The following is a 70,658-nucleotide window of genomic DNA, read 5'->3' as shown; positions in this document are numbered from 1 at the left end:
ACACAAGAGAAGACTCTACACATGGACATCACCAGATGGTTGACACCGAAATCAGATTGATTATATTCTTTGCAGCCAAAGATGGAGAAGTTCTATACAATCAGCAAAAACAAGACCTGACTGGCAGACCATGAGCTCCTTATTGCCAAACTCAGACTTAAATTGAAGAAAGTAGGGAAAACCACTAGACCATTCAGGTATGACCTAAATCAAATCCCTTATGATTACAGAGTGAAAGTGACACATAGATTCAAGGGATTAGATCTGATGGACAGAGGCCTGAAGAACTATAGATGGAGGTTCATAGCACTGCACAGGAGGCAGTGATCAAGACCATCTCCAAGAAAAAGAAATGCAAAAAGGTCAAATGGCTGTCTGAGGAGCCCTTACAAACAGCTGAGAAGAGAAGAGAAGCTAAAGGCAAAGGAGAAAAGGAAAGGTATACTCATTTGAATGCAGTTCCAAAGAATAGCAAGGAGAGATAAAGCCTTCCTCAGTGATCAATGCAAAGAAATAGAGGAGAACAATAGAATGGGAAAGACTAGAAACCTCTTCAAGAAAATTAGAGACGCCAAGGGAACATTTCATGCAAAGATGGGCACAATAAAGGACAGAAATGGTCTGGACCTAACAGAAGCAGAAGATATTAAGAAGAGGTGGCAAGAATATACAGAAGAACTATACAAAAAAGATCTTAATGGCCCAGATAACCACGATGGTGTGATCACTCACCAAGAGCCAGACATCCTGGAATGCGAAGTCAAGTGGGCCTTAGGAAGCATCACTATGAACAAAGCTAGTGGAGGTGATGAAATTCCAGTTGAGCTATTTCAAATCCTAAAGATGATGCTGTGAAAGTGCTGCACTCAATATGCCAGCAAATTAGGAAAACTCAGCAGTGGCCACAGGACTGGAAAAGGTCAGTTTTCATTCCACTCCCAAAGAAAGGCAATGCCAAAGAATGCTCAAACTACCACACAATTGCACTCATCTCACACGCTAGTAAAGTAATGCTCGAAATTCTCCAAGCCAGGCTTCGTCAGTACATGAACCATGAACTTCCAGATCTCCAAGCTGGATTTAGAAAAGGCAGAGGAACCAGAGATCAAATTGCCAACATCCGCTGGATCATTGAAAAAGCAAGAGAGTTCCAGAAAAGCATCTACTTCTGCTTTATTGACTATGCTAGAGCCTTTGACTGTGCCGATCACAACAAACTATGGAAAATTCTTAAAGAGATGGGGAATACCAGACCACCTTACTTGCCTCCTGAGAAATCTGTATGCAGGTCAAGAAGCAACAGTTAGAACTGGACATGGAACAACAGACTGGTTCCAAATAGGAAAAGGAGTATGTCAAGACTGTATATTGTCACCCTGCTTATTTAACTTATATGCAGAGTACATCATGAGAAACACTGGGCTGGATGAAGCACAAGCTAGAATCAAGATTGCTGGGAGAAATATCGATAACCGCAGATATGCAGATGACACCACCCTTATGGCAGAAAGTGAAGAGGAAATAAAGAGGCTCTTGATGAAGGTGAAAGAGGAGAGTGAAAAAGTTGGCTTAAAACTCAACATTCAGAAAACTAAGATCATGGCAGCCAGTCCATCACTTCATGGCAAATAGATGGGGAAACAGTGGAAACAGTGACAGACTTTATTTTTGGGGCTCCCAAATCACTGCAGATTCGGTCTGCAGCCATGAAGTTAAAAGACACTTGCTCCTTGGAAGAAAATAGACAGCATATTAAAAAGTAGAGATGTTACTTTGCCAAAAAAGGTCTGTCTAGTCAAAGCTATGGTTTTTCCAGTAGTCATGTATAGATGTAAGAGTTGGACTGTTAAGAAAGCTGAGCACTGAAGAACTGATGCCTTTGAACTGTGGTGTTGGAGAAGACTCTTGAGAGCCCCTTGGCCTGCAAGGAGATCCAACCAGTCCATCCTAAAAGAAAACAGTCCTGATTATTCATCGGAAGGACTGATGCTGAAGCTGAAACTTTGGCCCCCTGCTGCGAAGAACTGACTCATTTGAAAAGACCCTGATGCTGGGAAAGATTGAAGGCGGGAGGAGAAGGAGACGACAGAGGATGAGATGGTTGGATGGCACCACCAAGTCGATGGACATGAGTTTGAGTAAGCTCCAGGAGTTGGTGATGGACAGGGAAGCCTTGCATGCTGCAGTCCCTGGGGTTGCAAAGAGTCGGACACAACTGAACGACTGAACTGAGCTGATCCAGAAAAGAGGGAATACATCAGGTTGTGGAGAGAGCAGAGGCTGGATTGGGGAAGATTCTCCAGGAGGTGGGGGTTGAGGGACAGGTGTGACTTGGAGGGCTGGGAGGAGGGACCCCTCCTGCATTATGTAATGACAGCGACTGGTTTAAGTTGGGTTCCCTGAAGGCAGAGCCTGAGAATAAAGACTTGGTGCAAGTTAAACTCCACATTTAACTTGAGACAAGTTCATTTGGGAAGCACCTCAGAAAAATATGACTGAGGGAGTGGAGGGAATGAGAGAGAGAAGGAGGAAAAGCTAACATGGGGCCAGTGGCACTGAGCCAGCCGCTGCTCCAGGCAAGCTGGAGGTCAGTTCTGTGCTGGGTCTCAGCACTGTCCATCAGAAGGACGTTTATCTGCCTGCTCCCACCTTCTGTGAGGAGGCTGCCCTTGGGGGTGTTGACCCCAGTCCTTCAGTCTCCTGGGCTGCCAGCTACCTGAGTCCCACCCTTGCCCCTCCCCACCCCCAGCACAGAGAGTGGGTGAGCCCCGAGCCGGGACGCTCAGTGTGGAACGGTGTGTACATAGCTGGAATCCCAGGAGGACTGACGGGATGTGGCGAGGGGCTCTCAGAGCGCTAGTCTGGGGGTGGGGGAGGGAGGAGGGCAGGCAGGGGTAGGGGGTCCCTGGGTGTTCCCTTCTGTTGGCTTCTCTGGCTTGGGGGTAGGAGGAAGGAGGTGCAATGCTGAGGGCTGAAGGAGGTGGTGGGAAGATCAAGGGGCAGAAGGCAGAGGTCATGGAAGGACGGACCTGCTCATTGCAGGAGTAGGAGGAGCCAGAGCGGGTGGTTTGGGGCGGGGGGTACCTCGAGGCTGGGCGGGGCTTTCACTGCGGTCTGTAAGGGTTTGGCCCGCTTCCTCCCTGACCTTCATCTTCTTTCATCCGCCCCTTCACCCACCCTCTCCTGGCCTCGCTGGTGTCCTCACTGTCCCTGGGACCCGTGAAGCATTCCTGCCTTTCCCCTGCCCTGTTTCTTCTATCTGGAACTTCATCCCGCCCCCATGCCTGCACGGCTCCCTCCTCACGTCCTCCAGACCTCTGCCCCGTGAGCAGAGGGGACCTCCTGATGACCCCACCTGAGATCTAAGGCAGCAGCGTCGCCGTCACTCTCTTTCCTTGCCCTGCTCCTCCATCGGACGTTATCACACGTTCTCATGAGTCCCCATGCTTGTCATCCCCTCCTGCCCATCGCACTCCCCGAGGCCAGGGCTTGTGTCTGGTTGGTCCTGGGTGCATCGCAGATGCCTGCTCAGTGCCCAGCACGTGCGCTGAATGAATGAGCCAGCAGGCCAAGGTCCAGAGGAGGAAGTGCCCTTGGTGCCCCCAGGGTCAGCACACACCACCCTGCTGCCCCAGCAGGCTTTGTGCTGGATGCCGAGGAGACCAGGAGGAGGCAGACAAGTGGGCAGTCAGAGCCACCACTCTGGGAGAGGCCCTCGGGGCTGCAGGGCATGGGGGAAGGCTTCCTGGAGGAGGTGGCACCTGAGTTCTAAAGATGACAGGGCTTAACTGGATGAAGAATGGGGGTTAGGGCACTCCAGAGGCATAAACATTGTGTGCAGAGACACAGAGCATGAAACAGGCTGTTTCTGGAAATTAAAAGAAACGGTGGTGGGGAGGAGGGACCGTGAGGCACGGCTCGGCATGATCTCTAGACACAGGCAGGGGCTGGATCAGGAAGCGCTCTGTGCACTGGGCCACAGAAGCTTGGAATTTATAAGTTAAGCTGCAGGGAGCCCCTGAAGTGTTATAAGCAGGTGAGGGACATGATCGGATTTGTAATTTAGAAAGATCTCGGTGGCAGCCACGCAGAGGGGAGTGGAGGTTAGGAGCTATTAAGTCAGTCATGCAGGCTGAGATGGGAATCTGAGACCAGGAGGTGGTCGCGGGAAGAGGCGCTTGGGAGGCTCCGTGGCGGGCTGGTTGGGGGAGGCGTCCAGGGGTCCAAGTCTGAGGGCGGCGCCTGCCAGAACCAGGGGAGGGCCGTGCGTGCCCTCGAGTCTGCGGCGGCAAGAGCAGGAGCCTCCGCTCAGGCAGCCTGGGTGAAGAGTGGTCCTGGCTGCATAGTCAGCGGACCCAGTGTTGGTTGGGCCCTTTGATTTTTCAAGTCAGGGGTCCCTTGTTGAAAAATCATTAAGAATTTCAAGAAGGCAAGGGCAGAGTGATAAATGAAGCATGGGGCCCTGCGTGACATGTACAGGGAACACACTCGTGAAGCCAGCTGGGGAAGGGGGAGCTTTGGCTCACAGAATCCAGCAGAAGACTCAAAGTCCAGGCGGTCCGGGGTTCTACCTGGCCTGGAGATGGCCAGCATTGAGAAATGGAGCCGCTTATGGGACCCAAGCTACCAGGTTTTTTTCACCAGAGAGAGAGGTATGAAACTTCACAGCAGAAATAGGGGAGGGCCTGTCTGGCTAGGGTGGCTCTTGGACGGTTTGGAGCTGAGACTGAGATGCACAGAGCCTGGTCTTATGCCGCCCTGGGCACCTGCAAGGTCATTGCCCTGGCAGCCCATTCGTGCTTAGACCCCCTCTGCAGCAGGCATGGGTTGGGCACTGTGCTGAAGGAGGGGGTGGGTGTCTCCCCCCACCCACCACCCCCGCCATCCTGACCATGCAGACGGCAGCCCTCCCCCTCCCCCAGCTGGTGTGCCAGAGGCCGGTGTGGCACCCCATCCTCCCAGAGGCGCCAGGTCCTCCCAAACCTTCGCAGTCACCCCAGCCCCATCCAGGCTCCTCTGTGCTGCTTCTCAGCCCTGCCCTTTAGCTGGCGGAGCTCCCTCTTCACCATACGAGCGTCAGAAAAGCCAACTCAGAGGGGCTCAGCCAATATGAGTTTTATGATTTCTAGTTATTAAACACCAATATTTCCAGGCATATGTGCAGGCATATTTTTAAGAAGATTACAAATAATAACTCACTTTAATCCTCATAACAGCCCTACGAGGCAAGTATTATTATATTGCAAATGAGGAAGCTGAAGCAGTTTGCTTAAGGTCACAAGCTTGCTTAACAAAATGTCAAGAGGCTGGGTAGATACAGAGTAGGTGCAACGGCTTAGTGCATTATCCTTACTTCAGTTTTGTTCGTCATTCCGCTCAGTTATTCTCAGAGTATCTGCCAAGTTTCCCCTCATGGCACAAAGTGGCTGCCACATCACGTGCTCATACCACAGTAACTAAAACCAGGCAAAAACCGCTCCTTTCCAGGATACGGCTCTCTTTTTGTCAGGGAGTGAAATCTTCTTCAGAATCTTTCCTGAAAACTTCTTTTTATAACTTATTGGCCAAAACTGGGCCACATGCCCGCCTTTAAACCAATCGCTGGCTAAAGAGACAAAACGGGCTTGCTATGATTGGCTTTGGCAATCGTGGGTGGTCCTGGGGGAGGAGCGTCTTTCCTTGAGTCCCCGCACAGGAAGATGGGGGCATGTCTGTTGGGCGGGTGTTTATCACAGCTCAGCTTCTCAAAGGGTTAAACCCTTTTATTTCCTACATTTCGGAAGCCATTAGGGAACTCAGACAAGTGTTTAACAGAGTCTAAAATGGTTTCTTCCAAGGCATGAATGACTATGGCGTATCTTGGGGGAGATTAAATCAGAGCAGTTAGCTGCCCCAGCTGGTTTCTAAGTGAAGAAAGAGCAGACAAATAGTTAGGAAGGGAGGCTGCAGGAGATTAGGGAGGACTCGTCCTGGGAGCCCAAGGAGCCTGGGACTCTGTTCTGGGCAACCGGGAGCCATGAGTGATTCTGAGTGCGGGAGGGTGGGGTGTGGTGTCTGCAGTCTGAGCAGTGGGAATGGAGGGAAGGGGTCCATCTCCGCCTTTCAGGCCCCCTTGTCTGGTTACAGCCGTGCTCTCATCTGCCCTTCCCACCCAAAGGAGATCACCTCCCCAGCCCCACCTCCTGTTCCCACCTCCTCCCCCTGCAGACCTGGGAAGAGCTCCCCCCTGTACTTCCTTGACCCCCATCCACTCCGCACTCCTGCATGGTGTGGCTTCTGAGCCCACCTTGTCCCAGGGGTCTCAGGAAGCCCACCAAGGAGCTCATGGTGTAAGGGAGCCCTTGAGGAAATCAAGATGAAGATGAAACTCCATTTCTGCAGAAAGTGGGGATGCGGCGGGCTGCTGGGAGCCTCCTAGACGGACGGGAAGGTTTGTCTCAGGGCACCTGGTGCCCAGGGACCCCTGACTCCCTCCTACCCCATCTGACCCCGCTCTCTCCAGGACTCCGCTGCCATCCCTGAGCGTGTGTCTCTCTGCCCCTGTCCCCTCCTGCTTCTCACACCCCTGCTTGGGCTGCTTTTCCTCTGCCTGCCCCTTAAATGTCGGGGTTCCCCAGAGTTCACTCTGGTACCCCTTTCTCTGCTCCGTCTACACCTTCCCACCCGTGTCTCTTGTGTCCTCCGTGGCCGGAATTCCCAGCTCTGGGCCAGCGTGTCCCAGGCTTCCTCCTGTGCTTCGGACTCCAGTCTGCACCTGCCTCTGGGCACCTCTGCCTGGAGGTCCCTCCCCAAGTCCTCACCCAACAGACCGACTTAGAATCATCACCTCCCTCCTTGTTCCTGCTCTTCCACCAGTGGCTTGTTTCTTCAACCAGCCACGCTGGTCAGGAGATTACGGGTCAGTTTTTGATTCCTCCCCCATCTACACCTAAACAGACTTTTTCTTTTAGAGCTAAGCCTTGCAGCGTTCAGGATCTTAGTTCCCTGATAGGGGACTGAACCTGTGCCTCCTGCAGTGAAGTGTGGAGTTTTAACCACTGGACTGCTGGGGAGGTCCCTACACCGAAACAGACTGGTGAGCCTAGTGAACTACTCAGGATTGTCTTTCAAATCTATTTGCAATTCCACAGCCTGCAGCCACCGCCCTGCTTCAAGCCTTTAATCCTCTCTTGCTTAGACCACTCCTAAAGCCTCCCTGCTAGCCTGTATTTACAGCCCTCCAGGTGTTAATCTAGTCCTCCTAGATTAATCTAGTTAACTAGTTAATCTAGTCCTCAGAAGGGCCTTCAAGAACGATGCCCGTGCCAACTGCAGAACTAGCCCGCCAGGGGAGCTGTAACCTCTGCTCCATCATGACAGTGAGGGATCCCCAGGTCACCGTTAGAACCGTGAGTTAAGCTGGGATAAGGATGGTCCTCTCTCCATTGCAGCGGTCCCTCCAGGAAGTGGTTCACTGGCTGCTGGATAACTGATGCAGGACTATTCAATGTCTTATCCCCTTGCTTGCCAGCGGAGGACAGGCAAGGGGGAAGATGGCCCATCTCACTGTGCTCTCCAGATGGTGGCAACTGCTTTCACCTGGCAGAACCAAATTCATATTCCAAAGCTCAGCCATGAGTGGGTCTGGAAATGGAGTGTCAGCCTGCCAGGCCCCACAATACTTGGTGGGCACACCAGACGGGATAGAAAGGATGCTGAGGGCCAGTCTGTAGCCCTGTTCTAATCTACCCTGCCTTTGGCACCCAAGGAATGTTCTGAAATTCAGGTCAGGTAACGTCACTTCCTATGCTAGCCTAACCCCTCCAGAGACTCCCACTGTGCCCGGAAGGAAATCTCCTCTTTCTGTCCCGAGAGCGTGACCATAGCTCCTCGTGGACCTGGTGGTGCCCACATTGCCTCCTTACCAAGGCCCTGCATAGCTGGGGGCTGGAATCTCGTCTCTGACTGGTCAACTGTCCCCATTCCTGGAGACTCAGCCCCACGCCCTCCACGCCCCAGATCTGCACTTCCTCTAGCCTATCCCACGGCACCAAGAGTATACCTCAGGTGTAGCACCTTCTAAATGAGAGTAGGTGGGTTATAAGTCTCTACCACCCTCCTCTGTGGGGTCCTCACACATGGGGACTGTGTCTGATTGGTCATCATATTCATAGATCTAGTGTGGGCACACAGTAATCACGGCGCCAAGCGTAAGGGTTTTGTGTGTAGCAACTCATCTGATCTTCCGAACAACCCTTTGAGAGCACGTGGCAGGGACTGCACTGGCCCATCATGTTCCCCTCGCTCCTCCCTGGGCACACGATCTGACCTCATCTCCCGGCCTCCCTTGTGGCCACGTGTGTCTGTGTAACCCCTTCCCACCCACGTGCACTGAGTGGGCATCAGGGCTCTCAAGAAGGCAGCCTTACTCTTCCCACGCTTCTGCGCAGCGGGACACCAAGCATGGGGACCCAGCCGGGAGCACCAGGGCAATGGCAGAGCCCCCTGGGACAGCTGGAGCAACAAGAGGGAAAGAGCCTGGGCCTTTGGAGTCTCTATACTGCAGAAACCAACCTGCTGGTGAATGAGAAGTACACCATTGCTGAGTCTGAGCCATTGCATTTTGGGTCCACCAGAGCAGGTTAGCCCAGACTGACTGAGGCAGTGGAGGCGATGATTATGGCCCACGTGACGGTCCCCATTCTAAAAGTGGGGAAACCACAGCCTGGAGCGTTGGGTAACTGAGCCAGGGTCATGCTGCTGGTAAGTGGAGTGGCAGGGTGAAACCAGGCTCTGATGGAGCTGGAAGCAGAGAGAGGGAGCAGTTGGGAGGCTGGTAGCCAAGCGGTTTGGGGGAGAGGCTGGGAGAAGGGAGTGGTCAGAACTGGAAGTCAGACCTGAGCTCTCAGTATCACCTACGGGAAACAGCAGGAGCAAGAGACAGGGCCTGAGAAGGAGGCGCTGAAATGGTCGGCAGCGGGCAGGGCGGCTGCTGGTGTGTGTGGTTTACAGAGAGGATGGTGTGGAGCCCAGGAGGACCTTGGGTGCGGCAGTTGGTGCGGCAGGGGGGTCAGTGCAGATCTGAGCGTCACTGACAGAGCCCTTGCAAAGGTGTAGGACTCCAAGGAACCTTGGCATCATCTGGCCCACCCGCTTCGGAAGAGGAGGCCAGTTGGGAGGGATTAAGCGGCTTGCTCAAAAATCAGTGTTTTGTTTTTTAACTGCAGAAGATGGCTTGTGTGGCACATGCTTAGCTCCAGACTCACATCCGGAGCCCAGGAGAGCCAGGGCGCCCCCGCCTGCCCCCGGCTCATCCTGGCGTCACTGTGCTATTATTTTAACTATCGCGCTCATAGAGAAATACTGCCAGCATGTTAAAGACTGCGTTAATTAATTAACCAGGCACTTCATTGAGAGTCAATGGTGTAATTGTTGTTCGTGGTGGATAAATACTAATTGAATATTAAGAACATATTTGTGCAGAAGGAGCTGCTTCCGATGAGCCATGCCCTTTGCCAGCCAGATGTTTGGACTCATTTTGGAGGCTGAGTCATCAGCTGGGAGGCCCTGGCATTTGGGCTCTGCTGCTCTGCGTCTGGGAAGGAAGGCAGGCAGCCCGAGAAGGACTGGCTCCCAGGCAGTAAAAGACGGGTGCAGGGGGGGACCTCCACAGAGAGACTCGGAAAATAATAGTGTATTAAGCAGATGACAAATATATATCAAGCTTTTTTTAAAATTGAAGTATAATTGATTTATAATGTTAGGTTCAGGTGTACAGCAAAGTGATTCCATTATATATATATATATATATATGTATATATATATATATATATATATTAGATTCTTTTTTCCTTATAGGTTATGACAAAATATTGATTATAGTTTCCCATGCTATACAGTAGGTCCTTGCTGGTCATCTGTCTTATATATAGCAGTGTGTATATGTTAATTCCCCAATTCCTAATTTATCCCTCCCACCTATTGAGCTTTAACTGAAGCAATTCTAGGTGTGATTTTAGGCATTGGAGAATAACTCCCTCCCTTTCAAATCCTTCAAACAGATGCTTTAATCCCTGCCAGTGAGGCAGATAGGGTGGGGCCTGTCAGCTCCATTTTACAGGTGGGAAAATTGAGCTTCGGTGAGGCAAGGCGACTTCCTTGGGATCATGATGAGACAGAATCCTGGTCTCTGCCCTTCTAGCTGCTCCGTATCGCCCCTGTGGCAGGTGCCTCAGGCCTCCAGACCCCTGAGGAGCCGAGGGGAGATGACTGTCCTCCCTTGGTTCTCGGGGTCCCCGAGTCTCAGGACTGCTTGGCCCCAGCAGTCCGGGCCCTCAGCAGACTTCCGGCTCTCGTGACTGGCTCGGCCCTGACGAGGCTGCATGAGGAGTATGGGCTCTGAAGCCAGAATTCTTTGGCTCCAGAGCTCGGCTCCAAATCTTGGGCAAATCTTGAACAAATTTCTTAAACTCTCTGTGTCTCAGTCTGCAAATGATAAAATGGAGATAAAATGGGCCTCTCTCCTAAGCCATGACTGGCTGTAGTGTGCGCTTCCATAGATTAAGAAGAGCTTGCCTCTCCCCTCCAAGGGCATAGGTGTATGCCAGGTATGCTGCTTGGGGAGATCACCGTCTGCCCTCTTGGCCAGATGCCCTTGTTCAGTGAACAACCTTCCCAACTGTACATGGCAGCCCTGCCTACAGAGTTGTCATGAGAATAGACAAGGCATCACACAGTAAGCACCTAATGGTGTTAGAATCTTCTAGTTTTCTGACCCCCACTCCTTGAGAACTGGGCCTGACTTTGCTGCCACCCGTGCCCTGTTGGCAGCCTCCTTTGGAAAGACAGACGAGAGGATGCTGACGCATGAACCAAGAACCGGAGAGGAGACAGCTCCTGTCACCGCACTGAAGGCAGCAGAGGGTCTGCAGAGCCTGATGCGAGAGCGTCTCCCCAAAGCTCTGGCCCCGGGGCCCTTGGAGCAGCTGTGCGAGGACCCCTCCCACCACCCCGGTTCTTGCATTAGTCCCTGGGCTTGGGGATTGCCGCCCACAGCTGTGCAGAGCTCAGAGGCAGCCCAGAGACAAAGATTCTAACCCAACTGCACGCAAGTTGAACTGGGAGGTGATCCCTGGATGCGCTGGGAGGGAGGTGGGGAGGGAGACAGGGCTGCGATGTGGGGCACGGGGGCTCTGGGGACCCCTGGGAGAGACCAGAGCTCCGCACGAGGTGAGGCTGCCATGAGGCTGCTGCTGGGGGCCGGTGCTGATGCCAGTCAGGGAGGGCCCCTTCCTGTGACAGAATTCCTAGTAGACCCGGGGGGCCTTGGTCCTCAGGACAGCTCTTGCTGTGCACCAGGCACTGTCGTATTAGGTCACCCCCCTGTTGCAGGGGGACGTGAGGCTCAGAGAGGTGGGGTGACTTTCCTAACATCACAGAGTTAGCGAGCAACAGAGTTAGAGTCACAGGCTCGCTGTTCTGTGTGAGCCGCACTGCTGGAAACCCACCAGGCCGAAGCGGTCTACAGGGAGCAGCCCCCACCTTGTCCCACAGCCTCCCAGCGCCCCCCTCTGAGCACATCTTGAGTCCATCTCCGCAGGGGTAGGGAGTTTGCCCTTCACACTGACTCAGCTCCTGGGCTGTGGGAGGGAGGTTCCAGCCTTGGGCAGCGGCCCAGGTCCCTCCCGTGCCTCCTGTTCAAACCTCAGCCCTGCCGCTACGTCTGAGGCCATTCTTATCATTCAGGATCTGTGAGAACCCTGGCAGCTCCCACCACCGCCCCCCCCATCCCCAGGGGCTGTCCGGGCCAGACCAGGGCCCCCGCCAGCAGACTAGCAGGATGCCTTTCGTAGCATGGGAACTCCAGGCTGCCTGGAGCTGCCTGCCCTTAAGGACCATCCCTTCCTGCCCCCCTCCTAACTCTGATGGGCAGAGCAGTGCTTCTGCGAGCGCCCAGTCTGACTGGGGAGACGTAGCCCCAGGCCTGGTGGCAGCTGTGTCTCCTCTGCCTTCTTGACAGGGCAGCAGGGTCTGAAGAAGCCCGTGTGGACACTCAGAGACGCCAGCAGAAGCTGGGAACGTGGGTGGGTGCCGGGGTGGGCTCAAGAGGAAGTCTTTGCGCTCTCCCTTCCTGGCGGGGACGCAGCCGAGTCCTGGAGGCCCAGGCAGAGCCTGGCTGGGAGAGTGAGGCCAGCGTGGCGAGAGCCAGGGGCCGCCAGTGAGTGTCTCTTCCCAAAATCTTTCTCACTGCTGGTGCTTGGGCCCCTCCAGGAGTGGGCGGGATCTAAAGGAGGTTACCGTCTCGTCAGGACGCCCAGGGTGGCCCCCAGGACTAGTAAGCACTCGGCTGGGTGGGATAAACAGATAGATCTGGGGGTGATGTCAGGGAAAGGTGTCTTTGTAAGTGTCTTCGAGGTGCACAGGCCATCGCCTGACGGCCCGGGGTGCGGGTCCGCGAACAGCCAGGAAGATGCCTGGGAGAGGCCAGAACTACCAAGGTGCCGGCCCCCAGATGTGCTGCGCTAAGCCCCCAGCACCGCTGCCTCCCCGTCTGGGACCCTGTCATCGGCCCCGCCTCACCCCAGCAAGACTCCCCTGGGAAGCTGATGACATCAGAAGTGCCCCAGGAAGCCGCCCGCCCCCAGGGCGACAGACGGGACTATTTATACGGAGGAAATGCAGCCCTGTCACCCTCCTGCTCCACGTTGCCTTCTGCTTCCTCTGCTTTCCCTGCTCGCGCCCCGGCTGCTGTGCCTATATTAGGAGCTCGGCAGATGGAAGGTGGGGGGACCTTCCCCATCGCCCCGGGCTGGGCTCTCTGCACGTGCAGCTCGGCCCTGAGCCATCAGGGACCTGGCCCACCCTCCTCGGGCTATCTGAACCTCCCTGGGACCCTAGGGGGAAAGGACTCCGTGTAGACTGATTCTAGGGGGCAAACTGGACGGACCCACAGAGAGGGTAGGATAGCAGATAGCTGAGAGGAGGAGACAGACTGTTGAGACAGGGGCGGAGACCAAGGAGCAGGGAGGAGGGGTAAGATCTGAAAGGAGGGTGTAGGGCAGGAGAAAGAGGGGTCTGGGGTCTGGGGTCTGAGGGGCCCCCAGCCTCTATAGTGACTGTGAAAATCAGGAAAAGGCGCCCTCTGCGGGTTAATGAATTAGGAAAAGGTGTAAACCAAATATGTCTGTGCTTGGAAAAAGATCCCCTTCCTCCCAGAGGACTGGGCCCCCGGGCCAAGCCACCCAGCTTGGGGAGTAGGGAGTGGGCCTCGCGGGAGCGCCCCCGTGATCTGCACAGCTGTACCTGGCAGCCTTCTCCTGGAGTCGGAGCTGAGGGCTGCTTTGGGGATGCCCCAATGCTCTGCTCTCAGCAGCCTCATTCTGCCCACCCAAGAGGTAATCTGTTTTACCACGTTGGCAAGTAGACGAAGAGTTCTTACCATCTCCCAACTGAGGGCTCCAGGCTCACCAGGGAGCCCAGGCTCATTAGGAAACCACAGAGCGCGAGCCAGCAGGTGTCCCACGGCAAGCTCCAGCTGGGTCTCCGATGGGGTGACAGCCCAGACCTCCAGCCCCACCTCTGCCATCAGCGGCTGCTCCCCTCTCCCAGAAGCCCTGGAGACCAGCATCTGGCTCAGCATCCCAAGCTCACCTGGGTCCGCTTCTCTGCCCTCAGCTGCTTCGTACACCAGCAAGTGGGGCCTCTCACCAGCTGGGTGACTGGGGGAGGGGGCGGTCCTGCAGCTTTGATCCCCATTGTGTTCTGTGGCTTCGGCACTGGGGAGGTGTCAGACACTGAGGTGCAATTTACATTTTAATAAAGACAGTTGTATTTCAGTTATTTGCATTTAAATAAGGGGCTGCTTCCTCCCTCCCTTCCTCCTCTGCTGGTGGTGGCACCTTTGGGAGAAGAAGGCTCCCCAGGCCTCTGGTTTCTGGCACCTCCTCCCTAGCCAGCTTGTGGGGGTGGGTGATGGGAACAGCAGGGATCCTCCGCCATGCCCTCACTCAGGCACACTCTGCAGAGAGAGTGCATATACACGTGTGTGCATACCTCATGCCGCCGGACGCATGCACGAACACCCAAGTTTACGTGCGCGCACGTATGTGCATGCCACAAGCACATGCAGACACATACGTGCTGGCCCGTGCATGAAGACATGCGTGCACCATACCCTTGCTGTGCACACGCACGCGCGCACGCGCACAAGCTCTCGCAAACACTTGCCGCTGAAAATGCCCAGATGTCCTCGTGCCTTGCTCTCTAACCCCAGGTACCCAACCTGGTAAACCAGCCCTCAGAAACTTACACCTGTCCAGCAAGGCCCATGAGCCCATCCCATCTGAAGAAGGTTCCTGGGTCCTAACTCTGGACCCTGGAAAGCAGGAGGGGCTGAGAGGCCTGGTGGCCACCCCTGGCAGGGGAGGGTTGGCGAGTGGGGGCCTCCTGGCCCAGCTTCACCCCAGGGTCCCTAGGAGCCCCCTCCTCACCCCAGCTTTGCCGCGAGCATCTCTGGCTCTGAGGGCGCAGCTGTGCTGGCAGCTCCTTCTCTCACTGGCTCAGTGTGTGCCTCCCAGGGAGGTCGCCAGCTCTCTTTTCCTGGCTGGCGCTCTGTCTCCTGCAGCAGCCACAGCCCTTGCGTCCCCTCCAACGTGCCAGTCCCCAAACTCACAGTTTCTTCAAGACGTGCATTCTCTTTCTTCCCACGTGAGCAGTCCTCCGGTCCCCGCCTCCCGGCAGTGCTGCAGGACAGGTACAGATTTTCTCATCTCCAGGACCAGCCTTGAGTCCCGGCATGGGCTCTGCTTCCTCATTCCAGTGGGGACAGCTGCACCTTCCTGGACTTGCGAGGTCAGACAAGTCCCAGAGTCAGATGCTCAGCATGTGGTCGGGGTTCCATTAATGAAGGCTGGCATCACTGCAGACCCCCCTGAATGCACATAGTCCCCCTCTCTGGGCACAGTGATGGGGCCCTGGGACAACCTCAGAACTCACATGAGTTTAAACAAATGCCCCCTCATTCAGTCCAGTACAAGAGCTGTGGGAAGAAACACACAACCCCACGCAGCAGCAAAAACTTGAGCTCTATGTCACCTTGTCCCTCAAAGCCTCAAACTCCCTATCGGTAAAACGGGCATAATGACATTGGCCCAATTCCCTTAAAGGACATAAAGGGGTGCCAATGAGCAAAAGTGTGCTTTCACGCTAGGGAAGGATTTGATTTAGATCATACCTGACTGGTCTAGTGTTTTTCCCTACTTTCTTCAATTTAAGTCTGAATTTTGCAATAAGGAATTCATGATCTGAGCCACAGTCATCTCCCGGTCTTGTTTTTGCTGACTGTATAGAGCTTCTCCATCTTTGGCTCCAAAGAATACAATCAATCTGATTTCAGCATTGACCATTTGGCGATGTCCATGTATGAAGTGGTCTCTTGTGTTGTTGGAAGAGGGTGTTTGCTATGACCAGTGCGTTCTCTTGGCAAAACTCTGTTAGTCTTTGCTCTACTTCGTTTTGTACTCCAAGGCCAAACTTGCCTGTTACTCCAGGTATCTCTTGACTTCCTGCTTTTGCATTCCAGTCCCCTATAATGGAAAGGACATCTTTTTGGGGTGCTAGTTCTAGAAGGCCTTGTAGGTCATCATACAACCATTCAACTTCAGCTTCTTTGGCATTACTGGTCAGGGCATAGCCTTGGACTACTGTGATATTGAATGATTTGCCTTGGAAGCAAACAGAGATCATTCTGTCATTTTTGAGATTGCACCCAAGTACTTTTGGGACTCTTATTGACTATGAGGGCTACTCCATTTCTTCTAAGGGATTCTTGCCCACAGGAGTAGATGTAATGGTCATCTGAATTAAATTCCTCCTTTCCAGTCCATTTTCGTTCACTGCTTCCTAAAATGTCGACATTCACTCTTGCCATCTCCTTGATCCTTCAGGGGGCCAAATTTACTTCCAATTTGCCTTGATTCATGGGCCTAACATTCCAGGTTCCTATGCAATATTGCTCTTTACAGCATCGGACTTCACTTCCATCACCAGTCACATCCACAGCTGGGTGTTGTTTTGCTTTGGCTCCATCTCTTCATTCTTTCTGGAGTTATTTCTCCACTGATCTCCAGTAGCATATTGGGCACCTACTGACTTGGGGAGTTCATCTTACAGTGTCCTATCTTTTTTCCTTTTCATACTGTTTATGGGGTTCTCAGGCTAGAATACCGAGGTGGTCTGCCATTCCCTTCTCCAGTGGACCATGTTTGGTCAGAACTCTCACTAGGACGCGTCCATCTTGGGTGGCCCCGCACAGCATGGTTCATTGAGTTAGACAAGGCTGTGGTCCATGTGATGAGTTTGGTTAGTTTTCTGTGTTTGTGGTTTTCATTCTGTCTGCCCTCTGATGGATAAGGATTAAAGGCTTGTGGAAGTTTTTGGATGGGACTGACTGTGGGGGAATCGTGTTCTGATGGGCAGGCCCATGCTCAGTAAATCTTTAATCCAATTTTCTGTTGATGGGCAGGGCTGAGGCCAAACTATGGTTGGGTGATGGTAATGGTGAGCTCCTTCAAAAGGACTTAAGGAGCTCTGCTGTGGTCAGCGCCCCCAGCCCTGCCGCAGGCCGCTGTGGACCACTGCCACCGCCGCCGGAGATGCCCAGACACTCACAGGCAAGTCTGGCTCACTCTCTTTTGGGGTCACTGCTCCTTTCTCCTGGGTCCTGGTGTGCACAAGGGTTGGTTGTGCCCTCCAAGAGTCTATTTCCCCAGACCTATGGAAGTTGTGTAATCAAATCTCAAAGTTAAATTCCCTGGGGTTTGTCAGTTCCTTTGCCGGATTCCCAGGTTGGGAAATCTGTCGTGGGTCCTAGAATTTCTGTAACAGTGCGAGATCTTCTTTGGCATAATTGCTTTTCAGTTTGTGGGTCGTCTGTTTGGTGGCTCTATGGTGGGGCTAATGGCGACTTCCTCCAAGAAGACTTATGCCACCCACAATCCTGGTGCACGCAAGGTTTTGTCTGAGCCTTCTGAGTGTCTCTGGTGGGTATGGGGTTTGATTCTAAACACGATTTCACCCCTCCTGCCATCCTGTTGGGGCTTCTCCTTTGCCCTTGGATGTGGGGTATCTTTTAGGTGGGATCCAACATTCTCCTATTATTCAGCAGCGAGTTGCAATTTTGGAGTTCTCACAGGAGAAGATGAGCGCACGTCCTCCTCCACCATCTTGTGGATACACTGGACCATTCAGGTATGATCTAAATCAAATCCCTTAGGATTATACAGTGGAAGTGACCCATAGATTCAAGGGGTTAGATCTGATAGAGTGCCTGAAGAACTGTGGACAGGGGTTCGTGATATTGTACAGGAGGCAGGGATCAAAACTATCCTGAAGAAAAAGAAATGCCAAAAGGCAAAAGGGTTGTCTGAGGAGTCCTTACAAATAGCTGAGAAAAGAAGAGAAGCTAAAGGCAAAGGAGAAAAGGAAAGATATACCCATTTGAATGCAGAGCTCCAAAGAATAGCAAGGAGAGATAAGAAAGCCTTTCTCAGTGATCAATACAAAGAAATAGAGGAAAACAATAGAATGGGAAAGACCAGAGATCTCTTCAAGAAAATCAGAGATACCAAGGGAACTTTTCCCTCATAGCTTCCCTCGTAGCTCAGTTGGTAAAGAATCTGCCTGCAATGTAGGAGACCCGGGTTTGATTCCTGGATCGGGAAGATTCCCCGGAGAAGAAAATGGCAATTCACTCCAGTGTTCTTGCCTGGAAAATCCCATGGACAGAGGAGCCTGGCAGACTACAGTCCACGGGGTTGCAAGAGTCGGACACGACTTAGCGACTAAACCACCGCTAAACCAGGGAGCATTTCATGCAAAGATGGGCACAATGAAAGACGGAAATGTTCTGGACCTAACAGAAGCAGAAGATATTAAGAAAAGGTGGCAAGAACACACAGAAGAACTATACAGAAAATCTTCAGGACTCAGATAACCATGATGGTGTGATCACTCACCTAGAGCCAGACATCCTGGAATGTGAAGTCAAGTGGGCCTTAGGAAGCATCACTACAAACAAAGCTAGTGGAGGTGATGGAATTCCAGCTGAGCTGTTTCAAATCCTGAAAGATGATGCTGTGAAAGTGCTGCACTCGACATGCCAGCAAATCTGGAAAACTCAGCAGTGGCCGCAGGACTGGAAAAGGTCTGTTTTCATTCCAATCCCAAAGAAAGGCAATGCCAGAGAATGCTCGAACTACCAGGAGCATGCTCCTGCTCCACCCAGGGGTACCCAGCCCCCACAGGGGTCCTCACGGCCAACCCCAGGAAGCCATCCGTCCCATTTACAGATGAGCCACTCCGAAGCCAGATGTTCCCACCACCTTAGGCCTCTAGCAGGTCCTGGCAGCGGCTGGGACTTGAGCCGAGATGGAGGGCGTGATAGTGGCGGATCACGTGGCCGTCTGGGTGGAGAGCAGAGGGCCTGGCTGGGACAAGGTCCCGAGGCAGGGGTGCCGCCTGTGAAGGGCCAGGGCAACTGCTGTCAGGGGCAGCTCCGTCCTCTGGCTGCCTGTGAGCCTGGTTGCCTCCAGCTCCTTCGTCCTTGTTCACAGTGTGCCGTGACAAAGGCTGTCATTTTCCGTGTGTGTGGTGATGGGCAAGAGGTCAGGACGCAGGGCCTCAGGCAAGAGGCCAGCCTGGGCTCCCTGAGCGGGCAGGACGAGGGTGCTGACCCTGGGGAGGCCGGCTTCTGGCAGGCGGACGGGGAAGTTCAGGCCACAGGGCACAGGGGCCACGTTTGTCCCAGGTCCTCAGGACCCCCTTCCTAACGGTTTGTCCCAGATGCCTTCCTGGCACTGCCACCCTTATAAATGCCCTCAGCCTCACAAGTTAGGGTCTTGGTAGATTGCCCATATAGGGGCATGATTCAGACTCCTTCCCGCCCCCCCTACACAAGTGTGTCTGCACAGGCAGGACCCTCAGCCCTGCTGCAATGGACAGGATACCCTCTGTCCGGTCCCAGCCAGTGGCCCAGCCCTGCTAGCCTGTCAGGTGGGGCACTGTGTCTCCTTAGAATGCCCGGGGCCCCTGAGAGGGGAGAGCTCAGTGGGATGCCTACGCCTTCCTGGCTGGGGAGCCAGATCCTTGGGCAAAAGCCCAGAACTGGGGAAGGAACAGCACTGACCAAAACATGCCATGATTTATGGAGCATTCACCATGTACCAGGCCAGGCACCAAGCACGCAATTTTATCTTCACAGCTATATAAGGAGGTATGATTGACCCCATCGTACAGATGAGGAAACTGAGGCTCTGCCTGTTTCCGTGATAGACCCAGGGCTCCACACTGAGCACCTCATGGAACCGTGTTCACCCAGGGCAGTTGGATTCAGGTTCAGTCTCACCGCTAAGCCTTATTCACTTCTGTGCCAGCTCTTTCCCTCCCCCGCCTCCCCCACCCTCCTCCACACCCTCGTCTCTTCCACCTTTATTTTGTCCCACTTTGTGTCAGGCCCTCTCTGCACAGAGCTTCCATGTAGAACAGAGGCTCCTCGCTGATGTGACTCCGTGGACCTCTCTGGGGTCTGGGAAGGGCAATAGACCCCTTCTCCGAATATCATTTGTAAATCCACGCAATGAAATTTCTAAGATTCAAAGGAAACCAATTGCATTAAAATGCAGTTATCAAAATATTAAGAAAAAATTGCGATGGAGTAATACATGTGCTCCTTTATTAATGCACTAAATAATAAGATCGAGCAGTGAGTCTAATAAAACCACCATCATCTTAAAGTAAGGTTGAGCATAAATGATATTTCAAGATTTCTGCTGCAATTATAAGACAATTTGAAATGATCTGCACTTTCCACGTGTGACAGAGCAACGGGGCCCCAGATGACTACTGTGGTTTGCTGCTGACATGCACACGGGAAGGAGGTGGCAATTTTAACTGAAGATGAGTGAAAATAAAGATGTGATTTTTTCTCCCCATCCACGTGGACAGACCCCCAGCATTCTATACGGGGGTCCTTGGGGATCTGTAGAGAGTGGGCCTCTCCCAGTAGCAGGAAACACACTGGAAATAGATAAAATAGCCAGAGGAGTGAAATGCAGGGAAGACAAGTGAGGAGGAGCCTAATCACTGGGGGCCACCTGCAGGAAGTGAGGGAGGGAACCTGGGGCTATCTGGGGGAAGACGGACGGCAGGAAACGGGGAGCCAGTCCTGGGTGTGGAGTGAAGCGGGTATGCCTGAGTGGGGCGAGCCTGGTGACCACGGGGTTGAAGAGTTTCCAGCCACGCTGCAAATTTGGGTGCATTCTCGGGAAGGCAGGGCATGGGACCACGGAAACCAGAGAGGGTGACTCTAGTTGCGTGTGGAGGACCTGATGTGCGGCAGGGGGACCCAGGAGAGGTCGACTGCACTCTTCCAGGCTCATGCTGAATGGCAGTGGGGGTGGGAGAAGTGGCTGGATTTGGGCCACACTTTCAAGGTAAACCAGTAGGATTTCTGAGTTGACGGTAGTCGCTCAGTTGTGTCCAACTCTGCGTCCATGGAATTCTCCAGGTCAGAATACTGGAGTGGGTCACCTTTCCCTTCTCCAAGGGATCTTCCCAACCCAGGAATCGAACCCAGATCGAACCCAGGCCTCCCACATTGCAGGCAGATTCTTTACCTGCTGAGCCGTGAGGGAAGCCCAAGAACACTGGAGTGGGTAGCCTATCCCTTCTCCAGGGCATCTTCCCGACCCAGGAATCAAACCGAGGTCTCCTGCATTGCATGCGGATTCTTTACCAACTGGATGAGAAGAGAGGTGCTCAGGACACCACCCAGCACCCTGGTGCCCCCATCAGTGGCTCTGGGCCTTGGCCCTGCTGCTCCAGATGTGATGGTGGAGCTCTGTTTCTGCTACCTGTCCGCAGCCTGAGAAAGTGCCCTGAGGAAGCTGTGGCAGGGACCACTGGTGGTCAAAGTCACTTCTCAGTTTTTCAAAGCTGATGCTCTCTCCTTCCCATCAATCAATATTGCCTTTTACGTGAAACCTTTGGGGACACCTTCCTGCTGCTTCTACATGGGACTGGCTTTGCTAAATTACTTGCTTTGCCAACAGCCGGGATTTCCTCAAGAGACTCCTTACCTGCTCCGTCAACACGGATGTCCTCTGTTTGTTCTCACTCCCCAGGCAGCACAAGAACGTCCTTGGCAACCCCAACGCAACACTTCCCCTCCCCCAGGGTCATTTCCAAAGACAGCTGCAAGGCTGGGAGGCTTTGTCTCACGCTGAAAACCAAGCCACCCTTAGTGGATGTGGGGGGAAGAATTGTTGACTGCATGAATAAGGTGGTGAGAAGAGAAAGAGGACTTCTCAGCTCCCTCTGGGTCTGTTCTTTCTCATTTACCTTGAAGTCTCAGAAGGTCAGAAGCACCCATGGTCCCATCTGAGGGCAGGAGTCGGTTCCAGGTCCAGATGCTGAGGCCCGGCCACCGTTTTGGATTGTCCATGGCCCCACACAAGTCGAGCAGTGGGAGACTGGCTACATTACTCCATGTCAATGTCTGTTTGTCCGTCTGTGCGCACACCCTGCCTTTCAGCCTCTTTCTGTCCCTCATGGGCCATCTTTTGGGGCCATTTGATTCTCTGGTGGAACCAGGTCTGGGCCCAATTATTTTGCCTTCTAGCCTCCACCAGCAAGGCCATGTGGTGGCAGTTCATATTCCCGGCTCCCTCCAAGGGGTCGTACCCCAGGGAATTTCTCTTTGGGATGCCCAGGGGGGGTCCCAAAGATTCCTGAAGCTTCGATCTGGGGTTGTCAAACTCTGGCCTGTGGGCCACATCTGTCCTGCCACTGGTTTCTAGGTGGTCTCAGAGCTAAAAGTGGTTTTTACGGTGTTTTCAGTGACTGCAAAAGAACCAAGAGAAGAAAATTTTGTGACGTGTGAAAAATGACTTGAAATTAACATTTCATTGTCTGTAAAGAAAGTTTTATTGGCACGAGGCCTCAATCAGTGGCTTACGTACAGTCTATGCTGTTTTGCACCATGTCAGCAGTGTCGAGTAGTCATGACCCAGATAGTATGGGGCCTTGTTTTTGTTCAGTTGCTCAGTCGTGTCCAACTCTTTGCAACCCCATGGACTGCAAGCAGCACACCAGGCTTCTCTGTTCTTCACCATCTCCTGGAGCTTGCTCAAACTCATGTCCATCAAGTTGGTGATGCCATCCAACCATCTCATCTTCTGTCGTCCCCTTCTCCTCCCGCCTTCAGTCTTTCCCAGCATCAGGGTCTTTTCCAATGAGTCAGTTCTTTGCATCTGGTGGGCAAAATATTGGAGCTACACCTTCAGCTTCAGCATCAGTCCTTCCAATGAATCTTCAGGGTTGATTTCCTTTAGGATGGACTGATTTGATCTCCTTGCAGTCCAAGGGACTCTCAAGTGTCTTCTGCCACATTGGAATTTGAAAGCATCAATTCTTCAGTGCTCAGCCTTCTTTGTGGTCCAGCTCTCACATCCATACATGACTACTGGAAAAACCATGCTTGGACTATATGAACCTTTGTTGGCCAAGTAATGTCTCTGCTTTTTAATACGCTGTCTAGGTTTGTCATAGCTTCTCTTCCAAGGAGCAGGCATCTTTTAATTTCATGGCTGCAGTCACTGTCCGCAGCGATTTTGGAGCCCCAAAAATATAAAGCACAAAACTCAAATGTTTACTATTGGCCCTTTTTTGAAAACTTGCCCCCTGCCCCTGGTCTGTGAGTTTGGCCCTGGAGTCCAGTCCCTGACTGGCTGAGAGGGATGAGGTTACACAAGCAGGTTCCTTCACCCCTCCCTCCAGGTGTGTCTTCCCCCCTGTAACTCTAACTTCCTGCTATGGTTGGTTGGAAGATGGCCCAGGAGCAGCTTGGGTGGCATCTGGCCGTCGTGGGCCCTGGTGCCAGCATCTTTCGGACGCTCACACAGTGAACCCCTATGGCCTCAGGAGGCAAGGCCACTCCCTGGCACATGTGGCAGGTTTTACCCCAGAGAACATGGGCTTTGGGGGCGGCGGTGGGGCAGAGCCGCACCGGCCCCTCTTAGAGGCTCCTTGGCCTTGGCTCCAAGAGAAGACCCGTCAGGTTTGGCCACTGCCTGGTCAAGCGGGCGGAGGCAGGGGAAGAAAGGTGTGGGTTGGGGGGCCCAAAAAGCCCTGCACAGCTGGCCCCTGGGGCTTTGGGCAGCACCCCCCACCCTCCTTTCCCAGACTGTGGTCTGTTGGATCACAGGGATGGACTTGCAGCCCCACCCCCACCCAGGAGCTGGCAGAGCTGGTCCCTGCTGGGGCATCGAATCCTCCCTGCTCACCACCCACGGTGGCTTTATTAATTGTTTATATTGGAGTCTGTTAATTGGCAATAACCAGCGTGCTGAAGTGTCTTTTAATCACCCCCCTCTCAGGGCCCTAAGGCTGTGAAGGATTGGAGGATTCAATAAAGTGAAGAAATTAGCACCCCATCCTCTTCATTAGCACAGTTAGATAAACTGCCAACACCTGTCTCACAAATCAAGCTGGAAAGAGAAGCGGCCCCTCAGGAGCTGCCGTGGCTGAGGTGAGACGCCGGCCGGACCATGCTGGGTGTTGCACCCCCGCCCCCACCTCCATGCATGCAGACACACAGAGGCATGCCCAGGTGTGTACAGACTCCCAGGCTCACCTCCTGCGCTGGCCTAGAGCACACCCATTTATTCACTAGGCATTTCTTCAGCACCTACTATATGCCAGCTGCAGGACTGCCTGGCATGCGACAATAATCTGTCACAGCCTTTGAGGAAACTGCAGTTCAGCAGGAAGACCGCCCAGAACAGGCCTCCCTCTGGACTCTGGGGCTACACGCTCTATCCAGCTTCCCGCTGGCCATATCTGCTTGGGGAGTGCGTCTGCACCCCGCCTGCCGCACATCCTATGAACGCATCTCTCCCCACCACCAACCATAGTCTGCTGGCCCCTCCACCACCTCCCACCCCTCCTCCTCTCCCCCACCCCACCCTCCAAGCCCCATCTTGGCAGGTCCACCGTATTCTTGCTTCCCTTTACCTCCACCTTCCCAGGGCACCCCTGCAGCACTTGACGTGTTAGAACCCTCACCCTCTCCCCCAGCCTCCAGGCTCCCCTCTCCCCACCCAACCGTGGCCCAGCTGTTGGGAGCTCCTTCGAAACACGTGTTTGTTTGGGACAGACTCTCTCTTTGGTCTCTAATTCTCAGGGAGGGTGCTGTGGTCTGGTGGGACTGCTCCGAATGCCTGGGGGTAGGTGTCGCAAACAGGAGAGCCCGTGGCTCCAGCCTCCTGCAGAGGGAGATGGAAAGCTTTCCCCATCTTGGAGATGCCTTCAGGGGTGCACGTCCTGAGAGAACACGTCGTCTTGCCCACCAAAGTTCGATTCAGCTGAACTTTGTTGGGCCCCAGGAGACAGGAGGGGCGGAATGACTGACAGATATCCTTCTGTGAGGGGAAAATGTAAGGGCTGCCCGGAAGAGCACAATGGGGACAGCACCTGCCCTCCCAAGAGGCTTTTTCAGCCAAGGTGGCGATCCTTATTACATGCAGAGACATATGCAGAAGGGTAAATGTGCCTATCCCTCACTCCATGACTTTAATTTCTGGAAAGCCCGCTCCTGGATGAAATACCATAAAATGAAAAAATATTTTCATTAATTTTAATGAAAAAAAAGAACGGTATATTCAACCCCTTGCCAAGACAATTTCCCACAGATAGAAAACCACTGAATGAGGAAAACAGGTTTATGTAAGGAGTAAGCAATGACTTGGAATTAAATACTGTGGCTCCTGACTAAAATGTAGTGTGGTAACGATTTCTCTGTCCCCTTTGGGAAACAAGCAGTGTTTTGGGATGGGGTTGGGAGGGGCTCATAGAGTTACAGCAGAGAAAAAACACTTCTGGGCAAAGTGAAGGCTTCCCAGAGAACACTTCCCAACAGATGGAGACGGCTTCACAGACAACAAGAAATGGCCCCCTTACCCCACACTGCCTGGCGCATGACATTGGCCCGGGACTTAGATGTGTCCCCCCAGGACCATCTCTGCTTGAGATGAAATGAGATGGCAGAGTCCAGTAAACAAGCTGAATACGACTTTATTGAAAGCTGTAATGCAGAAATATAACTTTGAAAAGTGTGTTTCGTTAGTTGGCTTTGAGGTGAAATGTTTTTTTATAACAGAAAGGCGGGGGTGTTGTCGTGAAAAGTGGTCTAACTTCCAAGGCAGGGCAAAAAGTCTTCAAGCGTGGAACCTAAACCCAGGGCCTGTGGTGCCCAGGTTCCCAGACATGTTGGTGGATATTCATGAGAAATAGCTGAAGTTGAAGCTCTGAGGTTTTCCGCGCTGTCCTCCACCAGGGGCTATGGTTCTCTTCCCCTCCTCGCAGATAGCAGAGGCCCCAGAGAAGGAAAAACCCCAGGGACATGAACTCTGGGAGTTTATAAGATTCAAGCCAAAATATGATTCTACAATCAAAACTGATTCCCCTCCCCTGCCCTGTGTCCTGTATGAAGCCTGCTGCTTACAGGGCTCAGCATCCATTCCCCCCACTTTTACGTTAGTGAAGACCCCATTTCCTTTGGAGCACCACTCCATGCCCCCAGCTCTTGGTCATGTTGCTTGGATAGGATTAGCTTCCTTCAGCCCTTGGATGTCTGCGGCCACCCAGTGAAGCTCCCCAGACACGGGCATTGGTCCGCAGATGGGCACGTGACCTGGTTCAGGCCAATCAGACACAGGCTGCTGGAGGATTCTGGGAAAGGAGCTCCTCTGCTTTCCCACAAGGGGCCAGCAGAGCTGTGCTCACTGCCGCTGGACTTGAAAGAGGAAGTGGAGAAGCACCAGGAACGCTGACAGCCTTCCCGAGGGAGCCAGGCTCCTCCGTCCATGGGATTTTCCAGGCAAGAATACTGGAGTGGGTTGCCATTTCCTTCTCCAGGAGATCTTCCCGACCCAGGGATTGAACCCTGGTCTCCTGCATTGTAGGCAGACACTTTACCATCTGAGCCACCAGGGAAGTCCACCAGGATAAGATTCAGTTCAGTTCAGTCGCTCAGTCGTGTCTAACTCTTTGTGACCCCGTGAATCGCAGCATGCCAGGCCTCCCTGTCTGTCACCAACTCCTGGAGTCTACCCAAACCCATGTCCATTGAGTCAGTGATGCCATCCAACTATCTCATCCTCTGTCGTTCCCTTCTCCTCCTGCCTTCAATCTTTCCCAGCATCACGGTCTTTTCAAATGAGTCAGCTCTCCGCATCAGGTGGCCACAGTATTGGAGTTTCAGCTTCAACATCAGTCCTTCCAATGAACACCCAGGACTGATCTCCTTTAGGATGGACTGGTTGGATCTCATTGCGGTCCAAGGGACTCTCAAGAGTCTTCTCCAACACCACAGTTCAGTTCTTCTGGGCTCAGCTTTCTTTATCGTCCAACCATACATAACTACTGGAAAAACCATAGCCTTGACTAGACGGACCTTTGTTGGCAAAGTAATGTCTCTGCTTTTTAATATGCTGTCTAGGTTCGTCATAACTTTCCTTCCAAGGAGTAAGCGTCTTTTAGTTTCATGGCTGCGATCACCACCCACAGTGATTTTGGAGCCCAGAAAAATAAAGTCAGCCACTGTTTTCACTGTTTCCACATCTATTTGCCATGAGGTGATGGGACCGGATGCCATGATATTCGTTTTCTGAATGTTGAGCTTTAAGCCAGCTTTTTCACTCTCTTCTTTCACTTTCATCAAGAGGCTCTTTAGTTCTTCTTCACTTTCTGCCATGAGGGTGGTGACATCTGCATGTCTGAGGTTATTGATATTTCTCCCAGCAATCTTGATTCCAGCTTGTGCTTCCTCCAGCCCAGCATTTCTCATGATGTACTCTGCATATAAGTTAAATAAGCAGGGTGACAATATACAGCCTTGACGTACTCCCTTTTCCTATTTGGAACCAGTCTATTGTTCCATGTCAATTTCTAACTGTTGCTTTCTGACCTGTATACCGGTTTCTCAAGAGGCAGGTCAGGTGGTCTGGTATTCCCATCTGTTTAAGAATTTTCCACAGTTTATTGTGATCCGCACAGTCAAAGGCTTTGACATAGTTCAGCTGGAATTCCATCACCTCCACTAGCTTTGTTTGTAGTATTTGCTATACCAGAGAGACTACATCTGGAACAACAGCTGTAAACCAAGCCACCATCCGCTTGAGTTTACAATGCGCCACTGTTGCTGGCAAAGAGCGGGCCGTTTTTCCCACTAGCTGGTCTGTGTGACAGCATCGGGGGTGTGGCCGGGCCATCACAGCGCCACCTTTCTGGTGTCAGATGGGGACGCCCAGCTTTGCGGGCGCCTCGGGCTTGCAATGTTGTTTGGGTTCCCTCTATCTGTAGGCAGGAAGAGCATAAATGGCTTCCTCTTGGTCTTTCCTTTTGTAACTGGTCCTCGTCTTCTGGTCAGGAAGCTGAGGTGGGCTTTCTGTCACACACAAGGGCCTTGATTTCCTTTCAGGAACTTGGGAAGCAACTCCTGGAGCGGGCTGATGTCTCACTGACCTGGTGTGTGGTGAATTCAGGTGAGAACTGCCTTCTTCCTGAGCTGTTGCAGGACCGCTCTGACCTCCAGGCCATGTGGCTTGCTTGTCCCCAGGAGTCAGAGTGAGCCAGACACTCAGCTGCTCGTCCCCTCCACTTCTCCTGTGCTCAGCAACCCAGGTAAAGAGCAGCGGCTTTCTTTGGGGGAAGTTCGGTGGAAGATGCATTGTGTCTTCTGTGCTGTGGCAACAGTTCCTTGTTCAAAAGTACCGCCCACCCCTTTATTTGAGGGTCTCTGGGTCCAAACCAGCCCTGGACTGAGATCTCTGTCCCAGTTACAGGTGACGGGGGGAGCCCACAGTACAGAGGATTTGGGTTGTAGACTCAGGCGAGCCCTCAGTGGGCTGCTCTCTCATTTCACCCTGGGAGACCCTTCTTCAATTTCCCCGAGTCCAGGGATCCAGAACCCTGTATGAACAGCTGACTTGTTCAAGACTGTGAAAGGAGCACAACAGGGCTGTCTGCTGTCACGTGTCTGGTTAGTCTCTACACTGAGCTTATCACAAGAAATGCCAGGGGGGATGAGTCACAAGCTGGAATCAAGACAGGCAGGAGAAATGTCAACAATCGCAGACATGTGGGTGATGCCACTCTAATGGCAGAAAGCAGAGAGGAACTAAAGAGTCTCTAGATGAGGGTGAAGGAGGAGAGTGAAAGATCTGGCTTAAAACTAAAGATTGAAAAAACGAAGATCATGGCATCTGACCTCATCACTTTCTGGCAAACATCGAGGGGGGAGTAGGGGAAGTAGGCAGATTTCCTCTTCTTGGGCTCTGAAATCACTGCGGATGATGACTGCAGCCATGAAATCAGAAGATGTTCGCTTCTTGACAGGAAAGCCACGACCAACCTAGACAGTGTGTTGAAAAGCAGACATTACTCTGCTGACAAAGGTCCGTAGAGTCAAGGCTGTGGTCTTCCCAGTGGTCACCAATGGTTGTGAGTGGAAGTCACTCAGTCACGTCCGACTCTTTGTGACCTCATGGACTATACATTCCATGGAATTCTCCTGGCCAGAATACTGGAGTGGGTAGCCGTTCCCTTCTCCAGGGGATCTTCTCAACCCAGGGATCGAACCCACGTCTCCCACAGTGCAGGCAGATTCTTTACCAGCTGAGCCTTAAGGGAAGCCCAAGAAAACTGGGGTGGGTAGCCTATCCCTTCTCCAGTGGATCTTCCTGACCCACAAATTAAACCAGAGTCTCCTGCACTGCAGGTGGATTTTTTATCAACTGAGCTATCAGTGGGATGGTTGTGAGAGCTGGACTGTGAAAAAGGCAGAGTGCTGAAGAATTGATGCCTTTGAACTGGTGCTGGAGAAGACTCCTGAGAGTCCCTTGGACTGCAAGGAGATCAAACCAGTCAATCTGAAGGGAAATCAACCCTGTATACTCGTTGGAAGGACTGATGCTGAAGTTGAAACTTCAGTGTTTTGGTCATCTGATGTGAACAGCTGACTCATTGGAAAAGTCCCTGATGCCGGGAAAGATTGAGGGCAGAAGGAGAAGAGGGTGTCAGAGGATGAGATGGCTGGACTGCATCGTTGATGCAACGGACATGAACTTGGGCAAACTTTGGGAGATGGTGAGGGACAGGGAGGCCTGGCGTGGGGTCACAAAGAGTCGCACTTGACTTGGTGATTCACGCTTCCCAGGCTGCACCCGTCCCAGCTGGGCATGGTGGGGATACCAGGCAACCACCTCCCCTCCCCAACCTCAGTCCTATCGAGGGGGACTTTGGCTCCAGGACTTCCTGGAAGCCTTCCTGAAACTTTCTCAGAACAGTGCGGCTGTCTGGGACTCTTCCCTCTGTCCTGTGGGGTCAGACCCTTCCTCCTACTCTGCCTCCCCGATATTATCCTTTGCAGGCATTTTAAAATCCCATCTTGGTGTCTGCTTCCTGGAGGACTCAAGCTCCCACTTTCCATATCTTAGGTTGCATAAGAAGTTTCTGGATGTTTCTTGTGTTTGTTTCGTATCTCTGAAATATGTTACTAATTTTTTGATTATAAAAGACAAGATCATGACTTTTTCTCACTGACAGCATCCGCAAGGGAAGTAGGAAGAGGGGGTAACCTGGAGTTTGTGGCCATTGGTAGATCCCTTCGGTGTTCGCGGCTGGTTGTTTTGCCTTCCTTCCCCTACTTATGCCAGGGATTTTTTGGTCCTTTTTAGCCGATTAGTGCGGATCATCATTTGGTTCAGATTCATATCTGTGATTTCGGCAAATGTCAGAACGTCTGCCGACTGTCTGCAAGAACACCTTGAATGCAAGATTTCTGGTGACAGCGCCCATGTCAGTCCGGCCCCCACCTATATCCCTGCCGCTTGATCCAGGCACTCTCAAGATCCTCCCCACACGTCTTCCTCATACCTTAGAAAGAGAAATTAGTGCATTCCTGCAGTCCTTTCTGAGTATAACTCCTCTCTTCCCCTGATTCTTCATCATCTCATCTGGACCATGAGGAGTCTGGACTCTTGACTATTCAGGGAGGAAACGTGAGAGGTGGGCCAGGAGGGAATTCAAGGGTGAGGCAGTGAGCTGCTTAGGCTTAGGGTCCTGGCAATCCCCCCAGGTACCGCCATTCCCGTAGGACACTCATGCTTCCTGACCACTGACCTCCCGCTCACAGAAGGGACCAAGCGAGGTTGTGAATCCTACTGACACTGTAATTCAGTAACTTCAAAATCAATCTCGAAGTTCAGTCTTCAGCAGTTTCAAACTCTGTAGCAATATGCAATAAAAGATTCTTTCATATAATGGCCCTGAATTTTATTCTGTGCCTTGAGGTGAACATTTTGGTTTGAGCCTGTCATTTTCTTGCTATAAATTATCCAGTGTTAGGAACAGCCATCCAGCTGAAGGTCCCAGCTTTCCTCATCCTTTATAAATTGGCCCACAGCAGCTGCTGGAATCTCTCATATTCAGTTGGCACTTGATCCCAGGTGACCGAAATGTGTGGTATGATTGCCTGCTCACCACCGCATACCATTGGTAACCTCTTTTCCGTCAAATAATGTCCAGAGTCCTCCTGATTTTGGCCCCATGGAGCTAAGAAAACCAATTTCAGGTAGCTCACATATCCCTAAGGTTTAATGTCATAAATTCCACTCGTGGTACTAATTTCTGAAATCAGGATTCTTCAGTTGCAAGTACCAAAAATTGACTCGGATGAAAGAGTGAAACAAGAACAGGGGATGTACTGAAGAAACAGTGAAGCAGGGCATGGAATACAAGGAAAAGCTAGACCCTGAGGCTCAGGAGGGACAGGACCCCCGCAGCTCTGGGCATCCGGGCAATGTGGACACTCCTCCTGGGCACTGTGACAGGGTGCCTCAGCCCTTACCACCTTCCACCCCCTTGTGTCTCCATTAGAGATGCAGACTCTTGAGGGAGGCTCTGATCGGGCCAGACTGGGCCGTGGACCTAACCGTGTGGTGAGGGACGTGGGGGTGGTGATTGGCCATCTCCCAGAAGCAATAGGGGCCCAGGGAAACTGAGGCCCCCCTCCCGAAGGGAAAGATGCCAGGCAGAGGAAACCAGCGTGTGGATCCCACACACCACTCCCTTTCAGTTCTGAGCCTTTTCTCTTACCCTTCTCCCTGGAGGGCTCTACTCTCCTAAGGCCTTGGCATAGATGTCATTTCTTCTCGGGAGTTGCTGGGAGCTTCCCTGCCTGGGATAAGTGCCCCTCCTAAGTGATTCCACAGCCCTTATCTCCCTGTTTTGTAATTGTCTGTTTATTTGTTTTTCTTTCTCATGGGATTGTGAGCTCAGTGATAGGAGTGTTTGCCTTGCTTACAGTTCAGTTCAGTTCAGTCTGTTCAGTCACTCAGTCATGTCCGACTCTTTGTGACCCTATGAATCGCAGCACGCCAGGCCTCCCTGTCCATCACCAACTCCCGGAGTTCACTCAAACTCATGTCCATCGAGTCAGTGATGCCATCCAGCCATCTCATCCTCTGTCGTCCCCTTCTCCTCCAGCCCCCAATCCCTCCCAGCATCAGGGTCTTTTCCAGTGAGTCAACTCTTCGCATGAGGTGGCCAAAGTACTGGAGCTTCAGCTTTAGCATCATTCTTTCCAATGAACACCCAGGACTGATCTCCTTTAGGATGGACTGGTTGGATCTCCTTGCAGTCCAAGGGACTCTCAAGAGTCTTCTCCAACACCACACTTCAAAAGCATCAATTCTTTGGCACTCAGCTTTCTTCACAGTCCAACTCTCACATCCATACATGACCACTGGAAAAACCATAGCCTTGACTAGACGGACCTTTGTTGGCAAAGTAATATCTCTGCTTTTGAATACGCTATCTAGGTTGGTCATAACTTTCCTTCCAGAGAGTAAGCGTTTTTAATTTCATGGCTGCAATCACCATCTGCAGTGATTTTGGAGCCCAAAGAAATAAAGTCTGACATTGTTTTTATTAACCCTCAAAGGTACACAATTCATGGCACACAGTAGGTCTTCAATAGCTATTTGCTACATTAGTAATGGATGAAGACCTTCCTCTCTCACTAACTTTCTATGACCTCAGGGAAGCCCCTTCCCTCTGGGCTTTCATTTCTTATTCTTAAAATGCAGAGTAGCAGCAGGTCATGTTCAAGGATGGTTTGAGGGCAAGAGATCAAAATTCACTTGAGCAAGCTCAACAAAGAGTCGTATTATGAGGGATCAAGGATGTCTGGCAGAACCCAAGGGCTTCAGCAGGAGCTGGAAAATGTCAGGAATCAGCACGGTTTCATCTGCTGCCTCGCTGGGACCAGGTACCTGCCTCTCTCTGGGCTCCAGGCTCTCGCTTCCATCTGTTTGTGGATGCCGTAGTCTTGTCAGCCCTTGTGTCTCAGGCCCTTGTAGTTCTTGCATCATGGGGTTGGCTTCCCTGGGGGGCAGCTCTGAGATGGAGTTTATCCTGGAATATATTCAGTTCAGAAGGTTTTCAAGATCAACTCCTGTGGAAGGAAAGGAAGGATTCAGGGGTGGAAAGAGGGAAAGGTCAGGTTGGGACAGCATCCTCCAAATGTCCTCAGCAGATCCCACAGAAAGCTCTGGACCCCAGATGGTGAGGGGACTGGACTTTTAACACACCTCACCCACCCACCTCCAACTAGTCACTGGAGTGGGCTGCCTAGGAAAGAGGGCGTGAGCTCTGACAGGGCTCTCTTCCGCTGAGGCTGTCCTTGAAGGGGAGGCAGCTGGGAGATGTCTCCCATCAGCGGCACTTCCAGCAGCTGAGAAACGCACCCTCCGCTCCTAAAGAAGGATGCGGGTAGAGCATCACAGTGTTTTCTACCTGAGACTGAGCCCCAGGCTGGGTTCAGGTACTTGAGTGGGAATCTGATTGCCTCAGCTCTTGGTCAGGTGTCCGCTTTACAGCCAATGAGCTGTGCTCAGCCAGCTGCCAAGTGACACGGCATAAATGGCCCTTCAGTTTGCAGGGGAGGGGACCGCCAAAGAGTGTATACCGTGAAGAGCCTCCAAAATGTCCTCTACAGGTAGGACAAGAGTGCTAAGCCCCCGGGCTCTGGAGCCAAACTGTTGTGTTTGAACCTTATTAGCTAGGAGTACTTTCAGCACTGAGTAACAGAAAATGATGGTAGAGGGGTTTAAACAAAGGAGGGGTTTCTTTGGCTCATCCAAGAGCTGGGAGAAGGTAGTCCTGAGCTGGTACAGTAGCTCAAGGATGGCACTGGGACGTGGCACCCTTTGATTTTCCATCCATCACACTTAGCAAGTGAGTTTCTCACGCTCACAAGGTGACTGCTGTGCCTCTGGCCATGTCTGTGTCCCCCTTAAATAACCAGAAGGAAAGGGGCCCCCAGAGAGGAGTGGGGAAAAGCGGGTGAAGGATTCTCCTTTAGCTGGGCTTTTTCTTTGAAAATAGGTGCTCCAAAGACTTTTGCCTCTTGTTCATTGACTGAAATGATGTCATGGGACTACTCCTCACAGCCAGGGAGGCTGGGAAGGTGACCATTTCAGCTCTCCAGCCATAAAGGAAGGAAGAGAAAGGGGGCTTGATGGTAGCTTTCGGATGGTGCATCCACTGTGTGAGCCACAACCACGTGCTGCCTGTGTGGCCTTGGGGAAGCCACTTCGCCTCTCCAGCCTCAGTGTCTCCACTGAGAAAAGGGAGCAAATTGTAGTATCTACATCATTAGATGAGTTCATGGAACCAGCACCTGATGCGTGGGGAGCTCAGGTGGATGTTAGCAGTGTTGCCATTGCCGTGATCACCTAGGATTCCAATGGCAGAGTTTGAGGCACAGTGGTGGAAGGGACAGTTACGTGCCCCATCCGGTGGGGTTCTGCCTTGGAAAGCGCAGCTCACTGGACTGTGTGTGATGTGACATCTTCTGGAGTGGCGAGTGGAGTGAGGATCTGGTTTCAGTTAGAAATGTTTGGGGTCAGGGAGAGGCCCCATGGGTCAAGACGCAGCTGGGGTGAGAGTGTCCCCATCTCCTGTGGCCTTCAGACAGCCTTCAGATTGGGGGTTGGAACAGCTCAGTGGAGGGCAAGGTGGGTGGCATGTGACAGGCTGGCTGGGCCCCCTCTGGCTGGCACAGGTTTATTTGAATGAGTGAAATTTGGCTCCGGGGCCCCAATGCCTCATTTCTCTTCTTCAGTGTTGGGGAATCAAATCAAACTGATTGCGAGCAACTCTAATAAATTGATTCAACCTGGTGAACAAAAAAGGCAAAAGGTAAATTGATTCAACCTGGTGAACAAAAAAGCCAAAGGGTGGGCAGGGGAAGGTAAAATACATACTGCTTCCAGTCATGAGGCCAGTGGTTAATAGCTTCATAAGCCTGTCCTGGCGGTGGCTTAAGTAATTAAGCGGAGTGAGTGCTGGCTAGCTGATGCCTCCTCCCCGTGTTGGCTTATTCATAGGGGAACCAATGGAAGGGAGCCTGTGGAGACAAAGCCCTGCTCTCCTTCCCTTGGGGCCTGGAGTGGCGTGTGCACCAGGCATCCGGGTGGGCTCAGGGCAGGCATGCACCCCCCAATACCTGCAGACCTGCAGACCTGACACCATGGGGCACACGTACACCGGTCAAGGAGGAAGCCCTTGAGCAGTGCACTTTCTCACATGTGGGCCCACCCCAACCCCTACCCAAGCCAGCTTGAGAAGTTGGTCTGGCCCCTTTCCCCCCACCGCCAGCCTTGGCTTCCCCATTAGTAATATGGGCTTTGGAACAGGCCTTGGAGGGCCTCAAGGTGACGGGTGGAAAGGAAGCTCTTTGAACTGCGTAGGTCTTGCTCAGGCTTGCGTGGGCTTGCTTTCCATGCCCTGCACCCTCTGACCCCACCTCTCCCTGGCACCCAACTCAGGCCTGTTGCATCTGTTCCCAGAAAAAGGCTGGGTTGCTGGTGACCTGGCTATAATGTCCTCTTGTCTCCTCCCAGAGGACCTGCCTCTCGAGCCTTTCTCTTCATTAGGTCCCTTTTGTAGGCTCCAGACAGAGTGGGTCAGAGCCCAGCTTTGGGGCCCCACTACCTGTTTGTGTGACCTTGGGCAAGTTACTTAACTTCTCTGTTCCTCAGTTTCCCCATATATACTGGAACATAACAGAGGTCCCTGGGTGGTTGTGAGGAGCCAGTGAGTGTGTCAAGCACACAGAACTGCACCTGACCTACAGTGAGCACGGGTAAGTGTCAGCACTCTCTGAGGCAGCAGCGGGGTGCTGGTAGAGCTGAGGGGCTGCCCTAGGTCAGGCTGGGCGTCTCATCTGGGAGGCATACTGCAAGCACCCGGAAACTGATACCACATTAACAGCCACACCAAGGCCTGCTCCTGACTACTGAAATGAGGATCTCCGGTGTGAGTAGGCCATCAGGATCGCTAAAAGTCCCCGTGCGTGCTAAGTCCCTTCAATCATGCCCGACTCTGTGTGACCCCATGGACTGCAGCCTGCCAGGCTTCTCTCTCCATGGGACTCTTCAGGCAAAAATACTGGAGTGGGTTGCCATTTCCTCCTCCAGGCGATCTTCTTGACCCAGGAATCGAGCCCACGTTTCCTGTGTCTCCTGCATTGGCAGGCAGGTTCTTTACCACTAGCACCGCCTGGGAAGCCCCAAAGTCTCCAGGTGATTTTATGTAGTGTGTGGCAAGCCTGGGACCCACCAGGCTGGACAGTTACAGGGAGGGCAGTCCATCCGGTGACAAGCACAGTCCAAATGAATGGAGGTGGTCTCGGAGGACCAGTCAAGCATGACTGCTGGAAGGCTTCCTGGAGGAGGAGGCAGGAGAGGGGAGGAGGAGGGGTGGGAGGGGCTCTGAGGCCCAGGGGCAGTGGGGCACCCCTCCACTGGCTGCTGCACCCTCAGGGCTCCCCGCCTGCCTCTACTCTCCCCCCTTTTGTCTCCCGGGGCCCCTGAACTCCAGCTGGCGCCCGCCTCCTTAATAAAGGCAGACTGCTGCTCTGCTTGTTCCCAGTACTCCTGATGGGGCCATTAATATTCCAGGGAAGATTAACTCCCCCTCTGCTTCCTCCCCTGCAGCCGCTGGGCTCCTCTGACTGATGAGGGCCTGGGGCTCAGACAGAGATGTTGCTGGAACTCAGGCAGGGGGCTGCCTGAGATGACGTCTGGAACTTAGGTGCTGTCCTGCCTCTGCAGCCCCTTCCAGGTTTCAGCTGAGACTTGGGGGAGAGAGGGTATGGGAGAGGCTGTGTGGAGCTGCCTGCAGTTCCGGGGCTCCGGATGGAAACTTAGGGCTCTCGTTCAGTCGTTTTATTTGGCTCAGAGTATGCACATGATGTGCCCACAGCTCCATGGCAGGAGCAGAACCCAGAACTCCTGACTTTTGGCTGAGTGACCTTTGCATATATCAGACCACGGGCCTGGGTGGGTGGACAGCACCCCTTCACCGTCCTCAGAGGCCTTTGGTGACAAGAATGGTGTCCTCTGGGGGCTGCTGGCAGGGCAGGGCCTCACGAGCCTTGCCTGCCTCACTGGGCGGCCTCTGCCTGGGCCAGCTGAGGGGTGAGGGGGCACGTGGGCTCCCTGACAGCGGCCCGGTGACTCTGAAGGTGGCGGAGGCGCTCCAGGGAGAGAGTGGGAGGCAGCAGAAAAGGGAACCCAATCCCCCAAAGCTAATGTAAAAACACACGCTTCCTTCAAATCCCAGTTATTCTCTGCTAGCCTCCAGCTCCCACCCATGTACAGGCACACAGACCCACTTCACACACTGCGCCTACCACACAGCACACACCACATACACCCACATACGCACACACCACGTGCACGCTCCGGAGCACACATTCCCTGGCTGTTGGTCAGCACACACATGCTGCAGCTGGTGTCCAAGCCGTGTCTCTGGCCCAGCCTCCCTCCAAGCTCCAGACTCCCACCTCTGTGGCACCGCATCTCCCGGTATTTGCACCCTGGGTAGTCCCTTGCCCTTGAACTTGGTCTGGCCCCAGCCACATGGCAGAAGTGATGCCATATGGCTTTCAAAGCTGGAGCGTGAGAAGACTCATGTCTCCTGCCTAGTATCCTGGGGTGCTCACTCCTGGGACACTCCTTGGAATCCCGCCTCCATGCTGGGAGAGGCCCCGGCGGCAGCCTCGATTCAGCTCCCAGACTTCACTGCCTGCCCGCTGTATGAGGGAGGCACTTTGGATGCCCAGCCCTGTCGCAATTTCAGATGACTCCTTGCCCCAGCCACCATCTGACTGCAGCCCCCTGGGGGTTAGCAATGCCTGGTGAGCCCAGAAAAACTGTGGGAGGTCAATTGAAGTTTGCAGCTACTAAGTCTTGGATGGTTAGCCATGGGTCATCAAACACAGGATAAGCCCAAGAGAGACTTAAGTCAGACTTTGGTGGACTTTGGGGGAATCCTGGCTGTGCCACTTCTGTGGGTTGTCTTGTGGGGTCACCGTCAAGGGTAAAGTGGGGCTTCTCCTGGAAGGAATCAATAACAGCTTATCCTGGGCACAAATGCATTTGGGCAGAGGAAAGGAGGACATGGGCTAAGTTTTAGACCTGGGATCTTACGGGTAGATTCAGCTGCAGGTAACAGAAAATCCTCACATAGCAGTTGCTCACAGAGTAGTTTGTTTCTCTCTTATTTTCATGAAGATCAGAGGTAGACGGTTGAGGCTGATTCGGCACTCTAGAATCAGTGGCCCAGGCTCCGGGGTGTTGCTTTGCAAATTTGGGGGATATCTTTCTTATCGTATTGTGTATTCGATATTCTGTTTACCATAGTGTACAACATAAAGGGCGCTCCTTGAAGTTGGGCAATGTCGACAGTCCCAAACTTTCTTCTTTCTTGTTGTCAACTGTGTGCGATCTCCAGTCCCAGGTTCTCTACAATATCATGATCCAAAGTTGCTGCTGGAGTGCCAGACATTGCACCTGCATTCCAACTGTTGGGAAGGAAGAATGATGGCAGGCACACTTTTTCACTATAGACACTTGGAAATGATACTACCCACTTATATCCCCATTAGCAAGACTTAGTCATATGACTAAGCATACATCCAACAGCAAGTAAGGTTGGGAAATATTATTGTGGATGGGTACATACCCTGATGCACACCCCAGTTTCCAGTCCTCTCCCACGTGTTCAGCTTAACTAGACATCTGGAGACATGCTGGACTCCTCCGTCTCACCCCCAGCCACTCTAATCCCGTCACCTAGGCATTCCTCCACCCGCTTAGCATTCTCTACCTCTGCCTCCATCAGCCTTTTGTAGTCTCTCTGGCAGTCACCTTGAATGACTTGTCCCCTCCTGCCTTCCCCTTCTCTGCATTGCCACCAGAGCCTCCCACCCTGGCCAGCTTTGGAGTCCTCCAGCTGTTTCTCACTGCCTCCTAGGTAGATAAGAGTTGCAGCCACCTTCATCACTTCAGCTGCGCTGAACTGTTGGGAAGATTACCCCCCCCCCCCCGCTACACACCTGCTGCCCATCTGGCCCCTTCCAGCAGGTTCTCGACACATGTTTTTGCTAGTGCTCAGAACCTCCTGTGACAGGGTGAAGCTTCAGCAGAGGAGTCTGAGGCTCAGGGGAGGCTAGGACCCATGCCCAACATCCCAGAAGCTGAGCTGGATTTGAACAAAGTTGGCCTTGCTCCAAAGTTGGTGCCATCTCCTCCAGCTGTGCCCTAAGTGGCCGACCTCCAGCATGTCACATACAGTCCTATTCTCTTGTGTTCACCACACACTCAGCATACACACCACCGTACCCTTCGGGCCTCGTTCTAAGACAAGCATTTTCATATTCTCAAAGGTAGCTTAACATAAAGAATCTTACCCGCTTCCCTAAGGGAACCGGCTGCTCTGCCCAGGTAAGTTTTTTCCTCCCCTGCCTTCACATATGCTGCCGGGCCCTGTCTGCACTGCAGCTGTATGCTCCCTCCTCCTTGCAAGGCCAGCTCCGTCTCACCTGTGAGGTCTCAGCTTCAATGTCACTTCCCTACAGACTGTAAAATGGTGAGATTTTGGAAAACAGTGTGGCAGTTTTTGAAAAGGTTACATGTGCCACGTGGTCCAGCAGTTCCACTCCTAGGAAGCTGTAAGAAACGGAAATACACGCCCACATGAAGACTAGCTGTGAAGTGTTTATAGCTGCTCCCTTCATAATAGCCCCCATTTGGGAGCAACCGAAGTATCCATCACCTGTGGAATGAATGAACACTGTAGGGCCTGTCCATACAGTTGAGTACCATGCCTAATGAAACTACTGCCTCATGCTACAACGTGGGCCTTCCAAACACGCAGAGCGAAAGAGGCCAGACGTGTGAGACCATATATCGTGATTCCACTTATGCAAAATTTCCAGAGAAGGCGAGTCTAAAGGAACAGAAAGTTGATTAGTGGTTAGTCCAGCTAGTGCAACAGGACTAACTGTATATAGGATTAAAGAATCTTAGCAGGTGGATGAAACTGTTTCGTAGCTGGATTATAGTGATGGTTGCATGACATTGTAAATTTACTAAATCTCATTGACTTGCACGTTTGAATTTAATGTAGAACTCAGTAAAGCAGTGGACTTCCCTGGTGGCTCAGATGGTAAAGCGTCTGTCTATATGCAGTAGACCTGGGTTTGATCCCTGGGTGGGGAAGATCCCCTGGAGAAGGAAATGGCAATCCACTCCAGGACTATTGCCTGGAAAATCCCACGGACAGAGGAGTCTGGTAGGCTACAGTCCATGGGGTCACAAAGAGTTGGACATGACTGAACAACTTCACATCAGTAAAGCTGTAAAATAAGATATTTTAAAAAGTCACTTCCCCAGAGCAGCCTTCGCTAACACCAGTTCCCCAGCCGTCTTTGCAGTGTCTCGTGGCCCAGGCTGTGTCTCCCTCGTGGGCCTGTGTCGCGTGGGAGCTCTCCATCTGTGGGGCACTGTGCTTTCTGCAGACTTTCTTCTCTGGAGTGGAGCCTGCACAGGGAAGGGCTGAGTCCATTTTGTTCTAAAATAATTGAGATATAATTTATACACCATAAACCTACTCAGAGTTTATTGAATTAGTATATTCACAGATAAGTTCGACCATCGCCAGTTTTTAAATTTGGCCATGCGGCATGTGGGGTCTTAGTTCCCTGACCGGGAACTGAACCTACACCCCTTGTATTGGCCGTGCAGTCTTAACCGCTGGATCACCAGCGAAGTCCCCCACAACAGGTCAATTTTATAACACCTCACAAAGCCCCATACCCTTCAGTTAACCACCTCCTAACCCTCTACTCAGCCCCCTCCCCTCCAAGTCACTAATCTTTGTCTTCATAGGTTTCCCTACTCTGGACATTTCATACAGATGACTCACAGTCTGCAGTATTTTGTGCTCAGCTTCCCTCACTGGACATGGTGTTTTCAAGCTTCATCCACGCTGTAGCATGCAACAGTGCTTCAGTCCTTACGGCTGAATGTGATTCCACTGCATGGATGCTACATTTTGTTTATCCATTCATCAGACATTTTTCCCCCACCTTTTGGCTAGCGTGAATAATGCTGCTATAAATATTCATATACAAGTTTTTATGCGGACATATGTTTTCATTTCTCTTATACACCTGGGAGTGGAAGTGCTGGGTCACATGGTGACTATGTTTAGCTCTTTATGCTCGACTGCTTTCCAAAGTGGCTGTACCATTTTACGTTCCCAGAACGAATGTCTGAGCGTTTAGTCTCTCCACATCCTCACCAACACTTGTTATCTGATTTTTAGATGATAACTCTCTTAGTGGGTGTGACGTAATATCTTACTGTAGTTTTGATTTGCATTTCCTGATGACTAAGGATGTCAAGTGTCTTTTTATGTGTTTATTAGCTATTATATTGGAGAAGGCAATGGCAACCCGCTCCAGCTTCTTGCCTGGAGAATCCCAGGGACGGGGGAGCCTGGTGGGCTGCCGTCTATGGGGTCGCACAGAGTCGGACACAACTGAAGCGACTTAGCAGCAGCAGCAGCAGCAGCTATTACATATCTTCCTTGGAAAAATTTCTATTCAGATCTTTTATCCATTTTTAAATTGGTTTGTCTCTTTTAATTAACGTGTTGTAAGAGGTTTTAAACAATTGTTGCTGTGCCGAGTCTTCTTGCTGTGCACGGGTTCTGTCTGACTCTGGCGAGCAGGGGTTACCCTCTAGTCGCCGTGTGTGAGCTTCTCATTGCAGTGGCTTCTCTTGTTGTGGAGCACCGGCTCAGTTGTTCCAAGGCATTAGGGTCCTCCCGGGCCAGCAATTGAACCCACATCCCCCTCATTGGCAGGCAGACTCCTAACCACTGGCCCGCCAGGGAAATCCTGTAAGAGTTCTTTCAGATACAAGCCCTCTCTGGAGATCTGATTTGCAAATACTTCGCCCTGTTCTAGCGCTTGTCTTCTCACCTCCTTGACAGTGTCTTCTGAAGCACACAAGTTTTACCCTTCTCATGAAGTCCGGTTTAATTTTTCTTTTGTTACTTCAGCTTTTGCTGTCGCAGCTAAGAATCAAATTGTCAAATCTGACATTATGAAGATCTATTCCCGGGTTCCCTTCCGAGAGTTTTATAGTTTTAGCTTTTATGTTTAGTTCTTTGTTCCATTTCACGTTACTGACGTTACTTAATGATGCTGGGTAAGAGCCCAACTTCGTTTTCTGCATATGGCTTCTCCAGTTGTCCCATCATCGTTTGCTGAAAATACTATTCATTCCCCTCATTGAATGGTCCTTTTACCCTTGCTGAAACCACTTGACCATGGGCATGATTTTACTTCCGGACTCTCAATTCTTTTCCATTGATCACGTGTGTATCCTTAAGACTGTTTCAGGGTTTGTTGCTTTTCTTCACTACATTGCCTGGAATACGGTGGGTCAAATATCTGTGGGATGTTCAAAGCCCAGCAATCAAATGCCACCAGGAACTCGCCTGTAATAAAACATTTAGGCTTTAGTTTGCTGCAGCAAAGGAGAACATACCTACCAAAGATTCCCCAGAGTGTCTGGAAAGAAGAGTTCTGAGCCTGGTGTCTTAGAGGTTGGTGCTGAGTGATTTGGAGGAGAAACTGGGGAAGCAGAGGCTAATCTGGGGCTGGCACCGCCTAGAAGGGAGGCTATTCATGGCTGGGGGCTTAGCTTTTACCTGGGAGGTGGGAGAATTGAAACAGGGAGCCAGCTGGCCCTCTAGGAGGCTGGCCCCATGGCCTTGTCTGGGTGCTCCCCGATCGTGGTCTTGGTTCCTTTGGGAACTTCTTGTCTGATGGTCAGCAGGGCTGTTTTTGACTTTCCGGAAGTAAACAAATGGTCCCTGCTAAGGAAGAACTAGATAGCAGGCCAAGACCGACCCTGCCTATCCTATGACACCCACTCTGATGTTTGCTTTAGGGGCCAACCCAGGAATACGGTGCATGTGGGGACAGCAGGAGGTACCCTCAGCGTATGATGGCCAGAGCCTGGGCCACTGACTCACCATGGTGCTTGGCCAGTTATTCCGCCTCCTTGGGCCTCAGTTTCCTCATCTGTGATATAAGGAGATCGGACGAGACAGTGCCTGGGACACCTCCTAGTTTCTTATCCAAGGTCTAGTTGTAGTCCTGGGCTATTTCAGAGAGAGGGAATTCTCTGCTGATAAACCTCCCTGTTTCACCAGTGCCCCCACATGAGCGCGCGCACGCGCGCGCGCACACACACACACACGCACACACACTCTGACTCATCTGGCCCCAAGCCCCTAATCCAGTCTTTTAGCTCAGCATCTCCCAGACATTTAGATTTGATACCCTGGCAAAATTTTCCAAAAACACCTATTTTGAGGATACACGTACGGTTGCCAATATTTTATTCTGTCAAATAGGACGTTAAAAATCACAAGTACTACCACCTGTTGCAAGCCCTGTGTCATAAAAGAAAGAATAATAAAAGATAAGTTAAAATATAGGATAATACTCTCAAATTGCTCACGTTCTCCTCATTCTTGGGATGACAGAGAAAACTGATGGAATGAACAATTCTGATCCTCATCTGGGTTTGGGAGTGGCTGCTTTGTCTTATAACGGCTTTAGCTTTCATTAAAATACAAATACTCTGGGAGAGCCAGCCTCAATAGTCCATAAAGCAGTGATGGGTTCTAGGATGGGGGTGGGAGGTTGGCAGGTGAAAGTGGGGCTGCGAAGTACTCAGATGGGGCTTTGAACACCAGGTCTCTGGCAGCTCCAGTGACCTGAGAGGGAAGGACCAGCACCCATGTTCCCGGGCACATCTCAAAGGCCTCTGTAAATGTGAGGCTGGGAGAAGGGATTGGGAACTAGTGCTAATCAAGTCAAAGCAGAACCCGACAGTCTCCTTGGCCATGAAGCTGAGCCTTCTTTATGCCTCCTCAGTTGCCACCTACTACTTCCAGTCATTTCCACCTCCAGCGTTTGCCCAAAGCCTGTGTGTGTGTGTGTGTGTGTGTGTGTGTGTGTGTGTGTGAGAGAGAGAGAGAGAGAGAGAGAGAGAGATTTCAACAATTGCCATAAGTGGCTTTTGCGGAAGGCTGTGGGAAGTGGAGAGTAAACAATCCACCCCCAGAACAGTGTTGTGCTACTTTTTTTAAACTCTTGTGTCACAGGATAATACACGGTACCCATGGGTTCACTTTGGACTGTGAGGGACTGCATCCAACGAGGGGATTCCTCCTACCCCAGGTCCATTCTCCCAGCACCAAATGTGCACTGTGCCACTGTTCCTTTAAAAAGTACACCCACGTTGCCAGAGGGAACCAATTAGCAGGTGGGGGAGGAGCTACATGGGGGCCTCACCGCCAGGCACAGCAATTAAGAGCCTGGGGGAAGCCCCAAGAGTGACTGCCTCCTGAGGGAGCCTGACCAAACCTGCTTAAAGGGACAGTGTCCCAGATGGGTTGCTTGGGTGCTATCAAACTCCAGAATCCCTGAACTGACCAATGCATTCTCAGAGTGACTGCTGTCCCCACCTTCCCACAAGATGATAATTTGCTGGGAAAGACGAGTGATTTATCTGTCTAATTGGGCTTTTATTTGCATTTTAAATCGTGCTCTTTTGCTAAACTAATGGACCCCCTATTTATAGATGACTCCAACACAAAGTGACTACTAATTACTACAATTAATATCACGTTAAGGGCTTGCCAGCCAACTTCACAGCAACTCGTATCGCCTACTCATTTTCAATTAAGGCACATTGACAGGGAGAATACGTGGTTATTAAGAGTGGGCCCTGGGGTGTAATTACTGCTCACGAGGTCATTAAGCGACTCCCCTGCAGAGCTGGCGCCTTGGGGCCCGGGGCCTGGGGGCCTAGATCCGTGTCCCACCAGGGCCCAGGGAAGCCTCGGTGCCTCCAGGTCGCTGGCAGATGGGGGCTGGCTCTGAGCTGTCTGGAGGTGGAGTAGCTGATGTCTGGATGGCTTGGGGCTGGGATGGCAGAGCCAGGCAGGGAGGCTGGAGGGGATGATCCTCCCTCTCTTGAAGACAGCAGTTTGTGGCAGCCCCCAGAGAGCCGACAGAACCACGGTCCTCCTGGAGCAGCTTCCAGCAAGTGTCTGTGAAAGCATCGTTGGGGACAGGCAGGGAGTCGGCAGCAGGGCTGCAGGGGTGAGGGGAGGCGAAGGAGGCCAGGAAGAAGACAGCTGCCCAGCGCTGTGCAGGGGCGGGCCAGGGAGCCTGGGAGGGTGAGTGAGCTCTGTGCACCATATGCTGGTGAAGAGTCCCTTCTGACTGTGAGGAGGTGAGGGAAGCTGTGGCCAAACAGGAAGCAGATTGGCAGGGGTGGGTGGTGGTTGCAGAAGCCGGGGGAATGCGCACCTCAAGGGGGTGCTCTGTCGCTGACTGTCCCACAGTTCCTCTCTACACAGCGGCCATGGCTGACCTGCCAGGGTTAAGGTACAGTGGGAAGGCTCAGGGGCCCGGTCTCTACTTTCCCAGGGGCCAAACCCAGGCCAAGCAACCTGTGCACTCAGGGCCAAGGGCTGTGGCTGGACTGGGGACCTGCGACAGGAAACCCTGGCAGGGGTGCGCTGGAGTCGCCCCGAGAGCCAACGGGGATCAGGGGGCTCGCTCCAATCAGCTTTCAGGGACTTATTCAAGGTTTAGCATTGACATGGTGGGGGATTAGACCAGGGAAATCTGCAGACCCTACAGCTTGGAGAACCGGTTGTTAGATACTTACCTGCTAAGCCAGCTGAGCCTACTGGGGGGCTGTGCCCTGGGCGCTGCAGTGCAAGGCCTTCTCCGAATGACGTCCTCAGCACTCGGCCCCGTGTACACATAGTGTGCACAGCGTCGCCCTGTGTGTTTCCTCAGCTGAGCTCAGCAGGGTCCCGCTGCACTGACAAACCCTCCCCAGGCTCTGCCCTCCTTGCCCGGTCCACCCCTGCTGCCTCTCTCCTGGGCACCCCTGCCCTTTCTAAATCGTCTCTCACAGCTTCCTGTCCTGCCCCTGCTCTCTTCAGTGACAGTGTCGGTGCAGGGAAGGGAGGCAGGTAGGGGCCATGTCAGGATCAGGTTGGCCTGCACAGAAACGGTGCTGGCTTACATGAAAGAGGCATGTTCCCTCTCACCTTCACGTGGCCTGGTGGTCCCGGCCGGGTTCTGGGTGGCGGCGTGGCGTCTGGAGCCAGTCGCACAGCGTGCCTTCTGCCCAGTGGGCAGAGGCAGCAGCCGTGGCTTGTGTGCCTTCAGGCAGGGCAGGGGCACCCTCGTCCCTTTGAGGCACTTCCTGGAAGCCAGGCCTGGCAGCTGTCCCAGGGTGGCTGAGGGACAGGACGATGGGCGTTGGTGAGGAGGGCGAGGGCTCCTGGCCATAGCTGCTGCCAGCTCATGCCCCACCGTTGCTGCTGCTGCTGGGGGGTGCACAGAAGTGGCTCAGAATCCAGGAGCCTGGGGAGCCCGGACCAGCCCCCAAGCCTCTCCCTACTTCCAGGCCTGGGACTCAGCATTCTCACCTTGGAGCTGCACAGCCTCCTCCAACAGCACAGGGGTGCATGGCTGAGACGTGGCAGGAGCCGGCTGCGCAGCCCCCAGGGCGCTCCCGTGGTGGGGCGGGGAGGAGATTGGGAAGGAGCCTTAGATGGGCCTTAGATGGAGAAACCGAGCGTGGGAGGGTGGCATGCGGCAAGGTCAGGGACGATATCAAGGGCATTTCAGACTGACTAGCAGCAGAGGTCACAGAGGGCGGGGGGTGTCTGGAGTGAGGCTGGCACTTAGGTAGGACCAGAAGCGTGGGCTGGGCGGGGAGCCAGGTGGACCAGGGAGGTTAGGGAGCCCACGGGAAGGTTCGGAGTTCCAAGAGCACCTGTTTTGTGTCAAGCATTTTGCTTGGAATTGGAAATGCCCAGTCATGTTTTTTCCCTCACCTAGACTGGTTCCAAATAGGAAAAGGAGTACATCAAGGCTGTATATTGTCACCCTGCTTATTTAACTTATATGCAAAGTACATCATGAGAAACGCTGGGCTGGAAGAAGCACAAGCTGGAATCAAGATTGCCAGGAGAAATATCAATAACCTCAGATATGCAGATGACACCAGCCTTATGGCAGAAAGTGAAGAGGAGCTAAAAAGCCTCTTGATGAAAGTGAAAGAGGAGAGTGAAAAAGTTGGCTTAAAGCTCAACATTCAGAAAACTAAGATCATGGCACCTGGTCCCATCACTTCATGGGAAATAAATAGGAAAACAGTGGAAAGTGTCAGACTTTATTTTGGGGGGCTCCAAAATCACTGCAGATGGTGATTGCAGCCATGAAATTAAAAGACGCTTACTCTTTGGAAGGAAAGTTATGACCAACCTAGATAGCATGTTCAAAAGCAGAGATATTACTTTGCCAACAAAGGTCCATCTAGTCAAGGCTATGGTTTTTCCAGTAGTCATGTATGGATGTGAGAGTTGGACTGTGAAGAAGGCTGAGCGCCGAAGAATTGATGCTTTTGAAGTGTGGTGTTGGAGAAGACTCTTGAGGGTCCCTTGGACTGCAAGGAGATCCAACCAGTCCATTCTGAAGGAGATCAGTCCTGGGTGTTCTTTGGAAGGATTGATGCTAAAGCTGAAGCTCCAGTACTTTGGCCACCTCATGCAGAGTTGACTCATTGGAAAAGACTCTGATGCTGGAGGGGATGGATGGGGGCAGGAGGAGAAAGGGACGACAGAGGATGAGATGGCTGGATGTGATCACCAGCTCGATGGACATGGGTTTGGGTGAACTCCGGGAGTTAGTGATGGACAGGGAGGCCTGACGTGCTGCAATTCATGGGGTCGCAAAGAGTCAGACACGACTGAGTGACTGAACTGAACTGAACTGAGCTCCTCTGAGAGGAATTTTCTCCCCATTTCACAGTGGAGGTTAGCGAGGCCCTGAGGGAAGGGCCCTGTTAGGAAGAGCTGCCAAGCCGGGCTTGGAGGTTGGGGGTGGGGGGGCTGCCACTTATTCACTGCCTAGAAGTCACCTTTGTGCTGGGCTCAGGGCCTGGGAAGTACTGGGAGAGCCATAGAGGGCCCAGAGGGCTGTCCTTAGAATTGGGAGTCCCAGCCCTGCAGAGTCCAGAGAGGTCCAGCCCATCCCCACGCACTCAGGCTCCACCCTTCAGCCGCTGCCCCCACCCCCTGCCTCCTGTGTAACTGTGGGGAGGCTCCCTGGGGCACCTACTGCCCTTTGGCCTCCCCCAACCTCCAGCAGGTAAAACCTGTGCCTCCGAGTACCTCCTCCTCCCACCTCCTGGCTCAACTCAGGGTTCAGAAGGCTGTCAGAAGGGGAGGCTGCCGGCGCTGCACCTCCACCCCTGGGTCCAGTCCTGTGCTCCTTGGAGTGGTCTAGAACTGGGAGGGGGGTGGGTGGGGAACAGGATGCCGCCTCCCACCAGTGAGGAGAGAGCATACAGTATACACTAAATTAATGCTAGTCAATGCTCTTCCCCATCAAAACACAAAGAGCTTTGAGAGAATTTCTGGTCATTCATAAAACTCTGTGAATATCTTCTTTTATGAGAGTTTAAGCAAATGAAAGATTAATTTCCCCCCAACTTTCATGCGCTAGTGAAGCTGAATATGCTTAGATACGCGGCCCAAACAGAGGTCTTGACCGCCATGCTGGAGCAGGTGCAGGTCCCTGTGGCTTGGGAGGGAGGAGATGGTGTGGGGCACCTCTTCCCGGGCTGGGCGTGGCGGTCCACCCCCTGCCAGGTCCACCTGGCCTCTCCCACTTGCTGATTCTGCTCCACCAGAAAGTGGCCCACATCCACTCCACCCCCGGGTCCTTCCTCTTCCCTTGATCAGGGCTCCTGATCTCACTCTGGTCCTCTCTGCCTCTGGCTGGTGGGCCTGCCTCACGGCCCGTTGTCTTGGCCAAACCCTCACATCCACCAAGTCAGCTCATCAGCATCTGTTCTGCCAGGCCCCGCCCCCTGAGCAGCTGGGCACCGCTGAGACCAACCACATGTACCAACAGATCAGGCAGCCTCCTAGTTAGCCTCCAGCTAGCACCTAGGCAGCGTCTAGACAGTCCCCTCTGATCTCCAGAGCCTTCCCACTTCACAGATGAATGAGCAGCAGAGGAGAGGACTCTGAACTCCCTTCCACATCGCCCCCTTTACTCTCTCCTTCCTGAGGCCTCGCCTTCCCAATGGGAATGCCTCCCTCGCTCCTGGGAAGACCTTAGACACAGGGGCCATGCTGGGGCCTGACTGTTGACCTCCCGGGGACCCTGCAGCAGCTGAGGGATGCTCCCTGTTTCCTTTGCCCAGACTGCTCCCAACCCCCGCACCCCACACGGCCCCCTCCTCCTCAAGGGCGGGGGGGGGGGGCTCTGACCCCAGGAGGAGCTGCTGTCTGCCGCCTCTGCCCTTCTGTGCTTTGATTGTGGTTCTTTTGATGCACACATAGCCGTCAGACGTAACGACAGCTTACGGTGGATGGTGCCAGTGTGCATGGCCTCCAAAGGAGAAAATTTCACTCCGGCATCCAAAAGACATGGGTCTCAGTCGCTCAGAGCTTTGTGTAACAAAGTTTAAAGAAAACGATAGAGAAAGCGTCAGCAAAAGGCACTGGAAGTGGGTAGGAGAGTACCCACCCTCACGAGTTTAAGCAGGCCTTGACTTCTCAACTGGCTGCTGAGAATTAGATGGAAGAATACCTCAAGGTTGGGAGAGCTCCACCAGACCCTTTCCCAAGGCATAAACCCTAAGATAACTTCAGCGCAAGGTGAGCCAGGGAGTACAGGTTCTCGGCAACGACTCTGGGCTGGATATACTGTTGCTGTGCAACTAGGGGTACAAGTCTGGAGAAACAAGTTCCCAGGCAAGATATGTTACAATTATAACCATTAACATAGTAAGACATTCTCTCCCTGCCTAATTATCAGCTCTGGACCTAAAGCAAGGCCTGTTCCCGGACAAGATACATTGTTGTATGAGGAAAGCATGAGCAATGTTCACCTCCTCCTTCAAGGGACCTGGGCCCGCTGCCTAAGTTGCTTCTCTCAATAATATTCACTTTGTCCCTGACCCTCCCAGCTGGACCCTCAGGTCTAGGCAGGTAGGGGCTTGCCTGTCTTATTCACAAATGGGTCCTTGAATGCGGCCCATAAATATTTGTTCAGTGAATGAATAGGAGAGAATGTTTCCCATCACTGTTCATACCAGTGAGGAACCTAAAGCAGCTCGTCCCCTCCCCAGCTCCTCAAGTCTCCCGGCTTTGGCCCTGGGCACCCCGTTTTCCATCCTGGGCTCCTTTTCTGTCTCCATCTGTGTTTGGCCCGAGAGGTCCTTGTCTCTCCTGGTTCACTTCATCCCATGGAGCCCATCGTCTGTCGTGGGGCAGCTGTGTCTCCTCCTTCCCACACTCGCACTCATGTGCAGGGTTCTTAACAAGCCCCTCAGGCTGGTTCCAGAGGAAAGGGGACTGCCCGCTGGCATACATGCTCTCAAGCCTGGGCAGCAAGGATGTCTCAGGACAGGCGCTCCCAGGGGCAGCACTCAGCTTCACCTTGCCATCTGTTGACCGACCTCACCCCCTCTCCCCTCTCGGCATCTGAGTCATTGAGACTGGACTTAACGGGCTCTACCTGCCAAGCCTTGCAAAGAGTCAAAGGCCCCTCATTTTCTGGAAGATGGAACTTGCTGTGCAGACTCACAGCAGTGCCCCAGGATGGACCCCACAGATCACCACCTCCACCTGGCTCTAAGGGAGCTAGGGGTGGGAATTTTCTGGAGTCCCCCTGATGGTTAAGTCACAGCATGGAAAGCTATCCTTGCCTCCCCAACCAGAGTGAGTGTGTCTGTGATGACTCAGAGCTTTGGTGGGTGTGACCTCCTGCAAAAAGCCCACTTCAGGGGGGCGGGGCACAGGCTTCCAGAAACGGGTCCCTTGATCAACCAAGAGGCTGCTGTTCCCCTCCCCACCCCACTCCCCACCCCAGCTCACTACCCTCAAATCCTCTCAACCAGTTTCCCCACGTGGAGCCAGGAGCCAGAAGGCCATGTGGACCAAGTTTGGGGTGGGAGCAGGGAGGGTGAGCCGAGGAGACCTCCTGGATGCCCAGACCCAGTGCGGGGCCTAAAAGGTGGCCCAGAGGAAAGCAAAGACTGCTTTTCACAGCTTGCTCTTCCTTCTTCTGTTTCCTGGTGTCCAGCGACACAGTGCTTTTGTCCCTGGAGACAGCCTCTTGCTAGGCAGGTGCCTGGAGGGCTGCACAGCACAGGCTGGAACTCTGCCAAGCTCTAGGACCGGATGCCCATCCCTCTCATCTCTCTCTTGGCATGCTTGCACCCAGGCTTCTCCACGAGACATGGCCTTTCCCGCCTCAGATGGGCTCCGCCCTGCATCCCCTCCCACGCTGAAGGCCAGCTCCCCGAGCAGCCATGTTCCTGGGCTAGCAGCCACCTGCAAGTCCCACGTGCCCCCTCCTCACTCCAAGCCCGAGGGCTCTGTCTCTGGGAATCTCGCTCCCTCCCCGCCGGTCCCGAGCTCATGCCTCTGTCACCCCTGCCTTTCTAACAGCAGACGTCTGCTCTTTGCCCCCAGCCCAGCTGGCGCCCCTGCAGGCCCAGGGATCTTCTGCAGCCCACCTCTGCCCCGGGACCCCTGGTCTGGCCCGGCCTCCTCTCCAGCTGAATCCCCTCAGGTTTCTTGGCCGTGTCCTCTCCACCCTCACTTGCTCCTGTCCATCTTGAGATCTTAGCTCGGACAACTCTGCCTCCTGGAAGCTCTCCCTGCACGTTGCCTCTCCACACTGGGCTTTCCATTTGGGCTTCTATTTGCTTCGCAACGCCCCCAGGCTGCCCTGGCCTGCACCTCACTGCACCACGCTGCCCTCTCCATGCTGGCAGAGGCCACATCCATCTTGCTTTCTGCCAGTCAACACTTTAGGGGCCAGCAGGAAAGCTGGTGAAGCCACAATCCTGCCCTCAATGTGAGGACCCGTGTGAGATGGAGGATGAGACAGGGAGGCAGCTATGCCAGGGCACAGCTGGCTGGGGTGCTGGCCTGCACCCCAAGGCCCTACCTACCTCAGTGACAGAAAAGAGCGATGTCTCATGATCTGATTCCAGCTGATGAGCTGTAAGCTGAAGGCACTAGGCCTAAAAGGGCCCAGTCTGCCCATCGGGACTTTTGTCCCTCCCCTCTGGGCATGGTACCTAGAGGAGCACCAGCATCTTGTAACCACGAGGATGGAGGTGACCCACAGAGGCTGGCAGAAAGGTGGACAACATCCCAGTGGCCTGGGCCCCAAGCCTGCCAGTGTCCACAATTCCTCTCCCAGTGGACAGGGGGGCTGTCCTTGGGGAGACGCCTCTGCCCCCTCAATGTCCTGGCTGCCCACTGGGGTTGGACCTGTAGGCACCTCTTCTCCCTGTCACTGCGCCATCCCCTAGCACAGGAGACCCCACTCCAGGCATGCTTCTGGGCTGAGTGCCCGGTTGGGGTAGTCCCAGGCTCTTACAGACTTTTAAAATTTTGCTCTTTAATCCTCCGTCCGAGCTGAGATTGCCCTGGTCCTGCTAGCCGCTGGAGAAGGTGGGTGATATGCGACCTGATCTCCAACTCTGGTCCATCTGGCTCCCCTGCCCGCTGCTGCTAGAAACCATTACTTGTCCTGCTATCCCTGGGGGTTCACTAGGAGGCCCTGAGGAGGTATTTCGCTGACCCAACCCCTGGGGATTATCTGGACATTGAGGCTGGGTCTGGGGAGGAGCTGTCTGGCCCACCTTTCTGACCCAAGGCCCAGATGGGCAGGTTTGGCATACCCACTGTGGACCTGGGGCCCAGGACAGTTTTGCAAGACCTGGGGCTCTCAGCCCACAGCCATTTGTGGGCCCGGTCAGTATCAGCACTTCACTCTCTGTTTCTCAACACTAACCAGCATGCAAATGTCTTGAAAAGCACTGGGGATGCTGGCAGCCACCGCGGTCTCTTGGAGGTAGAAGGACCACTTCGCTGATGACCTTGGCTGATGAGGCAGAGCCACCTCTTGTCACCAACACAGGGGAAACGAAATGTCTGTATTTGGTCTATAGCTTTAAAAAAACTGCGCAAATGCCCGATCGGACAAAGTTCAGTCCCGTTCAACACAGGAGAGTCTCCAGGCCCAGGTGTGGCTTCTCTGTCCCCAGGAAAGGGGTCTTTGCTTTCCTTGGTGCAGGCTTGTGGCTCCTCCTGGCCATCGGAGTCAACTGTAGCCTCCATGTGGTCCAGGCCACCATCCACGCTGGAGCAACTCCCGCCCTGGGTACCTCTGCAGCCAAACAGCTTCTGGGTTCTGCCTATCGCACGTGTGGACCAGGGCAGATCAAGAAAACAAGACTCAGTAACCCCCTCCGCCTGCAGGAAAGATGGCCCAGGGGCAGGGCTGTGCCCAGGTGACCACGAGGCTGCCCGTCTTTGCTTTTGGCTTCTTCAGCTGGTAACGTGCGCCCTGCTCTGGGGCTGAGCCCTGCAGAGGGCCTTCTCTCTCCCTCCTTCTCTTTCCCAGAGGGCCCTGGGCAGGCAGTGCTGGCTTTGCGTCTTTCCTTTTCCGCCTGGACCTCACTTAAATAAAAATTCCTAGTCCAGCTCACCAGGCCTGGCCCCCAGCATACTACTGAGGGCGATTAAGGAAGTTAGACACTCTTCTTTCAGAATCCAAACCTAGTTTGTTAAGTCCCAGAAGGACGGCTTATACACTGCTCAGAACCAGGAGCTGGTGATTACTTCCTCGGCCTCTTTCACTGTTTCTGGGACAAATTAGAACAGGAAAAAGTGGAACACTACCATGTTTCATCCTTGCTGCAGTGTTGGTCCACCCCTCTATCTGAATTTTACTCTTGGATTTGCTCCGTGGATCCTGGGTGGATTTTTATTTTTATTTTTTTGGCATGAAAACTGGCTAGTCCACCACAGTAGCTGATATCCCCCTAGTCCCATAAGACCCCAAAGCCCCATTCTACTATGAAACCACCCTCATCCCAGTTCTTGTGTATATTTTTCCCCCAAGAAGTTGAGGCTGCTGCTGCTGCTAAGTTGCTTCAGTCATGTCCGATTCTGTGTGACCCCATAGACGGCAGCCCACCAGGCTCCCCTGTCCCTGGGATTCTCCAGGCAAGAACACTGGAGTGAGTTGCCACTTCCTTCTCCAATGCATGAAAGTGGAAAGTGAAAGTGAAGTCGCTCAGTCGTATCCGACTCTTCGCAACCCCATGAACTGCAGCCTCCCAGGCTCCTCCGCCCTTGGGATTCTCCAGGCGAGAGCACTGGAGGGGGTGCCAGTGCCTTCTCCAAAGTTGAGGCTAGTGGGATGCAAGCTCTCTGTAGAGGCCAAAGCGTCTCTGGCCATCCAGGTCAAGTTCAGGGCCAGGCCGCCATCTGGAGGAGCCTCCTCCATGGACTTCGCCTGATGCAGGGCCCTGCCATCAGCTCCTCTCTGCCCCTCCAAGCTGTTCATCCAGGGACAGGGCTTTTGTCCCCTTCCTGACTCTACTGTGCTCTCTGCCAGCAGAGGGGCCTGAAGGTGCCACTGTCGCTCCTGCGCTTTCCCCCGTCAGGATCCCAGGTGCTGCAGACAAGTTTCTGCTGTGGCAGCTCTTTGGGGCTAACTGCCAGCCCTCCATCCCCTTGGCTTTACTTACTCGAACTTCCTCAGCATACGTATCCTCAGAAGCAAGAACCGCAATGATGTAAACCTTGGAATCTCTAATAACTGATCCTTACAAAATGGCATTTCTCCAAACCTTGGCAACCAGATACCCCAACTTGGATTTAATTACCCCTCACTTATGAGCCAGACCACCAGGCAGGATCAGTCCCCAAGGGGGTGCCCTCCTTTGAAGGCCTTCCGTGTGGACATTCCTGCCTGGAAATTCCCCTCCCCCAGACCATCCATGGAGGGTTGCTTGAGACCCTTTACTACGTCTTCTCTGATCAGTGGGGGTCCGGGGGCTGCCAGGGAGGCTGGGAAACGGATACACAGACCTGTGTGGCTCAGGCGGGCTCAGGCGGTGTGCCACCATCTGGGAGAGGGGTCCTCTTCCTGTACTGTTCCCACCGGCTGACTTTGGCCCCCCGACTTCCTGCCACCTGTGAATTCACAAGCCATGTCCGGAACGAACTAGATCTCAGCTGACCTTAAGGAGACCAGAAAATCCTAAGATGTAGGAAGATGAAGACAGAGCCTGGAACTCCAGGGAACACAAGAGAGGGTGGGGCTTTCCCAGCCACTGACATTTCTGCTGGTCAGGGACACCCTCGATGATCGTTTCTGAGATTTCTCAGACACCTTCTGTTGTTTGTTGCCCCACTGTCGTTGGCAGAGAGACATTTGAAATGGACTTGTTGAGACTTCCCTGGTGGTCCAGGGGCTGGGACTCTGCATTCCTGAGGCAGGGGGCCCTGGTTTGATCCCTGATCGGGAAGTTGGATCCCACATAGCACAACCAAGAGTTCACATGCCGCAACAAAAGACCCCACGTGCCACAACTAGGACCTAGTGTAGTCAAATACTAATAAACATTTTTATAAAAATAGAAAACAGATTTGTTGCCTTCCATGCTTGACTGGAGGTGACGAGGAAGCAGGGAGCTGGAGCACCCGTGGGTGGCCACTGGCAAGGCACGGAGAGGAGCCTCAGAAGGTAGGGTAGGTGGTTGCAGCTGTGAAGGGAAGAGGGGGCCACACCAAGACCCCGAGGCCCAGGCAAGACAGGGACCCCCAGGGATTAGGCACAAGATCAGGAAGCAAGTTGGGGCTTAATCGGCAAGAGCCCCGTTACAAACATAGGGGTCAGGGACGATGAGTGGGAGGTGAGCAACGTGGGGAAGCTGAAGGCGGCATGAGGAAGGAAGGGAGTTTGGAGGGCAGTGGGCCCACAGGGAGGAGATGCCCAGCGGGCACCTTGCTCTGTAGGGACGGTGGTGTGGAGGCCCCAGAAGCTCGGCAGATAAGATGCCTGAGGGAAGAGGCTGGAGCACAAAGCCTCATTCATCCTCCACCACCTATGCTCAGACGCCAAGCCCCAGAGGTTCCTCCAAGGTTCAGAGTCCTGAGTGTTCTTTGGTGACACACTGGGAAGCTTACAGACCTTCCATTAAGGGTGAGGGGGTCAGGCAAGGCCAGATAGACCAAGAGGACACAGATGAAGAGAAGGGCACCCCTACCATGCTCTTCATACAGTTTTGTCCAGCAGACACGCTTATATGAACCATGCTCCAAATATCCCCATCCAGACCAGTATTCAGTTTGTGGTTCTGCTTTGCAAATGCAGATGTTGTCTCTCTTAAAAGACTGGAACTCCCTAGCCAGTATAGAAACAGGGAAGGAACCCCTTAGAAGAGAGGGAAAAGGCATCATCAACCTATTCTAGAACCTACCTTCAGTGAAGTTCTTGAGTGCCTCTCTGAGCTTCTCTGCCCCATCCCTGCCTCCGCTGATACTTCCTGAACTTTAAGGGGCCCCAGGGGCCTTAAAGGAGGAAATCTCAAGGTATCTTCTCTTCCTTCGGCTTCTCATTGTGTTGGCCAGGCTGGGGGCTCAGACACAGTACAGACAGTGTGGCCAGCTGGAGAAGAGAGCAGGACTGGCACCGCGTGCTAAGGCTTGAAGAGGCCCTGGGCAAAGCCTCCGTCCGGCTCACCCAGCAGGCTGGGGCAGGGCGGGGTGTAGCAGTGAGGCAGTCCTGCCCTTCCTGTGCCCAGCACCAGGCCCTCCCCTCTGCCTGCTGCGGGACTGGCCAGTGTCCCCTAAGGCCTGCTGCGCCCAGTACCACCCCCCTCCGTCAGATGGCCTGGGGTGGGGGCTCACTTCTTCCCCATCCTCAGAGACCCTTCAAGACTGTTGGATCCCATGCCTGAGCAGGGGGAGTGGAACTACATATTTTTGGCACTTCCCTTCCCAGAGTCCAGGCTCAAGTGAAACTGGAATTGCATTCCAGTCCACAAGTCTCTCAGCATGCCATCAGTCAACGCCGGCTGGCCCTGGCCCAGAACACGCTCTCTACCAGCACCCCGCAGGCCCCTCTCTGGCTGGGTCAGCTCCCCTGGATTGTGTGCCGGATTAAGAGTCAGGGAGCTTTTCTCTGACCCCCGTCCCACTCAAGACCTGTGTCTGTCCCCCTGTTGTCATCCACCCATTCATCCATTCAACAAATACTCATTGAGTTCCCATCGGTATCAGGCCCCATTCTAGAAGCTGAAGGTATGGCTGCAGCCAAGAATGACCAGACCCTGCCTGCCTGGAGTGTAGCTCTCTCCAGGAAGGAGAGACAGACAACCAACAAGGAAACAGAGATGGACGAGATAAATCCAGATAATGATAAGTGCTATGAGGAAAACAGGACCAGCAGGGTGACAAGGATGGCCTTGTGGGGAGGAAGCCCGGTGGAGCTGTGGGGCATCAGAGAGGACTTTCCTGTGGGGGGTAGCTAAGGGGATTCGGAGGGGTCAGTACCCCTTTTGTTCAGTTCAATTCAGCCTGTATTTGGTGGCCACCCTGTGCGCCCGGGGCTGTGCCCTGTTTCATGTCACAGGTTCGGCTGTGGACCTGGGAGGGACCTTATTCCTTTCCCTCCCTGTACCCCAGACCCTATCGTATCACTACCCTTCACAGCCCGAGCTCTGAGCTGACCTGGCTGGGAGAGGACTAAGTGCCCCCCACGTCCCATACACAAAGCAGCAGTTCCCAAGCCCAGTCTTCCAACTTAGACAATGTCTGGCTTAGAAACCCTGGTGTCTGTCCCCTCAGCCCAGTTCTTGAGTCTGCTTCCTCCCCAAGCAGTCGTTGCCTTTTTTATCCCCTTGCCTTCTGCCTCACCCCCATCTGCGGGTCATCTGAACCTCTCCTACATTCCCTGGATCCCGAGAGGGTCCCAAGCAGCAGGTCCAGCTTCTTCATTGCCCTTGGAGAACCCCTCTTTTCCAGCCCCGCTGAGACGCCATCAGTTGTTGGAGCGAGTGTCATTGTACATCCAGCTAGCGCCCAGGCAGACCCAGCACCCTTGAGCACTGAGTTATCAGCACCCCTACACGCAGGGCAAGCAAGCACACAGGCCAGCTTCCCTCAAAATTCTTTATCCCCCATGGTGAGGGGTGAAGGGCTTTAAAAGAAATGCAGGGTCAGGCCTCCCCTCAAGGAGTTTATTATCTTTCTAGATAAAAGAATGCCCAAGAAACTCTTAAGAGATTAAAACAGCTGAAACATTAATGGAGCATAATGAAGCACCAAGTAAAATAAGAGAGGCAGACAACAAAAGCCTCTGCAGTCAGCGGGCTGGAGGATGGAGATAAGCTGGGATGGACCAGGAAATCTTCCTGGAGGAGAAGGGCCCCAGGCAGACTCGGGGGCAGAGTGATGAAGCGAGGGGCGGGGTGGGAAGTTGTTGGCATCTAGATACCGAAAAAAATCAAGAAAGCCAAACCCAAACAAAAAAACCACCTCGCTCTTTAGCCGCACTACAGAATGAGTCCTGGGGCTGGGACAGAGGCACCCCTTTGGAGGGCTGGTTCCTTGCTGCTTTTCTGAAGCCATGTGGAGCATGCGCTGGAGAGGCCCAAGCTGCCCTCCACTCTTTGTGCCCCAGAGGACACAGCCGCTGAGGGCTGGGCCAAATTCTGGAGAGTCAGCCTGCGGGAGATGAGGGAGCAGGCGGGGAAAGCCCCTGGCAGGGAGGGGCTTCCATCATTTGGCTTTGAGGTTGTGCAGGGTGGGGAGAGGCAGGCCACGTGGCGCTGGGCCACCTCCATGCCCGAGGAAGAGGCTGAACCGGGACTCCATCATGGGCCCAGGTGGAGGGGCAGGGAAGGCAGGAGGAGCAGGGGCCACCGCCAGAGACAAGCCCTCCAAAGGAGCTGTTAGGCTACCCTGCCCCAAGCGCACCCGTGCGTGCGGCTGCCCCAGAGCTGTTTCCATCAGCTCGCCGACCACTGGCTGGTGTGTGGGCCACCACGTCCCAGACTCCCTTCTCTGCTCCCAGGGCCCAGAACGCCCGTCCTCCCAAGCCACTTCTTGTCCACGGAACGTCTCACCCCGGCGTGGACCTTCATACCTCTTCTCTCTCCATAGGTTGGGGTCCTCTCCTGCTGCCTCTCTCTAATTCATCCTGTCTCCTCAGCCCCTTAATTAACTTGCCCCTGAATTCTAGAACCTTCCAGCTCTAGATCAATCCGCACACGGCAAGTGCTCACCACCGCCCCTCTGACCGGGTAATTTATTCCGGGCCGGATTCACCATCTCATCCTTCCCCCACCCCCGCAAGCCAGCTCGACTCACTTTCAGCACCAGCTCCCCCGGCCTAGCATTTTCCTGTTCAAGTCCTCTGACACAGGACACGGCAGGCCTTCTGAGCCTGAATGGATGGGTTGAATGAATGGTTCTAAGATGCTGGCAGTGAGATTCAAATGCAATCAGGGTAGTTTTTCAACTAAAATGGAGCAAATGTCAATCGGCATCAACCGATTCTGAGATTCTGACTGGTACCAACACTGTGACAGGCAGGGATCGGGAGGGAATGTAAAGAGATTTGAAGAAAATCGGGGCAACAAAGAAACGTGCCCATGTAATCTGACAAGCGACAGGCCCGGGAAGTGGCAGAAAAGTACAGACAAACTATGCGATTGTTTCTACGCTCTCCTCATGAGTGGGGACATAAGATGGACAGTGCAGCCTTGACCAAATCGGGTGGAAGAGACCAGGAGGAAGCTGACCCACGGCCATGGCTCTGAATGACGGAAACGGAGGTTCTACAGGATGCAGGAAGATAGGAGCCGCTCCCTGGGGCTGGCCCATCGGCCCACCCGACAGTACCTGGGTAAGCCAACAGTCGTGAGGGAGCTGCAATGAATGGGTTTTCAATAACTAAATCTCATTTCACTAATTGCCCTGAGGTGTCCCCAAAGCTTTCTAGAACTTTCTCTCTTCCAGTTGCACCGTTTTTTGGATGATGAGTTGGTTCCATGTGTTCCCATCAGTCAGTCGCCGTTTCACTACTCAAGATAGATTTCCCCTCTGTTGGTTCCAGCTGCTGATTTCTCTTCAGGACGAAACACTGAGGTGAGGCTCACTCGGTTAAGACAGATGCCTCCCGCGACCAGAGTTTCCTCATCCCATAGAAAGAGGAAATAGGCTGGGTTCGTTCTCCAAGGCGACAGACCCTGGCGCAGGAGGGGTCCCTGGGTCACTGCTGTCTCTTCACAACACCTGATAGCGTTTAAGGCGGTGTAGTGGCAGACAGAAAGGAAGCCCAGATACTCCCCTGCGCGTCCTCTGTTTAAGGAAGAACTTTGATCAAATGTGGCTAATAGTAAGGTTAAAAAAGAGCAAAACCCCACCGGAAGCCTTGGAGAATACTAGAAAACAGGAAAAAACTCAAAAAACCAATTCCCCCATCACCTCCCCGCCACAACAAGTCTTGCAGAACAGAAAGTCCAGGCCCATCCATGACCAGATGCCACCGGCAACCGAACGCAAGGCCGCCATGAGCAGAGAGAGGGTCTGGGAGCCCGCAGCCCCTGACAAGGACCCTCACAAACCTCAAAAGCAGGAACTAACGAGTAAGAGGGGCTGCAGGTGGAGCCCATCAGCAAAAGCATGATGGCGGAGTGCACAGCACCACGGACACACAGACCGCTAGCGACAGACGTCTGCCCAGTCTGCCAAGGACACGCAGAGAGGAAAGAGAAGGGCTCTGCAGCCACGAAGCCCTCTCATGGCCTCACAGTCGGCTCCAGGGGCCACAGCCAGGAGAGACACTTCTGTCCCTCCTGCCAGAACCTGGGCAAAGCCCTGGTCACAGATTGTCCACACAAGGGCCATGAAAAAGCAAAAGGTCTTGAAGAAGCAGTGCCGTGCACGAGCGCGGCCGCTATTGTTAGCGTGGTGCTGTGGCACAACCTTCACACCCCCTTTCTCTGGACCAGACAGCCTCAGACCTACAGAGTCTTTGCCCAGCAACTCCAGCAGCGGTGCTGAGACTCTCTTGGGCACCTTTGGGCAAATTAGAAAAAGGCACCCCCTCTGGGTGGGTCCAGGGCAGCTGGGCCCCGCGTGGCCTGCTGAGAGGGCTGGTCCCATCTGTCGGGCCATACCTGAGGGCGCTGCCACAGGGGGCATGACCCCAAGGCCTGGAAGATGCCAGAGGGGAAACGGCCTCTAGTACCCATGATGCGGTGAGTCATCTGGAACATCTTTCACCACCACCGGGCAGGGGGAGCAGACAGAGGCAGCCAGGTCTTCAGCTGGCACGGCACCGGCATGGGAAGAATGGCTGCTGTGCTGACTCTGTGGTTTCCAGCCCAAAGGAGGCCCAACATCTGCCGGAGGTGACCTCAGAAGTGACTGGTCTTGTAGCCCAAAGACACGGCTCCACGTAGTCTCTCTTGCTCTCTTTTTTTAAAGTAAACTGTTTATTGAAGTAGAACACATACACAGAAAAACGTCCATGTCATTAATGTCTAGGCTGATGCTCTTCAACGAAATCAACTCATAAAACAGCAACAGTCACTTATTCCCCATGAGAAACCACTCTCCCCAAGGGAAACCACTTTCCTGAAGTCTGTCCCCACTGGTTACTTTCACCTGTTTCTTGAGCTTTACGGAAGTGACTGCAAATAGTCCCTAGTCTTCTATGTCTGACCTCTTTTGCTCAACAGGTATACGTTTGGGGGATGTATCCACGCTGTTACATGGAACTGTACAGCGTCCCATTATAGAAATATACCACAATTTATTTATCCATTATACTGTTGATGGGCATTTGAGCCACTTTTCTTTTTAATCACTTTTTTTCCTTATTGCAAAGATAAACAAATAGTATAAAAATATCCCCATTTTCAACCTCGTAGAGAGGCCCCAGGTCCTGGTGTCCCCTGGGGGTCCATGCATCTGGGTTTCACTCCCTTCCTTCGATGAGTAGACCCTCTCTCACCAACATTCACACCTCTGGGCTCTTGCCCACCTGTCTCAGCCTCCTTTCAGTCCCCCAACCTGGAAACAGTCCCCAGCGCGCCCACTTCCCTCCCAAGGTCTCCAGCAGTGGGACTGGCGGTGGGGGATGGGAGGTGGAGCCTCACTAGCGCCCAAGACGCCCTCCCTGGCCCACCCAGGACTCACACCTTCAGTCTTCTCCCTCAATATGGAAACTCAGCCTCTCCCTCTCTGAGGGTGTCTTCCTCCCAGCTGCTAACTGGCAGCCCCTTCCTTCCCCGCACCCAATGCACAAGCAGCTTCAGTGAGGTCGGCCCACAGGACCTGGCACGGCCCTTCAGAAGGCACCTCCGATGGCGGTGGCGGTGGCGATGGCGATGGATGTAGTCTCCTGCGCTCCCTCTGCTGACACCCTTCCCTTGACTTCCTGGTTCTCTCTCCATCCCCACCTCTGCCCTTTCCTAACCCTCCCCACTGTTCTCTCCCTGGGCCTGCCCCTGAAGTGTCAACTTTCCCCTAAGTTCTGGGTTCATTTCCTTTGCTGGACCTCTCCTCTCAGCAACCCCAACTATGGGACCACCTCCCATCTCTGGTGCCCCCTCTTTCCTCACCACCCCCACCCCCAAGTTCAGGCTTCTAGCCCAGCCATTCCATCTGGAGTTCCCACAAGAGCCTCAGCATCTCAGGGAGATGCCTTTTGAATAAAAAGGCATGTTTGAGTTCAGCTTTTACATTTGGAGATGAAGCCATCCACTGTTTTCACAAGCTAACGAGGCCGATTATTTTCACAGTCCTAACCGTGCAGAGCCCAGCAACACCTGGTGGGCGGGCTGCCGAGTGGCAGCAGCCGTGGCGCCCAGTTGTGTGGCGTGGGAGGCCCCTCCCTACCCAAGAGGGGCACCAGAAAGCCTGGCTGCATGCTGGGCTTGTGTTCACGGAAAGGGAACATGGGTTTAAGAAGCTGAGAAGACACAGTGGAGAGAAGGACCACCTGGAGCTTGAGCAGAGAGCTCAACCATCCTGCTCTCTACCATGACAGCTGAGGGGATTTGGGGCCTGCTTCATGGAGAAATAGAAGACCTAAAAGCAGGGGCGCACGCAGCTCTGCTGGGGAGGGCAGCTGGGCCAGCGCGACCGCCTCCCCCTGAGGGACCAGCCAGTGCCCACTCTCTGCAAACTTCATTCCCTCCTGATGGTGGCACCTTCCCCTGGACCGCAGCACCGGGAGGCCGTAGTCCATTCACCCCGCCTCCTGTGATGAGGCCCAGGAGCCTCAGGCGGGCTGGAGCGTGGCTCTGGAGAAGACCATGAGGAGGAGGAGCGGGGTGATGGCGCATCGCCTTCACTGAGTTACAAAATGAGGACGGCGGCCGCCACTGACACTGCCATCGAGGCCAGGAAGCAGAACCAGGAGGACCCTGCAGCATCTGCCATCGAGGCCAGGAAGCAGAACCAGGAGGACCCAGCGACACTCCCGGAGCCACCTCACCTCCTCCTTACCGATCCTGTCTAGTCCGTAACAGTCACCCATCACTCACTTCCTCAAGAGGACCTGTGCGCTAATGTGGGGAGAGTCAGGGCCAGGCTGGGGTAGCCAGATCGCCATTCCCCTCTCTCTGGGATAAAATGGATGGGCCCAAGCGAGAAGGCCAGGAGGTCCAGAGAGGCAGATGGGAAAAGATGAAATAGGCAGGCCCTTGGGGATTGGGTTTGAGGAAGAAATCTGAGACAGAAAGAAGACGAATCAATACTCGGGCAGGTAAGAGGAGCTTCGGTGGGGCCATCTTCCGCAAGAGGTGGGGGGAGGGGCGGGAGATGGAGAAGAAAAAGAGAATTAAATTCCCAGCTGCAGGAGGGGGAGGGGCTGCGGAGTCACAGCTCAGGGGCAGGGGAGTGAGGGGCAGACCTGAACTTCAAGGAGGACAGAATTCTGGCCTCCAGGGTGGCCTTGGGATAAGGACAAGGGTCTGGGTGTCCGAGTATACTCCCCTGGTTTGAATGTGGAAAGCAGAATAGAACCTCATCCGAACCCGACACAAAGCAAGCAGCTCCCGCACGACCTCAAACAGATTACGCCTTTTCTAAGAGAAGGGTGCCAGGAAGCTCAAGGGGCTCAAGAAAGAGGGCTTAACTAGGCTGTGCGTGGTGTCTTCCAATCTCTAAGGATATGTCTCAGCAGGATTGTGAATCGGTTTCCAAATCCTAGAAAACTGATTAAGACCGGGACCCCCCTTGGGGCTGGAAGAACACGTTTAGCAAAGCAGGTACTTTCAGGTAGAGTTTACTAAGCTGAAAAGAAACTTAAAGTCGGATTTAGATACACTGAGAGCAGGAAAGAGCTTCATAAAAGTTATGGGGAGGGCTCAGGGAGACCCGCTCTGGGGCCACCAGTCAGTCTTGGCAGGGGGCGGCTGGGTGTGGCAGGCATTCCGAGCCTCTGCGGAGTGTGTATGGCATTGTTGCCTAGGAGCTGTTCCTGGGTGTGGGGAGGAAAAGGCAGGGGAAGAGCTTTGGTCTATAAGAAACCAGAGTGGTTTCCCAGCAGCCGTTGGCCTGATGGTCAAGCAGATACGGCGGGGCAGGGCTGGGTGGTCCAGCAGCAGAGTGAGGGACACCCCCACTCTTCCTTGTGCCCAGTTCTGGTCCAGGCTTGAGGCCCCAAGGGGAGACCCGATGCCAGTCGGAGGCCATTCTGAGCACTGTGATGGCGCAGCACCCGCCTGTGCACGCGTGGGGCTGCGGTGCCGAGAGGAGGAGAGAGGTGCCTGAAGGGGCCGCTTCCCAGCAACGTGCCCCAGCAAAGGGCCCTCCGACAGGTTTAACTGCAGGTGGAGATGAGTATGTGTCCTCGTCCTACGCCACCAACCCCGGGAGCAGATCAGTTTCCAGCACCTCTCTCCATGCTTCTACCTGGGACCCTCTTCCAAGAAGCTCCAAGCTTTTTTGGCCTTTCCTGTCCTTCTCCCCTAGCTGCTGCGCACACGTGGTCATCTGCAGATGGAAAGGCAGGCCAAGCCATTTGCCCATCCCTCTTTACCCTGGGCCAGCAAGTGTCCCTGCCCTGGGGCTCTGGCTTCCGGTCCTTACTTCTGCTGCCTTCTCTGCTCCCTTCCTGCCCATCTCAGCTGTTGCAGTTTTCCTTCCCCAGAAGCTGCAGTTGCTGAGACAAGAACCAGGGAAGGAAGAGTGGCCTGACCACCTGCTGGTGGACGGATGAGGCCCCAGGCCTCGCTGGCATCCCAAAGACTTGGAGGGCCAAAGGAGGAGAAAAAGACTTCTGTCCACCTGGAGTTCAGCTTCCCTCCCACCTTCAGTTGGCAACTCCAGCTCTTCTGGAGCGGCCCTCCTCCGAGAGCAGAGCCTTTCTGGCCTGCAGGGGAAGCCGAAGTCCCTGTCATCCTGCGAGGAATCTTCATCTGGAGCCTTAAAAAGCCCAGGTTGATCGTGTCATGCAGACGGGTAGGTCACCAGTGCCTGGGGGGAGCCCCATACCCACTCCCCAGGAGGGGGGATGAAGACCAGGATGTTCCAGTCAAATGACAAGGTCAGTAGTGTAGGGAGTGGGACAGAGTGACAGCAGGTGATCCTAGAAAGTGGCGCTCGACCTGGAAGGTGACATAGAGGGAGCGCACCAGGGTGTTCAGGTGGAAGGAAAGGTGCCCTCCTCGAGATCCCTGCAAGGACCCCGGGTCATCACCACCCACCTCCCTCCAGGCCTTTCTGCACCCCTGGCCCCAACACTGCCCCTAGACCTTTCTCCCATCCCCCTGCCCCTGTGGCTTCAAGGTGGCCCAAAGGACAGGAAGAAGCCATCAGAGGGAGCTTTGGAAACCCTCAAGACATGGTTGAACCAGACATGCCTGGTGTCACCCCGCTCGTGTGAGTGTCCCCAGCTGCTTCTCTCAGGAGCATCTGGGCTGTCCCTCCATGGCCCTTCGCTTCCACACAATGGCTAAGGGCCAGGATCCGGAGCTGAAGCAACAGGGAAGAGTGTCACTGTCCCGGATGTGGAGGAAGATCTTGCCTGTCCCCACATGTCAGCCCCCAGGTGCCCTCTGTGAGGCCCAAGGCCTGGGGAAAGGTGGCTGTAATGGGATTGTGTGGGGGCGGTGTGCAATGAGGAAGCCGTGAAACACACAGGCTCTCACCACCCCCTCATCTGGAGCCTACCGGTCCCTGACAGCACTCCTCTTCCAACTCTTCTAGAAGACCAAGGCTGCTCTTCTTCCTGTCCATCCCAAGTCCACCAGCGTGCCCCGCCCGCCCCCACCGGCTCCTTGCCCTTCTAAGTCCGGCCATTCTAAGTCTGTCCTTGGTGATGCTTCCTCTTCCTCTTGGAAACCCCACCCTCACCATCACATCCCGCCCCACCACCGCCTGACCCTCTTCCTCCCATCTTCATCTACCAGCAGTCCCAGGGCCTCCTGAGTCTACCCTCCCCCCACCCTGAGGCTTGAAAGGGTGCCTGGCACATAGTAGGTGCTCAATAAATATTTGTTGAATGAATGAATTGAAGCTCTGGCCTCAAGTTTTATCTTTGCCCCTATACTGCCCCCCAGATTCCCTGACAGCTCAGTTGGTAAAGAATCTGCCTGCAATGCAGGAGACCCTAGTTCGATTCCTGAGTTGGAAAGATCCACTGGAGAAGGGAAAGCCTACCTACTTCAGTATTCTTGGGCTTCCCTGGTGGCTCAGCTGGTAAAGAATCTGCCTGCAAAGTGGGAGACCTGGGTTCAACCTCTGGGTTGGGAAAATTCCCTGGAGAAGGGAACAGCTATCCACTCCAGGGTTCTCACCTATATTATATAGACTATATATATAGCCCAATGGGGTTGCAAACAGTTGGACACGACTGAGCAACTTTTGCTTTCATACTGCCCCTGCCTCGATGATTTTAACAACTCCTGAGGGACTTGGTCCTCACTCATATCCACTTGGGCAACCCTTCCCCACAGCCACACCTTGAGCCCAGACATCCCTTAAGGGGCCATCCCGGGTTGTAGAGAAGCCCTTCTCTCCAGGGCTCATCTCTGCAGCTGCTCTTCGCAGCTCCCAGGCCCCCAGTCCTGTTCTCATGGTTTCTCTACCTTGTGGTCAGTCCATTGAAAGCCCTCCCCTCCCTTCCCTGTGGGCCAGTCCCTAGCCTGGGAACCATGTGAAATTTCATTTCTCTAGTCTTGCACTTGGGTTCCAACGAGAGAAAAACACAGCACTGCCAGGTTGTCCCATCACAGAAGTGTAATCCACCAGGCAGCTGGGCCCCCCTCCACCACCAGTGAGCAGTCCATTCAGGAATGCTTTTTCCCAGACCTTTGCCCTTAGAGCATTGTCCACAGCCCCAGCCGTGTCCCTTTCCATGGCATAGCCACTCAGTTCCCTGATGAGAACCGGGGTTACCAACTCTGAACTCCCTTCCCTGGCCCTGCCACCTCAGCTTATCCACCCCAAACCCCTCCCTCACCCCCAGAACACTTCTCACCCTTTTAGGATAACTCCTCTGCTTGGGCTCTTGGGTTCACCTCCAGCTGAGTCTCCCTCTCCCCAGTGTCCCAAGAAACTATTTCTGATCTTGCCTCCCTCCCTTCTTGCCACCAACTTGCCACCACCCCCAGTCAGCTCTAAGAGCTTCGCTCCACCACACCTCTTAGCTATCATCCTCTTTCAAAAAGGCCACTCTGCAGAAAACTTCTGGAGAGATCTTTGCAGTCCACAGAGGTCTTGCCTACCCATCCCCACCCTGTCGCCCCCCACTCAGGCCATTGGCCCTGGCTCCCTAGAGGCGAATGACTCTGAGCTCCCATCGTGCAACATCCCCTCAGCCTTCCATATCCCACCACCTTTCCGCTTCCTTTTTATCACAGAATACATATGTATTCAAATCATGCCCCAGAAAGCCAAATAGCATCACTCCCCTCTGAGCCCACCACCCTGAATCCCATTCTCCAGAGGAAAGTGCTACAGGACGTGTGGGTCCTTCCAGACTTTTTTCTAAGCACAAACACATATAGTTTCATGTACACAAATGGAAGTTTGTTGTAAAAACAGAAATGGGATCCAGGTGCACACACTGAACGAACAGAACAGAGCACACAGATTCAATGAGCGGACCATGGATTTCCTAGTTGGTGATGCACCTCCATCACTCTCGGTGAAGCTGCCTTGTATCTTATCCTATGGAGGTACTGTGGATTTAATGACGTTTTTAACATTGCAGCAGCTGTCCCTGCATGGAGATCCTCACAAAGTTATTCAAGCATTTCTATTGGAGAGAGTCCCCACAGTGGAACTGCTTTTTATGCTTCAAACGGCCCAGCGAGGTTGTACCAGCTTCCCTGCCCAACCACCTGCAGCACAGGGGGTGGGGTTGGGGGGCTGGCTTTTGCAGCAAAGGCCCCAGCCCCCACTTCCACCTCCAAAGTCTATGGTTGGATTACTTCTCACCTCCTCCTTCTCAAGCCTCCTCTACCACTTCACACTGGGCCATCCTCCTCTGCCAACCTCTTGAAAGTTGTTTCCTGACTTTTCCCTGTGTTTTCCCAGTGGCTTCTTATATCTTTATGCTAACGGGCCTCAGATGGGTCTTTTTAAAAACCCCTCCCTGCAACCTCCAGACCTACTTCTTTCCCGGTGCCCCCAGGAACTGCACAGCCAAGACATTCAAGTGAGCCGCCCAATAAACAAGGGTTGCATGGGTGAGTGTGAGGAAGAGGAGAGCTCAGACGGCCCCTTCCATTCATGCATTCTACGAATATTTATTGAGTACCTAATTAAGTGCCAGGGAGTGGCAAAAGAGGCAGGGGGCAATGGTAAGCCCAACTGGGCAAGGCCAGTCTTGGAGCAGAGACATTAGTCAAATAATCACACAAATGAGTGTGTAATTCCAAGTGTGCTACATGGCCCAGGGGAGTGGCTTGTGGAGATGTCCCTGACAGCTGCCGGGCCCAGGGGCCTGGAAAGATGCCCCTCAGGGAGGACACTGGGACTGAGATCTGAATGATGGGCAGGCTTTGAGCACATGAGGCAGGTGGTGGACGAGCTCTCCATACTGGAACAGAAGGCCTGGCCAGAGGGGAGTAAGACCCACTCCAGGGAACTCGAGAAGAGAGGACAGTCTGATAAATTTACCTGAGGGCATGGGAAGCCTTGTGGGTAGAGAGGCAGGCAGTGGGCTAAACCAGGTGTGTTTTGTGAGACTCCTACTCTTCGACCTTGCCTGCATTTCTAGCCACAGGAAATAACAGTCAAACACTTGTTCCCCCTGCTTTGCCCTCTCAGATCACGGGACCTTGGATTCAGGATGCACTGATAGGGGAGCAGCAGGAAGCAGGGTCTTCGCCCTACCTTTCAGCGGTTATTGTGATTCCAGCCCTATACTCTGCCTTTGCAGAAGCCGCCCGTCCATTGACTGGATGTTCTAAATCCTCCCACAAGTCACCGGGGACAAAGGGTTAGCATCTGGGCCGCAGCGAGTGTGGGCAGGCTGGGCTGGCTTTTGACCAATCAATCTATTCTTCTGTTCTGCCAAGCCCACCTACGGCCACCAGAACGTGCTCTTCTCATCTCTGGGGATCTGTGCCAGGCGATGCTCTCTCCCTGGTGTATATTTTTCATTCACTGGTATATATTCTGCTCTTGGAATCAGCACCTCTCAGCAGAGGCTAAGAAATGCTGATCCCTGCAGAGTAAAGAAAGTCACTTAAAACTTGGCCATGGGTCGGTCCCATTATCCATCTAACTTAAATCTCTCCAAATGGTGGTCTGACCACAGGCCACTCGGGGTCTTCCAGGGGCACCATCCTAAACAACAGAATGGGGGCATGGGTCTGGAGCTCCCCGCCCCAGCCACCTCTTGGCCTCTTGGCCTTTTTGTCCTAGAACCATCCGTTATCTACCCCGAGAGGCCAAGAGATGCCTTCCTTGTCTCCATAGGCCTCTGCCCTTGAGAGGTCATTCCTCCTCCCCCACACCGCCACTGAATTTTGAAATACATCAGGGCCGTTCTCCCTTTCACAGCACCTGGGCAATCCTGTATTTGATGCCCTAGCTCCCCTCGACTAGCACAAGAAATGCCAAGCCCAGCCAAGCCCTCCTCCCTGGCCATCTCATCGCCTTGTCTGTGACCCTCTCAGGCCCATGGTGTGAGGACTGAGAGGTTCTTTAAGAAGCAGGCCCCCTAATCCACAGCAGCCCTGCATGCCTTAGTCAGCCTCCTGCGACGCATCACTTGAGTCCACCCTCAAGCTGCCCACGCTGACTACCAACCACTAACCCGTGCCTTCAGAGTCGAAGGCAGCTGCTGAGAGCTGGGTCTCTAACTTTGACCTGGGAGTAAAGAGGGGCATCCCCGAGAGGAATGCAACTGTCTGGGAGACAACCCTCCTTTTCTGGATTTTGGTTCTGAAACTGTGGAAATAAGAGCCTGTTCCATTCCATTTCAAAGACCTCCAATGAGAAGGCAAATGCTTCCTGCAATAACGGTACTGAGAAACTGAGGGACAGACATGGAGCTGAGAGCCCTTGGGGAGACCGAAGCTTTCAGGAATTAAACACTCGGTTAATTCACAGAGCAAAAAGATGTGTGGGTGATTTCTGGAGGCCTTGCACTTGGGCAGCCACGTGGCTCTCACCTGAATTCTCCCACCTGCACTTTGGGCCCCCAGCCAGGGGTTGCTGCTTCCTGGGTCAAAGGGCTGAAGAGCTAGTGGTGACAAGCCCTCACGGACCTCGCCTCACCCACAGAACCTTGCTAATACTCTTTTCCCACCAGGGTAGCACCTGCTGAGGCGTGCAGGGCCCAGGCCACCTCCAGCAGCTCCTGTAGTCCAGACTTCAAGAAACACTTCCAATATTTGATGGAGAGTAGACATCAAAGGGTGGAAATACTTTTCCTGGACATCTTGTCCATTCCCAACTGTTCTCAGTGAGCTGTACACTACTCAGAGAAGGTAGGATGGACTTGCTTCCTCCCACTCACTGACTAGGACTGGTGGGAGCAATGCCCCCTCCTACTCCATGGTAACAGGAGCTGGGCTGCCCAGCCCAGAGAAGTCAGCCACCCACCTCTGGCCAGGAATGCAAATACAAGGCCTCTGATGAGCTCCCCAGAAGCCCTGCTCCTTCCAAAGTTGAAAGCAATGATGATCTGCAAAAGAAATGGTTGAGAAACTGCTGAGAAAGTTTCTCCAAAGGACACTGCTAAGAAAAGGAGCCAAGGGACTTAGAGCGCCAGGAAAACCAAG

At 53.5% G+C, this 70,658-nt stretch overlaps 1 long non-coding RNA gene across 2 annotated transcripts; it reads right to left on the bottom strand.

The window, feature by feature from the left end:
* Positions 1 to 40,040: 40,040 nt before the first annotated feature.
* Positions 40,041 to 45,754, bottom strand: LOC121817366 (uncharacterized). 2 transcript variants are annotated; one of them, XR_006057222.2, is made up of 3 exons: positions 45,607 to 45,754; positions 42,499 to 42,627; positions 40,041 to 41,958 (listed from the first exon to the last, which is right to left on the bottom strand). It is a non-coding gene; the product is annotated as an uncharacterized LOC121817366 (long non-coding RNA). The 2 variants fall into 2 exon arrangements; XR_009597703.1 differs by lacking the exon at positions 42,499 to 42,627.
* Between the last annotated feature and the right edge of the window lie 24,904 nt (positions 45,755 to 70,658).

The sequence above is a fragment of the Ovis aries genome, chromosome 20 (assembly GCF_016772045.2).
Source record: "Ovis aries strain OAR_USU_Benz2616 breed Rambouillet chromosome 20, ARS-UI_Ramb_v3.0, whole genome shotgun sequence".
NCBI lineage: Eukaryota > Metazoa > Chordata > Mammalia > Artiodactyla > Bovidae > Ovis > Ovis aries.
The sequence above is the reverse complement of the archived record's forward strand: the minus strand, read 5'-3'. Positions and strand labels throughout refer to the sequence as shown.